At 39.2% G+C, this 72,089-nt stretch overlaps 1 protein-coding gene and 1 long non-coding RNA gene across 2 annotated transcripts; both read right to left on the reverse strand.

Annotated features, from left to right (window-relative positions):
• Positions 1-13,699: 13,699 nt before the first annotated feature.
• Positions 13,700-36,486, reverse strand: LOC116583601. Its single transcript, XR_004282802.1, has 3 exons — positions 36,477-36,486; positions 32,440-32,446; positions 13,700-13,765 (listed from the first exon to the last, which is right to left on the reverse strand). It is a non-coding gene; the product is annotated as an uncharacterized LOC116583601 (long non-coding RNA).
• Positions 36,487-36,565: 79 nt separating this feature from the next.
• LOC116583530 (histone H2B.v3-like) lies at positions 36,566-43,351 on the reverse strand. The gene is given in 2 exon segments (XM_032331600.1): positions 36,566-36,772; positions 43,082-43,351. Coding segments are annotated over 2 exon segments (402 nt in total). The 5' UTR covers positions 43,277-43,351.
• Between the last annotated feature and the right edge of the window lie 28,738 nt (positions 43,352-72,089).

Raw genomic sequence — 72,089 nt, forward strand, 5'->3', positions numbered from 1 at the left:
GAGTTTCCATACCTGATAGTTTAACCAAAAAAAGTTTTGAGGTTAATCTGTTTTTCAGACAACTCCATTGAAATCCTTGAATCTGTAAGCTGGAAGGGATTCAGAGGCCTTTGAATTTTATATCCTCCATTTCTCTTTAGCAATGGTTCTCAAACTTTTTGATTTTAGGAAAATTTTACACTATTAAGGGCCTCAATGTGATTTTTGTTTCTGTATTTTTGTATCTGTCAATATTTACTATATGAAAAATTCAAACTAAGAAAAATTAAACAGAAGGACATACAGCATACATACCATTGGGGTGCCTGGGTGGTTCAGTAGGTTAAGTGTCTGCCTTCAGCTCAGGTTATGATCCCAGGGTCCTGGGATAGAGCCCCGCATCAGGCTCTCTGCTCAGTGGAGAACCTGCTTCTCCCTCTCTCTCCACCTGCCACTCTGCCTACTTGTGAGTCTATCTCTCTGTCAAATAAATAAATAAAATCTTTTAAAAAAAGAATATATAGCATACATTTCATTATCTACCAGAGAGCAAAGACTCATCAATATCATTATACCCTCTGGAAAACGTCACTGTACATTCTTAAGAGAAAGAGAGTGAAAGCAGACAGTATCTTAGTATTAGATTAATGGTTTTGACCTCACTAAACACCTGAAAGAGTTTTGGGGAATCCCAGGGGTCTGTGGACCACATTTTGCAAATCGCTACTCTTATAGTCTCCCTGTCAAATAGGAGTTGCTCAGCTGAAGTAGCTGGAGACGGTATGGTATAGAAAACAGTCTCTATTTTGGACACAAGAAATTAATTTTCTAATCTATAAAATGGGGAGTGATAATAATTAAATATACCTTATATAGTTTTGAAGATTAAACAAAATGAGGTGATGTATCTAACCTATATTAGGGACCTTGTACAAAACCGGCATATGGGAGGCTCCCAATAAATAAATCTGAATAAATTCAGCCTTCCTATCACTGACATAAATACCTAACAGCTCACTGCCTCATGAGGTGGCTTACTTGGGCTTTGGTTTTTAGAAATTTCCTCCTCCTGCCTCTCTGTAATTTCTACCCTATAATTTTAGTGCTGTTCCTCTTTACAGAATAAGGCAAAGTCCTCTGAGTTTTAGATAAAAGCAGTTGTGTCACCTTTAGGTAGTAGTTTTTCTTATAAGCTGTGTTGTGATTTCTAGATTATCCTGATCATTTCCCCGCCCTATGGATGCAGTTTCTCACTCAACAAATATTTATTGAGCACCAGTAGTAAAAAAAAATTCTGCTCTGTTCTCTTGACACTTACATTTTAAGTGTAGGAGACAGATCTAAAGCAAGTAAGCAAATGAATAATAACAGATGCTAGGTCCTACAATGGAAAACAAAGCAAGGTAGGGAACTGAGAGTGACAGAAGGGTGCAATTTTAAATAGAGTGACCACATAAATGCCTTTCTGAGGAAGAGACATTTGGGTGGAAACCTGAATGAAGTAAGGGGGCAAGCCAGGCTGAGGGAAAAGTCACTGTAAAATTTCAATTTTATTCTTATTGTGGTTGGGATCCACTGGAAGATTTTAGGTAAGAAAATGGAGTTACTATGAATTATGTTTCAAAAAAATAATTCTTACTGCTTTGTAGAGAACAGACAAGGGGGCAAGGATAGAAGTAGAGGGAACAACTAAGCAGCTGTTGAAATAGTCCGGACAAGAGGTTATGATGCCTTGGAAGTGGTGAAAATTTAAACTGGGATAGAACACAGAACCAGTAGGGTTTGCTAATGGATTGATGTGTTATATGAGAAAGAAGTAGGAATGAGGGATGATATCCTAGGATTTTGGCAAGAACAACTAGATGGGAGGTGATGCATTGACTAAAAAGGGGAAGACTGGCTGAGGAACAGGGTGGAAAGACAGGATCAATAATTCCATTTGAGATCTAAGTTAAATTTGAGCTTCCTATTAGACATCCATATGGACCTGGATCTGAGGGGAGAGTCAGGTCTGGAGCTTGCTCTGACATTTGAAAGTGAGTGTTACTATGTAGTGAAGGGATAACATTCAAGAATTGAGCCCTGGAGCACCCCAGTGGTTAGAGATTGGGAAGATGGGGAAGAACCAGCAGAGGAGACTGAGAAAAAAGTGGCTAGACATAAAATAAGAGTCTGTGGTCACAAAAACCCAGATGTGTTCAAAAAGGAAGGAGTAATCAACCTAGCCAAATGTAGCTGAGAAGTTTAATAAGATGAGGAATAGGAGTTTGCTTTTGGATTTGGCAAGATGAAGGTAATTGGCAACCTTGATTTGAGTGCTGTCATAGCATGAGATAAAAGCCTGTTTGAGGGCACGTATTGCATGGAGCACTGGGTGTGGTACATAAACAATGAAACTTGGAACACTGGAAAAATAAAATAAAATAAAATAAAAAATTAAAAAAAATTTTCAATTTATTTATTTTCAGAAAAACAGTATTCATTATTTTTTCACCACACCCAGTGCTCCATGCAATCCGTGCCCTCTATAATATCCACCACCTGGTACCCCAAACTCCCACACCCCCACCACTTCAAACCCCTCAGATTGTTTTTCAGAGTCCATAGTCTCTCATGATTCACCTCCCCTTCCAATTTACCCCAACTCCCTTCTCCTCTCTAACACCCCTTGTCCTCCATGATATTTGTTATGCTCCACAAATAAGTGAAACCATATGATAATTGACTCTCTCTGCTTGACTTATTTCACTCAGCATAATCTCTTCTAGTCCCGTCCCTGTTGCTACAAAAGTTGGGTATTCATCCTTTCTGATGGAGGCATAATACTCCATAATGTATATGGACCACATCTTCCTTATCCATTCATCCGTTGAAGGGCATCTTGGTTCTTTCCACAGTTTGGTGACCGTGGCCATTGCTGCTATAAAGATTGCAGGACAGATGGCCCTTCTTTTCTCCATCTGAATCTTTGGGGTAAATACCCAGGAGTGCAATGGCAGGGTCCTAGGGAGTTCTATTTTTAATTTCTTGAGGAATCTCCACACTGTTCTCCAAAGAGGCTGCACCAACTTGCATTCCCACCAACAGTGGAAGAGGGTTCCCCTTTCTCCACATCCCCTCCAACACATGTTGTTTCCTGTTTTGTTAATTTTGGCCATTCTAACTGGTGTAAGGTGGTATCTCAATGTAGTTTTAATTTGAATCTCCCTGATGGCTAGTGATGATGAACATTTTTGATCAAAAACCTCCCAAAAAACAAGAGCCCAGCATCTGATGGATTCCCCGGGGAATTCTACCAAACTTTCAAAGAAGAAATAACACCTATTCTCCTGAAGCTGTTTCAAAAAATTGAAGCAGAGGAAAACTTCCTGACTCTTTCTATGAAGCCGGCATTACCCTGATTCCCAAATCAGGCAAAGACCCTACCAAAAAGGAGAAATTCAGACCAATATCACTGATGAATATGGATGCTAAGATTCTCAACAAGATCCTAGTAAACAGGATCCAACAGCACATTAAAAAGATTATCCACCATGACCAGGTGGGATTCATCCCTGGGCTACAAGGATGGTTCAACATTCGCAAATCAATCAGTGTGATAGAACAAATTAATAAGAGAAGAAAGAAGAACCACATGGTCCTCTCAATTGATGCAGAGAAAGCATTTGACAAAATCCAGCATCCGTTCCTGATTAAAACGCTTCAAAGTCTAGGGATAGAGGGAACATTCCTGAACTTCATCAAATCTATCTATGAAAGACCCACAGCAAATATCATCCTCAATGGGAAAAAGCTTGCGTTCTTCCCATTGAGATCAGGAACACGACAAGGATGCCCACTTTCACCACTCTTGTTCAACATAGTATTAGAAGTCCTAGCAACAGCAATCAGACAACAAAGGGAAATAAAAGGTATCCAAATTGGTAATGAAGAAGTCAAACTCTCTCTCTTTGCAGATGACATGATTCTCTATATGGAAAACCCAAAGACTCCACCCCCAAACTACTAGAACTCATACAGCAATTCAGCAATGTGGCAGGATACAAAGTCAATGTACAGAAATCAGTGGCTTTCTTATACACTAACAATGAAAATACAGAAAGGGAAATAAATTTTTTTTTTTTAAAAAAAGTTGCTTGGTGAAAAAAAAAAAAGCCTGTTTGAGTGAGTTGAGAAGAGAATGAGATTGAGGAAATGGAGCACTATCAGTAACTACTTTGAAGAGTTTCAGTATAAAGAGGAGAAAAGAAGTTGTGAGGTAGCTGGAGGTAGATATATGGTCAAGGAGTTTTTGCTTGTTTAAGAAAGGAGATTTTGTAGCATGTTTATATGCTGATGGGAATGATCTCTCAGCATATTGATGAAAAGAAAGATTGGTGTTGACTGCTAGAGCAAAATGTTAGAATGGCTTAGAGTGGAAGGGATCCTGTGCACAAGTAAGACTGGAAAGTAAGTGTGGAAAGTTCCTTCCTAGTAACAGGAAAGAAGACAGGAAGCGGGTGAGTTGTCAGTAGAGAACTATCTCATCTTCAAATATGTCTGATCGTTTCTATTTTCTCTATGAAAGGGAAATAATCAGCTGAGAATTATGAAGGGGAGTTGTTTGCAGTTTCATTGTGGAAGAGAGGTGTGAAATAGTTCTCTTGGAGAGGGCAGTGAACTGATTAGGAACATTTACGGTTGTCAGGCATTTCAGAAGGTCCACAGAGATTTCTGGTCAAATTTATTTTGTTAATTAATTTTTTAAAAAACTTTTTACTTATTTATTAGGGAGAGAAAGAGAGAGCACATGCAGGGAGAACTGACAGGCAGAAGGAGAAGCAGGCTCTCCATTGAGCAAGGAGCCTGATGTAGACTCAATCCCAGGACCATAGGATCATGACCTGAGCCAAAGGCAGATGCTTAACTGACTGAGACACCTAGGCATCCCTGGTCAAATTGAATTTAAAGTGGGATCATTCTGCTGCATAGATGGATTTAATCAGGGTTAAATTTAATAGAGTACAAGGATGCTGCCCCCACTTGCGGTCATGGGTATAATGATCAACCTGACCCACTTAAGGTCATGGGTATAATGATGGAACCTGAGATTTAGCTGGGTAGTGAGGAAGTGAATGCATTAAAGGACAGATGGACAGTGAGGGTAGTAGCATCCATGGATTGCGGGTGGAGGTTATGTTGAATAGAGGGGGCTTGAAGTTGAAATTACAGAGGTGGGATAATTACTGGTAATAACATCTAGAGTATGACTAATGAGTGTATGGCTGGGCTGGGATGATATCAAACAAACAGTTATGAGAAGTGACTTCAAGAGATGGTGGAACTAAAGGATTGTCTACATCTTCAAGTGGATATTGAAATCACAGAATTGGTGGGAGAAAAACACTGTGGCCAGGTGCTAACATTTCTGATGAATGAATGAAGAGAAGTGACTGACAAGTTGGTAGAGGGCAGCCATAAGGAGGGGTGGCCACTGTCGTAATCTGATGGTGTACATTTTAAGTGGGCTGGAAATTTTGAGGAAAGAGGAAGAAAAAATTGCCCTATAAGTGGCAAAGAGAAGGAAGAAGATACTTCTTTACCTCCAGATCCAGTGAGTGATATAAAGGATGTGGGAAAGAAAGTATCCACCATCTAAGAGGACTCTATGGAAGCAGAGACCTTAGGGAAGAGCCAAGGTTTTTTGTTTTTTTGTTTTTTTTTTTTTTTAGGACAACAAACTGAATGAAATGTTGAGGATATGGAAGAATGTTATGGTGATGGGGCTTTAAGTTCCAGAGAGCATGGCAAGAGGGCTTGGGAGTTCACTGATGAGCAGGATATGCAATCAGATTAGGGAATATATGAAATCTTAAGGGGTTAGAAATACAGGTAATGATGTATGCTGGAAGCTAGGACTTATGGAGGTGACTGGGATGAACAGGTATGTAGGACTTATCCAGATTAGTCCTGTTGGGCCATTAGGAAAAGGTAGAAGGCCAGTGCTAATTAGTGCTCTTAGAGGGCTGATCTCTTGGCCAGTTTGTGTTGGTGAAGCTGGAGGAGGAAGGCTACAGCAGAAGAACTTACTCTTACACTGTACACAAAGATAAACACACAATGGGTAAAAGACCTCAACGTGAGACAGGAATCCATCAGAATCCTATAGGAGAACATAAGCAGTAATCTCTTCGATATCAGCCACAGCAACTTCTTTCAAGATATGTCTCCAAAGGCAAAGGAAACAAAAGCGAAAATAAACTTTTGGGACTTCATCAAAATCAAAAGCTTCTGCACAGCAAAGGAAACAGTCAACAAAACAAAGAGGCAACCCACGGAATGGGAGAAGATATTTGCAAATGACAGTACAGACAAAAGGTTGATATCCAGGATCTATAATGAACTCCTCAAACTCAACACACACGAAATAGGCAAATATATCAAGAAATGGGAAGAAGATATGAACAGACACTTCTCCAGTCAAGACATACAAATGGCTATCAGACACATGAAAAAATGTTCATCATCACTAGCCCTCAGCGAGATTCAAATTAAAACCACATTGAGATACCACCTTACACCAGTTAGAATGGCCAAAATTAACAAAACAGGAAACAACATGTGTTGGAGGGGATGTGGAGAAAGGGGAACCCTCTTCCACTGTTGGTGGGAATGCAAGTTGGTGCAGCCTCTTTGGAGAACAGTGTGGAGATTCCTCAAGAAATTAAAAATAGAACTCCCTAGGACCCTGCCATTGCACTCCTGGGTATTTACCCCAAAGATTCAGATGGAGAAAAGAAGGGCCATCTGTCCTGCAATCTTTATAGCAGCAATGGCCACGATCACCAAACTGTGGAAAGAACCAAGATGCCCTTCAACAGATGAATGGATAAGGAAGATGTGGTCCATATACATTATGGAGTATTATGCCTCCATCAGAAAGGACGAATACCCAACTTTTGTAGCAACATGGACGGGACTAGAAGAGATTATGCTGAGTGAAATAAGTCAAGCAGAGAGAGTCAATTATCATATGGTTTCACTTATTTGTGGAGCATAACAAATATCATGGAGGACAAGGGGTGTTAGAGAGGAGAAGGGAGTTGGGGTAAATTGGAAGGGGAGGTGAATCATGAGAGACTATGGACTCTGAAAAACAATCTGAGGGGTTTGAAGTGGCGGGGGTGTGGGAGGTTGGGGTACCAGGTGGTGGATATTATAGAGGGCACGGATTGCATGGAGCACTGGGTGTGGTGAAAAAATAATGAATACTGTTTTTCTGAAAATAAATAAATTGAAAAAATTAAAAAAATACATCTTTAAAAAAAAAGGAAGAACTTACACCATAGCAGTTAATACTCTCTTGCTTTCCCCCAAATTTTCTGTGGTCCTTTCCAACCCTGGGGTAAGGGGCTTATTAGGACTTTTCAACAATGATACTACCTTGGGGGAAATTAACTTATGTCTTACAAATCTCTCTTAAATCCTACCAAAGCTACTACAAATAAATACATATAGTTCTTATGTAACATATAACATTTAGTTCTTATGTAAATGGAAAATGCTGGTTTAAGACAAATACCCTGCAAATTTCAATCATTAGAAAAATAGATGTACATCGTTGGCTCCCATATATCCCATCACCTAGATTTAATAGTTGTCAACGTTTTGCTCCACTAATTTTTTTTTACTGAAATGTCTTCAAGTAAATTAGAGACATTGACTTCTCATTCTTAAATACTTCAGTATCATAAACCCATTATATGTAGGAATTTTGAAGCTGTCACTGCCTTTCAAGATGTGGTGTCAAGAACTGCACAAGAGTGTTCCAGATGTGGACTGGTCAGTCAAGCAAACAGAAAGGATAACTAGACTCAGCTTTTGTTAATATAGATTACAATCTCTGAAATTAATCATTTTAGAGGCCGTAGCACACTATTGATTCAGGTGCATTTGTGGTCAGTTCAAGTCCCCAAGTTCTTTGCACATGTATTGCTGCTGTCAAGTCAGGCTTCCCCTATCTTGTATTTATGTAATTGAATTTGTGTTGGTTTTAGCCTGAAAATATTTTGAATTGGAATTGTGCCCTCCAGTGAGTTAGTTAATCCTTTTGTACTTTGATTCATCAGCAAAGTTGGTAAGTAAATCTTTTATATATTCATGTAAATATATAGTAGCTGCTTTCTAAAATTGATGCTTTCACTATCTTAGAATTGTGGAGACTGCAATAAGATCATCTCAGGCATCAAGAATGGACATTTTGTAGGATAAATGATTTAAGTATGCCTGATTAATGATTGAAATCTATCATTTTTGACTATGGAGACCATCTGGCTTAACAGACTGATGATATCTGAATGCAATTTTCTAAGAAATTCTAAATCATTCCACAATAACTATTTAATATAAGCAAATAACTAAGGAGTTTCTTAGTAGAGTCTTGGAAACATCCACATTATTCAAGACTGCTAAATCCAAGGCTGGATTGGTTTTCTGAGGACTCCATGCATTTGCTTGGGTGGCTTCTCAGATTTACACAGAGATCATTTTTTTTAAAGTCACTTCATAATATTTTATTTAACAGATGTGACCTTTTAAGACATAAGAATTTTGCTTACATTGTGTAGATGAAGAAACAAAACTAATTGGAAAAAAACTTGACAATATATATGACATGAGGCTGCTTTATATAAAAGCCAGATGTATTTGTTAATATTGCTTAAAAGGTTTTTCTTTAGATCCTTAGTAGCTTTAAAGAGTGTTATGGTTGAAAATATTTTTTATTAACATATAATGTTTATTTGTTTCAGGGGTACAGGTCTGTGAATCATCAGTCTTACACAACTCACAGCACTCACCATAGCACATACCCTCCCCAGTGTCTATAACCCAGCCACCTTATCCATCCCTGTCCCCAGCAACACTTAGTTTGTTTCCTGAAATCAAAAGTATCCTATGGGCTGGTCCCGTCTTGTTTCATTTTCCCCTCAGGGATCATTTTTTCAACTTAGGCATGAGAATGAGCTGGATGGACATTTCCTGGCTCTGCTTCCTGCTTAGAAAACAAGACTTCACTGGGAGCATGTCTTCAACTGCTAGATAAGTGGTATTTTTGTAGATTTTCAAATTGAACATATAATATGCCCAAGCAGAAGGCATAGTCTTAGTAGTACTCTGACGTGAAATAGCAGATCAGTATTGTAGAACTCCACATTCCTCAGTATGGTCTTCAGTTCTTGAGTATTTCAGAATGAGAGCTCTGTGACACTAGCTTTCATGAAGAGGCATGATACCATAGTAATTAAGACCATAGGTACTGGACTTTGACTGTCTAGGTCTAAAGCCTGTCTCTATCATTTATTGACTGTGGAACTGGGGTACTTTATTTAATCTCAGTGGAGAATAATTTCCTTATCTGTTAATGATGAAGATCATATAAGCACCTATCTCATACTGCTGTTGTGAGGATTAACAGTGTTCATTCAAGCAATGTGCCAAGCATTTAATAAATATTAGCTACTGTTATTTGTTGTGGATCTCATAGTTCTTATTGGGGCCCAAAGCATTAGATAATATTTGGTCTCATATTCATGAAGTTCTTCGTCTAAACTTAAATACATCTAATCTGGGAGTGGTCTAGGTTGCCATGTCATCTCCCATATTTACCTTTCATTTTATTTTCCACTTCCATGTCTCCAAAGGCCCAGTTAAAACTGTTTAAAGATGCATGAAGAATGCTCATATACCTTCTACTTTGAACAAGTCAGGTAATTATGGTCTCTTGGTTGCTTGTCCTTAGTCTTTAGATTATAGCTCCTGTGGTGGCTGACAACCACACCAACTTTACAGGGGGAAGAAATATAGGAAACCTATTTTTCTTCATACATGAGTCTATAGATATACTGCTTTCAGCATTCCCAATATTCACCTTTTTCTAGTGTTTTCTCATGATTAGATTGAAGTTACACATTATTGGAAAGGCTAACAGTGGTATGCCCTTCTTGTGCGGTCTCTCAGGGGGTACATGATGTTACTATATATTACAAGTAATGATAATCTGGATCACTTGGTTAAGGTGGTGTCTGTCAGGAGTCTCAACTATAAATTTACCATTTTTCTTTTTGAAATTACTAAATATTTTTGGGAAGATACTTGGGCGTATGTAAATATCCTATTTCTGCCTAAGATTTGCCCCACTTGTACTAGCATCCACCAGGTGCTTTTGCTTGCAGCAGTTATTCCTGTGATGTTCTAATGGTGATCTTCTATTTCCCTCATTCTTTGTACATTTATTAACTGGAAATTGGAAATTGCTGTCTCTATACTCCCTACTTATATTCACTTATTTTGATACCAGCAAAAATTAATAGGCATTTATTTTATTCTTTGAGTTATAATTCCATATTATGCTTAGTTTGTTTTTCAAATTATTCCAAATTTGGCCATTGAGATCTCTTTCAGGTTGCCATCTGTGTTTGACATGCCCTTTACATTTTTGTTTTTGTTTGTTTTTAAGCACTTCCTTATTTTCATCACTACAAGATGCATTGGGTTTATCTTTGTTTCCCCTATTCTGCCCTGGAATCAGCCAATCTTTTGTCTAATGGAGAGTGATATTTTAAAACCATGATTTGTGCCTTAAGTATGCTTGTTGGTTGAAATATCACTGTTTCTAGGCCCTCTCAGTGGATACAGCTAGGAAATAAATAAATAAGTAAGTAAAAATATAAACTTATATATGCACACATCTATATTTCTGTATCTGTCTGGATTACATTAAGAAAAAAACCATGAGTTCATATTGATACTATGGCTCCAACCTTGTGTACAGGGTTCATTTTAGTCTCCTTTTCCTTATTTGTATCTTTTTTCCCTGACACTGAGAAACCTGGTTCTGATTATCTACAATATACTTAATTTTTAAACTACTATATTAAAGTAGTTTCAGAATCTCTGAGTCATACCTCTATGAGAAACAAATTTGTGAACTAGAGTGCCGTATTTGTGTATTTTTTTTTTTTTTTTTTTGGTCTTTAGCCTTATAATAGCCAGTCAACACTCTGTTTTTCAAAGTTATTTAGGTCAACTATTTTCTCTCCTTCCCCATCATCATGTAACTTGATTGTAACTAGATTTATTTGTCACAGTCTTCAGTTCATCACAATTTCCCCCAACACTTGGGTTGAATTTTCTAAAATTTACGTATATCTATAATGTGGGGTTTTGACAAATGCTTATAGTAGGATATCCAGCATACCATATGGGAGAGTTCCATCACTCTGAAAAGTTCCTCATGCTGCTCCATCAAGATCAGATCTTCCCTTCACCCCTAACGTTTGGCAACCACTTATCTTTTTTCATCCATATGGTTTTCTCTTTTATGGAGTGTCATATACATGGAATCGTATGATGTGTTTGATTTTGATTTTGAATTTAGCTCTTTAACTTAGCAAAATGCATTTAAGATTCATCCAAGTTGTATATATTGATTGTTCTTTTCATTTGTTTTTTATTTTTTAATGAATATGGTAACTTTTATTTGTTTAATGATGTGCATACTTAATTCTAAATCATTTCAATGTTAAAAGACCCTTATTCATTCAAGGAAGACAATTCCTGTCAGTTCCTTTCATTTTGACCTGAGTAGTGGTCCATGGTAGGGATACACCATAGTTTGCTTAATCACTAACCCATTGAAAGGCATTTAGATTATTTCTACTTTTTGACTATTTTGAACAAGGTATAATAGCTTTAAGCATTTATGTATAGGTTTTTGTGTGAGCATACATTTTCATTGTTCTTGGGTAGGTACCTAGCAGTGGGATCAGTAATTCTAAATAAAAATATTTATTCAAATATCCAGAAAAGAAAAAGGAAAACATAAGTATTCAGTACCATATTTTGGTAACTACAACATTAATCCTATATCATTTGAGTATAGTTTTGTAACTCTCAACTTCACATCTCCATGACCATTTACCCTCAGAATCTTCTGATTTTGGTCAAACTGGGTGCATTTGCATTCTCCCATAATTCCTGTTTTGTAATCCCCATAGTGATCCCACATGTTATATTCTGGTTTATCATTACATAGACTAAGGTAGACCCTTGATGACACCTTCCCTGAAACAAACATACTTCAATACAAAATGGGAAGTTTTGAAACCAGGTCCTGACATTTTTTATTAGTCCCTGAAAAACATTGACTTTGTAATGACCATTTCTTAAGGAGATTCCCTTTGTTTAGTTAGAATGAGCAATGACTTACCTGATGTTAATTGACAGTCTTCTTAAAGAACCCCTGTCCTACTCTACTAAACCTATCAGCTTGCTACAGAACCTGGAATTGCTGTCATTAGCATCACTCTTATGGGCCAAGGTTCAGGCATTTTCTCTAGAAGGTTTCTGTTAAAAATGCTCATTTTTAATCTGTGAGGACAGGTGTTTAACACATTAGCTAGTTGTCACCTCAGAGAGATCACTACTCTGATCCCTGAGGTTGTTCTCTACTGACACCTTTTTGTTAGTCAGCAAACACTCAGTTTTGTCTCACACTAAACTGTGAGCTCTTAGACTGAGGGTAAAGTTCATTTCTGTATTCCCAGTGCCTGACATGTAGTAGGTGGTCCATATATGACACTCCAGAAAAGAGAAAATGAGTAAATGCATGATGAGTACATGATGCTTGAGGATATAGGGTAAGGAATTTATAGGGAAAGGTTCTTCATATATTGCATAGTCAGGAAAAGGCAAACCTAGATGGGAGACCATAGTAGGGGTTTGGAGTACCAGAGAGCAGCAGGGTGGTATAGGTCTGTTGTGGGAACAGTGGACTATAAAGATGGGAACTAATTGAAGGCCAGCTTCAGAGTTAAAGCTTTTGGGAAGCTGCGGCTAAGGGAGTGGGTTCTGGGCACAGAATGGGCTAAAATGTCAGCCTTGCTACTTAGAAGATTTTGGCTCTTACTTCAAGTAAGCTAGGTATCAATCTGGGATGTGGTGTTTGATTAAAAGAATAGCGTGATCTGACTTTTATTTTAACGGGATCACTCTGGTTACATTCTTAGGAATAGAATGAGGTGGGAGGGCAAGGACATCCTTAGAGGCATCAGTAAAGAGGCTATAACATTAATGTAAGCTAGAGATGAGAATTTCTTGGGTCAGTATGGATGCAGAGGAGGTTGTGAAAAGTAGTCAGATTCAGCATATATGTGGAAGGTAGAGTTGTCAGCATTTTATGATGGGTGATGCTAGATCTCTTTCCTCTGTGTCTAACAAAACAGGGCAAAGAAAAACTAAACACTTTATAATGTCTACTGACTATAAAATGGAAATTGTTATTAATGGTTAAAGCAGAGCTAATTTCCCAGTAAAGCAAAACTTCCCTGATGTGAAGTTACCTTGGAGTCAGTGTGTTTCTACCAGCTGATATAAGGCCTTCAAGTCCATGTTTTCCAGGTGGCTTCTATAAGGAGCTTTAGCAGAGCAGTATTTACATTACTTCTATTCCGGCTGATTGAATCTGTAGCAAACAGAACAGTGTATAATTTTATCTCCCTTGAAAGCACTTCTGACTGGATTCTGTCACTCTTCATATGGGGAATAGAATTCTTTCAGGATGTACTGCTTGCAGGGAAAGTTTTTACCCAATGAGGTAAATGTCCTATGAAAACAATTTGATCAGATAAAGGTTCATGAACCCCACCCTATTCACCCATGTACACACACTCAGCTTCATGTATTTTAGCAACAATCACGCCTCGGATAAACCTTATTGGCTACAATACTGCCACTGCGCAAAGCTCAGCTTCATGTATTTTAAGTGGAAGTCTCTTTGGTCCTGTTATGAGAAGACAGAATCTTGGTTAGAATAACAATTGATATTCTAATCCCTGGATAAATTTTTCATTGTTGAACTTCTGCTGATTACCCAGATGATTTTATAGGATTGTGTAGCACCTGCTCTGAAAGCTTATTAATGAGCAGCCTCTGATTTGTATATTGATTTCTGTCCCTTGGATTAGAATTAGACTCCTTAATTCATTCGCACCTCTCAGAGTAGTGGCCCTTTTCCTGTTTACTCTGACATAAGTAGGCATACAAGCAGCAAGGGAAAAGTTATTAAGGGGATCTGAATTCCTCAGAAGACTTGTCGTTTCATGATTGAGCCTAACTGTGATTGAAAAATGTAATAATCCACCTGCACTCCAGGGTTTGCTGCAGGAGCTGGGAGCGATCTCTAGGAGTCCTGTGTGTCTGGGGAGGTCACCAGGGACAGCTAGCAGATACAAATGGCTTTGGGCAGTTTGGTTGAAATCCCTCCTTTGCAAGGATGACATTTGGCCTTTCTTTGAGGTGAGAACTAGAGAAGTCCTTGTGATTTCTGTCAGTGTGCCTATCCACAGGGTAGTAGCTAGAGACCAAAGCTTGCATGCAAGAGAGTGCCTATAACTTAAACAGTTATATCCCAGTTTGTCTGAAAACTCAAGGGAAATTCCATTTCGATGGACCCCTCTTTGGATAGAAGTAAAATTTTCAAAACCTAAGGGTTGAAGACTTAAGTGATAATTCTGGATCTTTGTCTTTTATTGTGCTTCAGTATACTTTGAAAGGCATGAGAAAGTAAGAAAATTTTCTCTTCTATCATTATTTAAATAGATTCGAGTTCTCAGAATGTTCATAGGCACATTACTAATTCCTGGAAAATCTATTTTTACAGAGTGCGTTTTATGTCTGTCCATTCTGTAAAAATAGAATTTTACTGGGTGAGTGTATATATATTCAGAGCCAGTTTATGAACCTCATAAGAGAACCAGTCTCACAGTTTTGTAATCTCATGACATATACAAAGAGAACAGCGCAGCACAATCCAGAAGCAGGCCGTGAGAAACGAAAAGGTCTCAATAATAAAAATACTTTCATTTATTCAAATTTTAACAAATATTTACTGAGCAATTATTAGATGCTAAGAACTGTTGTAGGATATATAAATACAAATGTGAGCAAGATAGATAAAATCCCAGCCCTCTTATGTTCTAGTATGTGTGCTGAGGGGGATGTGAAAAAGGGCAATAAATAGTAAATAAAGCAACAAACAAGGTGATTTTCATAAAGAGACTAGTGCTATAAGGAAAATGGAGTTTTGGGATGCCTGTGTGGCTCAGTTGGTTAAGCGGCTGCCTTTGACTCAGGTCATGATCCCAGTGTCCTGGGATCAAGTCCCACATGGGGCTCTAGAAGCTGGGAGCCTGCTTCTCCCTCTGCCTCTGCATGCCATTCTGCCTGCCTGTGCTCTCTCTCTCTCTCTCTTTGACAAATAAATAAATAAAATCTTAAAAAAAAGAAAATGGAGTTCTGGGATGGAGTGCCTCATGAACCTATATGACGAAGCTCAGCCAGTAATAAAAAGTAATCAAGGAAGGTCTTTCTAAGAATGGGATGTTTGAGAGTTGAGGTCTAAACAATGAGTGGACCATGTGTAGATCAGGGTAAAGTAACTTCCAGAAGGATTAACCAGGACAAAGGCCCTAAAGGGGTTTTCACCTTGGCTTGTTTGGCAAGAATGGAGGAAAAGAAGACAGATGTTCTTGCAGTGGTATAGGACTGAAATGATGGTCTCCTTGACTAGCAAGAAAACAACAGAAATGGAGAGAAATGAATGGATTCAGGGTGTATTTTTGTTGTGGAATTGAGAAGACTAGCAGATGTGTTGCATATGGAGGGTAAGGGAAAGAAAGCCATATAGAGTAACTCCTAGGTTTTTGGATTGAGCAGTTGGGTGGGTGGTGATATGCCATTAACTGAGGTGGAAAAGACCAGAAGGGAAATATATTGCAGTGTGAGTGGAAATCAAGAGTCCTGTTTTGTACATGTTAAGTTTGAGGCACTGATTAGATACACAAAAGCAGCTGCCAAAAAAAATCATCACTATAAAGCTCATGTTCATACAGAAGTTCCTTACATCCTCTGTCAGAGATATTTTTCTTATTTTAATGTACATATTAAATGAATTTAGTTCTTCAATTTTTTAATGCACAACAGAGTAAAAATTGAGCTCTCTATCTCTCTTTTGCAATAGATCCCATATATCAAATTTTCTACTAAAACTGTCTACCTGACCTAACATGTTCAAAGCTAACTCTCTGATCTTCCTCTTCATGCTTGTTCTTTCTGTATTTTTTATCTTTATCAGTGATTCATTCCACAACTCACGCTTATTCCTAGACTTTGCCCCTTCCTCACCACAGCATTCAGTGAATTACTCAGTTGTGTCTCAGTGTCTCTGATATCTCTCTTGCTCTCCATCTAAGCCACACTACTATCCAAGATCACATTACTTCTTGCCTGGGTTAGCATGTAAGCATATACTGCTATAACATCTTTTCTCAAATTATTCTTTAGTAGTTATCTTCTGCATTTTGGATAACTCCTGCTTATCCTTCTGAGGTTCGCTCAGAGATAACTTTTTCCAGGAAGACTTCACAGACATCTCCAGCTTGTCTCCCACCCCATTTAGATTAATTAACCCCTATTATATGACCCTATAGTGCCACATAATTGTTATTATAGCATAATCTCATGGTGTTATAATTGCCTCTTTTATTTGTCTCTTGAGTTGCTTGTAGATGTCAGGAACTGTATCTCTCATCATCACATCTGCATTGCCCAACACAGTTTCTGACCTGTGATTGGCATTCAATAAATATTTTTAAACAAATGAATACTTGAGGCAAATTAGAAGGAAAGCCAGCTTATAGGGAAACGGACAGCAGTAAGTAATGATAGCTTATACTTGTGTAAATGAGGAAGGAAATAATGAAATAAGCCATAAAAATCTCAAAAAGTACCACAGTCTAGGGATATTTTAGCATTGGGACTATCAGTATTACACTGCATTATGATTTTGTATTATAGATTATGTAACATAATCATTCCCATTAGTTTTAAAGATATTGGAGCATCTAGAAAAGACTTTATTTAGTTGTCTCCATTGAAGAAAATGTGGGACTCCATACTACCTAATATGACTTATGACTGATGAACATCAAACCAGGTTGGGGCAAAAATGAATATAGACCAATAATTTTAACAAATCGGTTTTGGAATTTATGTGTTTCCCTCCAAATTGATTGGTAGGTTTAGATACAAAGAATATCAGAACCAAAGCTCAAGTCACCCCCTCCTTTTTTTTTTCACGAAGGTGCTATTGAGTTCACTTTCTGAGAGCATCCTAAAAATATCATCTACTGGACAGTTAAAGAAACATTTCTCTAAATACAGATGTCTTCAAAATGCTCATGTGTAAATAAAGTTGAGGTAAAGTAAGATGGAATTGACTTGTGCCTAGACCCTCTGCTTAATTGCTCCATACTGCTATATACTATACTCTTTGGCCTCATTTTTCTGTCTCTGATGTATTCCCTAAAACTCTTCTCTCCAAATGACTAGCCCAGTAAATTGCTAGAGTATATAGAATATAGATAACAAAGATCTTAGCAACTATGAATCTATATTAGTTGGCAACCTTATAAATATTTATTAAGGAGTGGTTAATGCCCATCACTGGGAGGCAGCCAAGCCAGAATAAATTGGTATAATCCACTTATTGCTTACATCTTCATAAGATGATCTTTTGCAGGGGTGGGTGTTTGGAGTTGGGGTGGATAAACAGAGTAGACTGGAGGAAGAGGGAATATTGAAAACCAATAAAAAAGTAAGAACAAAGCCCATTCAGAAGTCTTTTCTGTACATGCAATACTAATCAAACTCTTAAAAATATAGATTAATTTTCCTTTCTGAGAATATAAAGCTTTCATTAGGGTAAGATAGATTTGTATGATTTCAGGATGGATAACTGATAGGAGATTTCTATTGTCCAGTTTCAAGTTGGCCTGGAAGAGTGACACGCTGTGTAGGAGTGGATAGGGACTGAGAGAAAAACTTCTTCCAAGAGGAGACCAAGATTCATCCCCATCTTTTTAAGGTCAAGACTTTGTTAAAAAACAAAAATAAAAACACAAAAATACTTCATACAAAACAAAAACATTATCCTACACTCTATAGTGCCTAGTACTAGAGGGGCTACACTTAGGGAGTTGCCAGATAAGAGTTGTTGTTTGACATGAAATCTACAAGTCATGAAGAGAAACTAATATTTATTTAGTGTCTACTATGTGCTATGCTTTTCAGATTTATTTTTCTCTTAATTTAATCATCACAATAATCCTATGAGTTAGGTACTATTATCCCATTTTCCAGATGAGAAAATTAAGGGCTTCATGAGGTGATATTAATTGCACAGGATAACGTAACAAGTGATGGAATTGTCATTCAAACATGTATTTCTGGGACTCCAAAAACTACACAGTTTTCACTAAAATATGTTGTTCTGTTCCCTGGAAAGCAACAAATTCCTTTCTTTTCTCTACCTCTTCACCCATGTTTCTGGGTAGGGAAATAAATATGGCATGTTGGCTTTGCAAAATCCAAAGTGCGAATATGAGAACATCTGGTCATAATTCTGTAACCCCAGAAATACGTGGAGTGTTTGCACAAGTGATTTATAGCAGAACTGGTTTTAATGTGATTTGAGGACTGCATAACCTGAGTAGCTCAGAGATCTCTCTCATCAGTATGTCATGTTGGCCAAGGAAAGCCATGTTAAAGGGTACTAGGTAGGAGTGAGAGAATAATCCTGCTGAGTCCTCAGTATTGTTCAGATACCTGTAAGATGCTCTACTGGAATGGACTTTGAGAATAGAGTCATATTATGTAGTTTATACATTCATTTGTTTCAGCCAAGAATGGCATCCCTGATGAGTACTAATGGATATGCTAATTATAATCAAATGGGATTTTTTAAAGGAAGAGAAATTCAAAGTGCATTTAATGTTTTACTTTGGAAAAATGACAATATTTCTTTCAACTGAGATAGAAACCAAAATATTTCAGTTGCTCTTGTGACACTAATGAATCACAGACATGGTGAGCTTGCCAAAGACACAGAAACAAAGTATATTCTTTCTTGTGCCTGAAGGATGTCAGGGTAGAAGTATATTTTTATTAGACTTCAACTTTGAATAAATGAATGAGTGAGAGTTTCTTTTGTATTCCTCAGCTCCTCCTTGAATTCTGAAAATATTTTCTCAAAGACACAATGTTAGAATTGGTGTTATTTCTGTCAGTATGAAAAATCCACTAAGATCTATCTGTACACAAATTGTAATAACTGTTTATTGAGAACTTACTATGTTCAAAGCATTTTCTAATGTAATACCCACAAGAATCAGGTAATACCGGGTACTATTATTGATATTACTTTACAAATGAGAAAATAGACTTCAGAGAGCTTATATTTGTTGATCTAGGTCACAGAGCTAGAGCCTGATGATTTTAAATGAGTCCACAAATTACTCCTTTAACTATGACACTGCACTGTTTTTAAGGATTATGTGCATAGAGTATCCTTAAGTAACTAGTTCAAGATAAAGAACATGGGTGATAGTAGAGATAATGATTTAAATTCAATCTTACTTGGGGAACTAAACATTTAACCCCAACTTTAAAATGCCTCATAAGTACATAACTAAAAGTAGTAAGTAACTGGCCCAGGGTTTGTTTGTATAGATAGACATAAGTATGTAATTTACCTACTGTCATTGATTGTTACAGTGTGGAGGTGAAAAGGAAAGGCAGTCATCTTTCTATATAATTTCTACACTAAAAGTACATAATTCTGTTAAAAAACCTTTAGTGCTTCTGTAATGCCTAGAGAATCAAGTTCTGATTCCTTATCTTGATGTTTAGGGTCTGCCACATGATGACCAAAATAGAACTTGGCAGTTTGATCTTAGACTATTCACCTGTGTTCCAGACTGACTGTATTACTTGCTCTTGGAATATGCTGTGTACTTACTTGTGGTCTCTGCTTTTGCTTAAATTGTCTGTCCTTCCTTCCTTCCTCTTTCTTTCTTTCTTTCTTTCTTTCTTTCTTTCTTTCTTTCTTTCTTTCTTTCTTTCTTTCTTTCTTTCTTTCTTCTTTCTTTCAACATATTCTATATTACTTGCTTCAGGGGTACAGGTCTGTGAATCATCAGGCTTACACAATTCACAGCACTCACCATAGCACATACCCTCCCCAAAGTCTATCACCCAGCCACCCTATCCCTCCCTCCCCACTGCAGCAATCCTCAGTTTGTTTCCTATGATTAAGAGTCTCTTATGGTTTGTCTCCCTCTCTGGTCCCATCTTGTTTCATTTTTTCCCTCTCTACCCACCATGACCACACACCCTGTCTCTCAAATCAGAGAGATCATAGGATAATTTTCTTTTCTCTGATTGACTTATTTTGCTTAGCATAATACCCTCTAGTTCCATCTACATCATTACAAATGACAAGATTTAATTTTTTTGATGGCTGCATGGTATTCCATTGTAGATATATACACCACATCTTCTTTATCCATTTATCTGTTGATGGACATCTAGGTTCTTTTATAATTTTGCTGTTATGGACATAGCTACTATAAACATTTGGGTGCATGTACCCCTTTGGATCACTACGTTTGTATCTTTAGGGTCAATACCCAGTAGTGCGATTGGTGGATCATAGGGAAGCTCTATTTTCAACTTTTTGAGGAACTCCATGCTGTTTTCCAGAATGGCGGCACCAGCTTGCATTCATACCAACAGTGTATGATGTTTATCCTTTCCCCACATCTCACCAACATCTGTCATTTCCTGAGTTGTTAATTTTAGCCATTCTAACTGGTGTGAGGTGGTATCTCACTGTGGTTTTGATTCATATTTCCCTGATGCCCAGTGATGTTGAGCACTTTTTCATTTGTCTGTTGGCCATTTGGATGTCTTTTTTTGCAGAAATGTCAATTCATATCTTCTGCCCATTTCTTGGTTGGATTATTTGTTCTTTGGGTGTTGAGTTTGAGAAGTTCTTTATAGATTTTGGATACTAGCCCTTTATCTAATATGTTGTTTGCAAATATCTTCTCCCATTCTTTCAATTGTCTTTTGGTTTTGTTGACTGTTTTCTTTGCTGTGAAAAAGCTTTTGATCTTGATGAAGTCCCAATGGCTCATTTTTGCCCTTGCTTCCCTTGCCTTTGGCGATGTTTCTAGGAAGAAGTTGCTGCGGCTGAGGTCAAAGACCTTGCTTCTTGTGTTCTACTCAAAGATTTTGATGGATTCCTGTCTCACATTGAGGTCTTTCACCCATTTTGAGTCTATTTTCATGTGTGGTATGAGGAAATGGTCCAGTTTAATTTTTCTGCATGTGGCTGTCCAATTTTCCCAACACCATTTATTGAAGAGACTGTCTTTTTTTCCATTGGGCATTCTTTCCTGCTTTGTCAAAGATGAGTTGACATAGAATTGAGGGTCCATTTCTAGGCTCTCTATTCTGTTCCATTGATCTATGTGTCTGTTTTTGTGCCAGTACCATACTGTCTAATGATGACAGCTTTGTAATAGAGCTTGAAGTCTGGAGTTGTGATACCACCAACTTTGGCTTTCTTTTTCAATATTCCTCTGGCTATTCGAGGTCTTTTCTGGCTCCATATAAATTTAAGGATTATTTGTTCCATTTCTTTGAAAAAAATGGATGGGATTTTGATAGGGACTGAATTAAATGTGTAGATTGCTTTAGGTAGCATAGACATTTTCACAGTATTTGTTTTTCCAATCCATGAGCATGGAACATTTTTTCATTTCTTTGTGTCTTCCACAATTTCTTTTCTTTCTTTTTTTAATTTTTAAAAATTTTAAAAAGATTTTATTTATTTATTTGAAACACAGAGATCACAGGTAGGCAGAGAGGCAGGCAGAGAGAGAGGAAGGGAAGCAGACTCTCCACTGAACAGAGAGCCCGATGCGGGGCTCCATCCCAGGACCCCGGGACCATGACCTGAGCCAAAGGCAGAGGCTTTAACCCACTTAGCCACCCAGCCACTGCTTCCTCAATTTCTTTCATGAGTACTTTATAGTTTTCTGAGTACAAATTTTTTGCCTCTTTGGTTTATTCCTAGGTATCTTATGGTTTTGGGTGCAATTGTAAATGGGATCGACTCCTTAATTTCTTTTTCCTCTGCCTTGCTGTAGGTGCTTAGAAATGCAAGTGATTTTTGTGTATTGATTTTATATCCTGACAGTTTACTGAATACTTGTGTGAGTTCTAGAAGTTTTGGAGTGGAGTCTTTTGGGTTTTCTACATACAGTATCATATCATCTGCAAAGAGTGAGAGTTTGACTTCTTTGCCAGTTTGGATGTCTTTTATTACTTTTTGTTGTCTGATTGCTGAGGTTAGGACTTCTAGTATCACACTGAATAGCAGTGATGATAGTGGACAGCCCTGTCATGTTCCTGACCTTAGGGGAACCATTGAGAATGATACTCGCTGTGGGTTTTTCATAGAAGACTTTGATGATATTGAGGTATGTACCCTCTATCCCTACACTGTGAAGAGTTTTGATCAATAAAGGGTGCTGTACTTTGTCAAATGCTTTTTCAGCATCTATTAAGAGTATCATATGGTTATTGTTCTTTCTTTTATTGATGTATTGTGTCACATTGATTGATTTGCGGGTGTTGAACCAATCTTGCAGCCCTGGAATAAATCCCACTCGGTCATGGTCAATAATCCTTTTAATGTACTGTTGGAACCTATTGGCTAATATTTTGGTGAGAATTTTTGCATACATGTTCATCGAGGATATTGGTGTGTAATTCTTCTTTTTTATGGGATCTTTGTCTGGTTTGGGGATCAAAATCCTGGCTTCATAAAATGAGTTTCGAAGTTTTCCTTCCATTTCTATTTTTTGGAACAGTTTCAGGAGAACATGTTTTAATTCTTCTTTAAAATGTTTGGTAGAATTCCCCTGGGAAGCTCTGGCCCTGGGCTCTTGTTTTTGGGGAGATTTTTGATGACCACTTCAATCTCCTTACCAGTTATGAGTCTGGTCAGGTTTTATATTTCTTCCTGGTTCAGTTTTGGTAGTTTATATGTCTCTAGGAATGCATCCAGTTCTTACAGATTGTCAAATTTGTTGGTGTATAGTTGCTCCTAATATGTTCTGATAATTGTTTGTATTTCTTTGTTGTTGGTTGTGAACTATCCTCTTTTGTTCATGATTTTATTAATTTGGGTCCTTTCTCTTTTCTTTTTGATAAGTCTGGGCAGAGGCTTATCAGTCTTACTAATTCTTTCAAGAACCAACTTCTACTTCTGTTAATTTGTTCTACTATTCTTTTGGTTTCTATTTCATTGATTTCTGCTCTGATCTTTATTATTTGTCTTCTGCTGGGTTTAGGTTTTCTTTGCCGTTCTTTCTCCAGCTCCTTTAGATGTAGGGTTAGGTTGTGTACCTAAGACCTTTCTTGTTTCTTGAGAAAAGCTTGTATTGCTATATACTTGCCTCTCAAGACTGCCATTGCTGTGTCCCAAAGATTTTGAACAGTTGTGTTTTCATTTTCATTTGTTTCCATGAATTTTTTTAAATTCCTCTTTAATTCCCTGGTTGACCCATTCATTCTAGTAGGATGCTCTTAGTCTCCATGTATTTGAGTTCTTTCCAACTTTCCTCTTGTGATTGAGTTCTAGCTTCAGAGCATTGTGGTCTGAAAATATGCAGGGAATGATCTCAATCTTTTGGTACTGGTTGAGACCTGATTTATTACCCAGGATGTGATCTATTCTGGAGAATGTTCCATGTGCACTAGAAAAGAATGTGTATTCTGTTGCTTTGGGAGGGAATGTTCTGAATATATCTGTGATGTCCATCTGGTCCAGTGTGTCATTTAAAGCCTTTATTTCCTTGTTTATCTTTTGCTTAGATGATCTGGCCATTTCATTGAAAGGAGTGTTATAGTCCCCTACTATTATTGCATTATTGTCAATTTTTTTATTTTGTTATTAATTGGTTTATATAATTGGTTGCTACCACGTTAGGAGCATAGATATTTAAAATTATTAGATCTTCTTATTGGACAGACCCTTTAAGTATGATATAGTGTCCTTCCTCATCTCTTATTATAGTCCTTGGATTAAAATCTAATTTGTCTGATATAAGTATTGCCACCCCACTTTTTTTGATGTCCATTAGCATGTTAAATGGTTTTCCACCCCCTCACTTTAAATCCGGAGTTGTCTTTGGGTCTAAAATGAGTCTCTTACAGACAGCATATCGATAGTTTTTTTTTTTTAAATCCAGTCTGATACTGTGTGTCTTTTGATTGGGGTATTTAGCCAATTTACATTCAGGGTAACTATTGAAAGATATGAATTTATTGCTATTGTATTGTCTGTAAGGTGACTGTTACTGTATATTGTCTCTGTTCCTTTCTGGTCTGTTACTTTTATGCTCTCTCTTTGCTTGGAGGACCCCTTTCAATATTTCCTACAGGGATGGTTTGGTGTTTGTAAATTCTGTTAGTTTTTGTTTGTCCTGGAAGCTTTTTATCTCTCCTTCTACTTTCAGTGACAACCTAGCTGGATATAGTATTCTTGGCTGCATATTTTTCTCATTGAGTGCTCTGAATATATCATGCCAGTCCTATCTGACCTGCCAGGTCTCTGTGGATAGGTCTGCTGCCAATCTAATATTTCTACCATTGAATGAAACAGACCTCTTGTTCCAAGCTGCTTTCAGGATTTTCTCTTTGTCACTAGGACTTGTAAGTTTTACTATTAGATGACAGAGTGTTGACCTATTTTTATTGATTTTGAGGGGTTTCTCTGTGCCTCCTGGATTTTGATGTTTGTTCCCTTTGCCATATTAGGGAAATTCTCTGCTATAATTTGCTCCAATATACCTTCTGCCCCCCTCTCTCTTTCTTCTTTTGGGATCCCAATTATTCTAATATTGTTCATCTTATGGTGTCACTTATCTCTCAAATTCTCCCTGTATGAACCAGTAATTATTTGTTTCTCTCTTGGTCAGCTTCTTTATTCTCCATCATTTGGTCTTCTGTATCACTAATTCTATCTTCTGCCTCATTTATCCTAGGAGTAAGAGTCTCCATTTGTTATTATTAGTAACTTTTTTGATTTATTTTTTGATTTATTATTAATAGCTTTTTTGATTTCAACTTGGTTAGATTTTAGTTCCTTTATTTCTCCAGAAAGGGATTCTCTAGTATCTTTCATGCTTTTTTTTGAGCCCAGCTAGCACCTTGATAATTGTAATTCTGAACTCTAGTTCTGACACATTACTAATGTCTGTATTGATTAGGTCCCTAGCTGTTGGTACTGCCTCTTGTTCTTTTTTTTTTTGTGGTGAGGGTTTTTTTTTTGCCTTGTCTTTTTATCCAGATAAGAATAGATGAATGAGAGAACAAAATACTAAAAGAGTGGCAAAGACCCAAGAAAAATATATGCTAACCAAATGAGAAGAGACCCACAACTTGGGAGAGAAGAAAGGAGGAAAAATAAAAATTTAAATATAAATATTTACATAAAAAATAAATAAATATATTGGACTGGTGAATAGAACAGAGCCACACACTTGGTTTTGGCTGTATTCTAGTCTCTTAGAAAAAACTACCTCCCAAAATTTTAAAGAAAGAAAAACTTATATATATACAAAAATAATGGTAAATACAATGAAGGTATGGAATATGAATGTAAAGATGAAAATTTAAAAAGATTCTAAAAAAGGAATTGAGAAGATAAGGAGTTGGCTGAAAAAAGAAGAAAAGAGGAAAGAATGTTCAGGCTGGAGACCAGAACAAAGCCATGAGCTATATTTAGGATATATTTTGATCTATTGAAATAAATTCTGTCCCCAAATTTTAAAGATTAAAAAAACTATATGTATACAAAAAATAAGGTGCAATTAAATGAAGGGATAAAATATGACTATAACAATGAAAAATTGAAAAGGTTTTTAAAAAAGGTATTGATAAGATAAAATAGTTAAACGTTAAAATAGGAAATGAAATTTTTAGAAAAACAGAATAAGAAAAAAATAAAATTAAAAAATTTAACTTTGAATGACTAAAAGGTCATGGGAAAAAAGCCATGAATTCTGTGTTGCATTCCCCTAGTTCTGGAGTTCTGAAGTTCTCATTGATTGGTGAACATGGCCTTGACTGGATGGTCTTCCTGATCTTCTTTGGGAGGGTCCTCTTATGATTCTCAAATGTCTTTGCCTGTGGAGGAATTGCATCACCCTTGCCAGGAGACAGGCTGAGTAATCTGCTTGGGTTCACTCTTGGTTGCTTTTGTTCCCTGAACACTTTCCCTACAGCTTTGGATGACAGGATAGCTTTGCAGGACAATGAAAATGGTGGGCTCCCAATCTCTGGCCCCGTGGGAGCGAAGAGCTCAGGGCCCCACTCCTCAATGCACCCTCAGAGAAAAGCAGTCAATCCCTCTTCTATTCCTGGTTTCTGGCCACAGTCTGAGCTCACACAGCCTGTGACCTAGAATTTATATCTCTGGTGCACAGCCCCATTTGGAATCTCCAAATTCAGCAGATTCCTGCAGCATGCTCCCATGCCACTCCTCTCTGAGGAGGAAGGAGGGGTCTCTCCATATCTGCCACTTGTGGGGTCCCTGCTCAAAGAGAAGTGACCCAGCTGTGACTTGGATCATCATTTAAGGTAATCTCAAGTAGAGAGCCCACTCCTTGGCTCCATCTCTGTAGCCAGCTTCCCTGCTCTGATACCTGAGAGCTCTGCCACACTCAAAATCCCATGGTCTTTTTGTGACCTGCGGGTCCTGAGACCACACTGTCCCCGTGAGGGCTCCACCCCTGCTTAGCCTCTGGAGCAATGTCCCTCAGTGGAGCAGACTTCTAAAAGTTCCAATTTTATGCTCTGCTGCTCTCTCACTTGCTGGGAGCAGGCCCCATCCTCCCATGGTCTATCTTCCCATTGCTTTGGATTCACTTCTCCGCAGGCCCTACCTTCCAAAAAGTGGTTGATTTTCTGTTCCTAGAATTGCTGCTCTTCTCTTCTAACTTCTGTTAAGTTTGTAGGTGTTCAGAATGGTTTGATAACTGTCTAGCTGAAGTCCTAGGACCTGAAGATATTTCAGTTTTTTACTCCTCTGGCAACTTGTTTCCTCCTGCCCTTTCTTCTGATGAGGTCAAGAAAAGGTTGGATTGCTGTAGTTTACCTAGCTTTTGCCTTACTGTTTGGCACAGAGTGACACCTTTCACAGGTTTCTACATTCAAATCAAAGGTTATTTAGAATTTATTTTAAAAGTTCACATGGAACACATAGCAAACATGACAAAATAGTGGGTTTTAGAGCAACTCGTAACAAATTTCAAAGGATTGAATCCCCCCAACACCTGCCCCACCCTGCCAGTGTGTTCTCTCTTCACAGATATATAGGAAGCTAGAAATCAATTGAATGAAAAGTACTTGGATAATCACCAACTACTTTGAAACTCAGCATGTACCTATAGGAAAAGGAGAGAAAAGAAAAGAAAAAAAAGAAAGAAAAGAAAGAAGGAAAGAAAGAAAGAGAGAGAAATAAAGAGCCCATGTGCCAAGAAGAAAACACAACGAGTATTAAAGTGGGGTTACCATTATCCCAAGTCCCCCTACCCATCAAATCACTTGAGGTAGAGGAAGGAGTCCTCTTACTTCTCTTAATTGCCAAACAGCCTCCTCTTATTTTGATCCAAAATGATAGGAACTGTCCCACAGTGACGATGGCATGCTCACACTTCAACTACCCTGGTTCAAAGCAAGAGCTTCAACAGAAACTCACAGACAGACAGACAATCTCACCAATTCCTCCCTCAATCTCCAGGTTGTGCCACGTGTCACAGGAAGGCTTTATTTCTTCAGCCCTGGTCACCCCACCACCCTTTGGGCCAATGGCCATGGATCCTGTGTTGCCAGTTGCTTATTGGCTGCTGCTGGGGGAGGCTGGGGAGCATAGTCACTCTCATTGGAGGACCCCATCATCCATGAATAATTGCATTTCAAGAAGAATTTTGTGTGAAAAGGGAAAGATGATAGGCTACTGAAGCACAGAATCAGATAAATTTGAATGAAGTAGAGTGGGCCTATCAGAAAGTCAGGAGCTTGAGTAGGGCATGAGTCTAGATAGTTTGAGTTTTCTACACAGTGTGTGGGTCCTCTTTTATGTATTTATTTGAATTCAGATGATGGGATATGTTGAAAAAGTGTGAATGGGGTAAGTGTGACTGCTATAGCTGTTATTGCAATTTAATTGTTGCTAAACCACATGCTTTGAAAAAATCTCCGGATGATACTACTGTACACAGGTGGGAGAATGAGAATACGTGAGGTAAATAAAACTATTATGGAAGTAGTTCTGACCACAAAGATCCCTGAAGAGACTGACCTAGGCGAATACCTAATAGAAATGACCACTTAGGAAAGGGATAAATTGCAGGATGGTTAAGAAAAATCATAACAAACTGCACTAAAGACATATATGAAGTTGAGCTTATAATGTGTTTTTTAACATTTCTTTCACACTAGGAATTTTTAAAAATTGGCTGAATGGCACAGATCCAAACACCAGAGTGGATTGCAGTTTGGAGAGCTACAGGTCTTTTACTGCCAAGTGAGGTGGCTTGGAAAAGAGCACTTGGCTTGCAGTGTGGTCAGGCACTCCCTGGGGCAGCTTATTGGCATCTGGTGTACCTGGTAACAGTATCGGTGCCTCAGACATGAAAGGCTTGCCAACCTCCCTGCGTGGTAGCAGCAGGTGCTTGGCTATCTGGATCTCTCTGGAGGTGATGGTGGAATGCTTCCTGTAATGGGATCAGGTGTTCCTCTTGGACACAACGCTTGTCCAAGAGATTCATGATCCTGTCTTTAGTTCTATCTTGTTAACTTTTTTCTTCCAGTTACCATAATCACTATAATTATATTATGCCATCAATGTATCATTTACCCCTATTTGCCAATTCATTCTATTATCATTCCTTCTTACATCCCACATCATTTTCTATCTTCCTAAATTACATTTGTTATTACATATCCTTTCATATGGTGTTAGTTGGTATAAATACTCTGAGTTGTCATTTTTATTAAATGTCTTTCCTTTTGAGTTAAAGTCTTAAGGTGATGGGAATTGAGATGGGAATAAGGTATGGAGGACATTAGACAGGTATTTAATCTTCTGAAATCCTGAAAGCTGTCAATTAGGTACTACTTCTTCTTGCATGAAATTCCTACAGAGGCAACGGTGAACAACATTCACTCACAGGAGATATAGCTAGACAGGGTCCATATCACTTTGGGTGGCTTTGATGCTTACTGGCATATATTGTCACACACACCTGGGAGTTTTGGTTAAGGAAAAATCATGTGTATAGTTACTGTGCTGATTAAAATAATTGGATGGGCATAGTGAATATTCTTTCCCTTTTAGGAACTCAGTGTTCTTTCCCACGTGAGGTAATCTCAGACTCTGGAGAAAAATGGGGCTGACATTCCTTGACAATATCACTGATTATTTGGTGGTTCATGAACAAAACCAGTCTGGGGGACCTCTCCATTCCACTATGGGGGCTCTAGACATAGTGTCAAGCAAACAAACAAGGAGAGCATAATTGAAAAGGCAACCTACCGAGCGGGAGAAAATATTAGCAAATCATGTATCTGATAAAAGGTCACAATCCAAAATATATAATGAATTGCAAAAACTCAGAAGCGGGAAAAAAGAGAAATCAAACTTGATTAAAAACTGGGCTAAAGATCTGAATAGACATTTTTCGACAGACGACCTACAGATGCCCAACAGTTACATGGAAAGGTCTTCTGTATCACTAAGCAGGGAAAGACAAATCACTACCACTAGGAGGGTGGCACCTGGGTGGCTCAGTGGGTTAAGCCTCTGGGTTCGGCTCAGGTCATGATCTCAGGGTCCTGGGACTGAACCCCGCATCAGGCTCTCTGCTCAGCAGGGAGCCTGCTTCCCCCTCTCTCTCTGCCTGCCTCTCTGCCTACTTGTGATCTCTCTCTCTGTCAAATAGAGAAATACAATCTTTAAAAAAAATGCACAAGGAGGTAAGATTTTATACCTGGCTATAATGAGTAGCTACAATCAAAAAGACAAGGAAAAATAAATGCTTGTGAGGATGGAGAGAAAAAGAAAGTCTCATGCACTGTTGCTAATGTAACGTATGGAACATAAATTGGTACAACCACTTTGGAAAACATCAGGGAGGTTCCTCAAAAATTCTTCATTCTGTTGGCAGGGTATAGACTGGTTTTACATGCATTGAAGCCAGACCGACCTGGGTGCAAATCCCGGCTCTATTATTTACTAGTTGCGTGCCATCAGGGAAGTTCCCTGAGCTTGTGTTTCCTCATCTGTAAAAAGGGAATGATAGCAGTACCCACCTCATAGGGTTGTTGTGAGCATTAAATGAGATGATGGAAGTAAAATGCTTAGCACAAGAGACATAATGAGCACTTAGTAAATTTGGGGCTGCATCATTTCTTCCCACATGGCCCAGAATGTCAGTCCATTCGCCCAGCCCTGGTCTTCCTCTCCACAGTCTGCTTAATTTTCTTCAAGCACGTACCTGTGAAGTGGTTATAACAAAGTCTCTATTGACTGCTAAGCACCCTCACACACTCCTTTCTTCAGTGAGGTTTTAGCCTTGGCAGAAAAGCTGTACGTGGCTTGCTTTTACACTCCTCGCCACGCATGTTTTACTGACAACTGTGCTGGGTTGAGATCTCTGACATGTCTTTCAAGCACCATCCAAGGCTATCCTGCCAACTCCGGCAGGCCCATAAGCAGTTGCAACCTCACGTTCTTCAGCACATGTTTTAGTGGAGAGCCCACACTACTACTCTTCTCATTTCTAAGGCAGCAGTGTGTTGCAGCAAAACTAAAACATTCTGAAAGAGTTAATCAGTGTTTTCGTCAGCTCTGCTGTGTACGACGGATTCCCTGGCACTGCCCCTCCACCTCCACCCACCATACCTCAATGGAAAGCAAGTACTCTTGTGACCACTGGGTTGTGAGCAGTCCGGGAACTCCACTCAATATGCGTCTCTCTGAGTCCAGGAAGGAAACCAATATCACCTGTGGTTTTGTAGGAAAAAGGGTTTGAACAGAACTTTGGAGGTGAAGGGTGGGCTGTGGGTTAAAAGTGTTATATAATGTAATACCTCCCCAATTGTACCTCTGCCGGCACACGAGCTGGTTTTAAGTGGTACACATTTTTTTTTTTTTTTACAGTTACACCATTTAGTTAGTGTGAATTTAAAATATACAAATACCATGTCACTTGTGATGTTGCAGATTCATGGCTTAGGAAAATGTTTTTTAAAATCTTGAAAATAAGTTCCTTAAAACAGATATATGCAATAAACAATTGTGTAGGTGATATGCACATATAGCAAAAAAGCATGGAACTGTTAGAGGAAGGACTTTACAAGCCATCAAAGTCGGTATAAGTTTAAGAGTCAGACAAACCTCATTCAAACCTGATCTACCACTTACTCTCTGTGCGACCTTAGGAAAGAAACCTAATCCCTCTGAGCCTCGGGGAAATGGAAGAGAATACCAGTACCAGCTTCACCAGATTGTTGTCAAGCTTAAGCGAGGAGCTTTACAGTGTAGTGGTGTGAGGGCCCAAACCCTAGAGCCAGGTGGTCTAGTTTCCAGTCCTAGCTCTACTGCTTACTAGCTCATTGACATTGAGCAACTTACTTCACCTTTCTGTGCCTTAGTCTTCCCATCTGGAACATGGGACTGTTAGGAGGGTTAAATGAGTTACTACATTTGAAGTGCTTAGAAATAGTTCTAGTATATACTTAGCATTATGTGCTTCTTAGACTAAAAATACATGTATATAAAGCTCCTGACACCTGACACCCAGTAAGTCCTCGTGAAATGTTACCCATCAGTGGTGCTTTGTATTCCCAATGCCTGGAACAAACAACTCTACAGTCAGAGTTTGATTAAGAAGCAGCATTGAATTGCCCAGGACCCATGGAGAATTGAGAGCTGAGCACCTCTCTGCTGTGAAAATAAAAAAACACAGAACCCATGGAAGCTGGGCCTTCTTGAAGGACTGCCAGGCGTGGGGTTGGAGAGAGGGGTCATGCTAGCTTCCTTTATCCTGTTAAAATAGGTGTGGGTCAGTGCAATTAAGAGAAAAGGACATTAAGTTTCAGAGAAATTAAGCAAGCAGCCTGATGCCACGCAGCCTATAAAGGACAGAGCTCAGTAGAATGTTTTCTTGATGGAGAACTTACATCCTAAGTGGAGGAACAGAGAATTGGTCCATTGGGGTGATGAAGGGGTATGTTATGGAAATTCTTACGATAGAGGTATGGTGATGATGATAGTACTATAACAGCCATACCATTAACTGAGATTCAGCCACTATTACTAAGTACCTCTAGACATTATCATATCTCTCCCAGTCCTAAAAACAAAACACACACACACACACACACACACACACATACACACATACACACACACACACACACAACTACTGTGATCCATAACACTCTCTTCCTACTCACAGACCAGTATCCCCTTTCCTTGAAAGAGTACCCTATTTCTATCTCCATTTCTCATCTACCACTCACTCTACCCACCGCAGTCTGGCTTTTCTTTCCCAACCCATCACTGCCTCTTCTGGGACTCTAGAACCTCTGCTCTCATCCATCTTCACATATTTATTCAGCAAATACTGAGTCCCTACCGGTGCCATACATGGTTCTCACTCCTGATATACGACAGCAAATGAGACAAGGTCTCTCTTCTCAGGAAGTTCCCATTCCTGGCGTGATTCAAAGATAATAAGTAAGGAAAAAAGGGAACAGGTTGTAAACAATATAATTCCATGGAGAATGAAATAAGTAAATATAATATGTATGTATATTACATTAATATGTAGATAACGATTATAATTTTTCTATTATAATAATATGTTTATTATAGATGTATATTTATTCATATATATACTTATATACATGATGAGGGAGAGAGCAATATTTTAGACTAGGTGGTTAGGAACACCTCAATGCAAAAGTAACAAGCAAGGGAAAATAAAACCCCAAAATGACTGTATTAACCAGTTCTAATAAGAATTGAGCATGAAGGGCCACATGGGTGGCTCAGTGGGTTAAAGCCTCTGCCTTTGGCTCAGGTCATGATCCCAGGGTCCTGGGATGGAGCCCCACATCGGGCTCTCTGCTCCGCAGAAAGCCTGCTTCTGCCCCCGTTCCCCGGCCTGCCTCTCTGCCTACTTGTGTTCTCTGTCTGTCAAATAAATAAATAAATAAATAAATAAATCTTTAAAAAAAAAAAAAGAATTGAACATGAAGATTGGCTAAACAGTTTGTAAAGTAATTTTTGTGTGAATTTTAAAACATGACAAGAATGTAACATGCGAAAAAAATCCAAAAGCAAACAACTTTTGATATCAAGTGGAGCCTAATTCCAATACAGGACATTTGGGCATAAATGAAAATTCTAGAGCATGCATGTAATGAGAGGGAGAAGGGAAGGAACATCCTTGTAGGCTGACCTTGATTTAACATCAGTGGACTGCCAATAAAAAGGGGTACTTCAGTTGAGCATACTCTTATTCATAAACTCGAGGGATTTTGGAAAAGCAAAAATTGGATCTGCTGACTGAGTGCTCTCCAATGCACTTTAGTCCATGATGGAGAATATCACTAACAGCGGGGCACATGATGGTCATACCCTCAGAATAGATACTGTTATCAGGGTGAACCTATTTGAGCACCTTCTAAAGGTAGGTAGAGCAGAAAGCTCCAGGCAGCACACACATTGACATTTTTAATCTTAGTCAGGGCATCTTGGAGCCCTTCTTGTGAGAAGATGCAAAATCACTCAATCAGGGACCGTGACAACAACTCCTTTTTACGAGAGAGGAATGAGTTGGAGAATGAAGTAGGGTGATTAGCGCAAGGCTTGCATTTCCACGAGGTTAAGAAATAGATGTGAATGCTGATGAAACTGGGAGTCATGAAAGAGCTCAGATGAACTTGCAGCTTTCAGATCACTTCTGATTGGGGAAGGTAGGCCTAAATGACATCAGCAAATAAACCACACGATATGTATCTCCAGGCTACAGACTTTTTTGAAGTGCCTCCAGTGAAGGGGGTCCCTTCCACAAATTTAAGGGAATTTTAATATTGAAAAACAAATCTATAATTTACTTAAATAAACCAAGAGAAAATAGTGTTCTCACTGGCTGCTGAAGCTACTTGGAAAGGGCATCTTTGTTTTTTTGTTTTTTTTTATTAATTTTTTATTTTTTATAAACATATGTTTTTATCCCCACGGTACAGGTCTGTGAATCACCAGGTTTACACACTTCACAGCACTCACCAAAGCACATACCCTCCCCAGTGTCCATAATCCCACCCCCTTCTCCCAAACCCCCTCCCCCCAGCAAACCTCAGTTTGTTTTGTGAGATTAAGAGTCACTTATGGTTTCTCTCCCTCCCAATCCCATCTTGTTTCATTTATTCTTCTCCTACCCACTTAAGCCCCCATGTTGCATCACCACTTCCTCATATCAGGGAGATCATATGATAGTTGTCTTTCTCTGCTTGACTTATTTTGCTAAGCATGATACGCTCTAGTTCCATCCATGTTGTCGCAAATGGCAAATTTCATTTCTTTTGATGGCTGCATAGTATTCCATTGTGTATATATACCACATCTTCTTGATCCATTCATCTGTTGATGGACACCTAGGTTCTTTCCATAGTTTGGCTATTGTGGACATTGCTGCTATAAACATTCAGGTGCACGTGCCCCTTTGGATCACTACATTTGTATCTTTAGGATAAATACCCAATAGTGCAATTGCTGGGTCATAGGGCAGTTCTATTTTCAACATTTTGAGGAACCTCCATGCTGTTTTCCAGAGTGGCTGCACCAGCTTGCATTCCCACCAACAGTGTAGGAGAGTTCCCGGAAAGGGCATCTTTGATATCTAATAAGTTACCTGAAATGGCTTAGAAAACCAAAACTGTTATTCTGAGCACATGGATCTCAAACAAAATCTTAATACCATCTTTGCTGATGAAATGCTACTATCATTCTTATTAGAGCCAGAAAGTGACCAGAAAGCTTCTTATCAACATTACAGTCGAAAAGTATTTGTGAATATTTGGAAATTAAATTTTAAAAAGATTTAAACACTACAAAAAGAGCCTATATAGGTTTAGTTGATCTGATTGCACTGCAAAAGAGTAAATATCTAGAACAGCTTTGTCTTGGAAAACATTACACACTTAAAAATAAACAGGAAACCCCCCCAAAAAATGAATAAATAAAATAAACAGGAACCTTCGCAGACTCTAAGCAAATGCAAACTGAAGTCAAGCATGGCCTTTTTTTTTTTTTTTCTTAAACTCACAGACACATTTGTAGTGTCTATTCCAGACATACAGTTGATACCAAGACTTTGACTGAGTGAATGAATGAGCCATATTTTCAATCTCTAAGTAGTAAGAATGGTGGGGGTGGGGGGGACGAGACTAAGAAGATGAGTAATTTAAATGAGAGGTGGTAAGAAGTAACCTAATACAGTTTCCTTAAGCACCAGGAAAATTATTTCAATTGTATGGCTTTTCTCCCCATTTTCTTACGGGCCTTGGTGGAGAGTGCGGATCTCCTGCTTTCAAGCACTGATCTTGCACTTACAAGGTTTGTGACTCCGTGCCCTCTGGACCTGAGTTTCTTCTGTGATAAACTAGGTATAATAGCATTGTTGTAAACGCCGGATAAAATAGTACCTGTAAAAGTCCTCTGTAAACGAAAAACTAGTGTATAGGGCTAGGGTGATAGTATCACAGATATGACAGTATACTGCTTTCTCTGCAATTGAAATAAAAGACCTGATAAACAAAACAAAACAAAACAAAAGAAAACAAACAAAAAATAAACAAAGGGGAACTGCCAAAGCTCTATGTCAGTAATATCTGGCAATATTCACTGCACAAAACATTGAGACAGAAGTTTTCATAAATTTATTGCAGAATGCATTTAAAAACTGGAATAACAACCCATAATATCATGTTAACAGCATAAATTTCAAATGCACATGAAAAATATTTTTCTCTATAAAGGCATCGAGGAGATTGACCTTGCCTCAGATATTTCAAAATCTCTTTAATAACCCACCTAAGAGAGGTCAGATGGATTCTTATATCAGCTTCTGCACTTTATCTGTTGCCATATCACCCATAAGGAACCTCTGGAAAATTCCCCACATGCTCATGAGAGAATGAGAAAGAAAAGGGTAACATCACTATAACAAAAATAACACCGCCCCCCCCCCCCCACACTGAGGCAGCCCTGCAGAAATAACTAACAGAAATGAGTGTTTGGGAAACCCAAGAAATGCCGCATGGTTAAGGAGAGCCCACAGCTGTCTAAGGAATAAAGTGCACTCCAATACAGATTAAAGTAGTGCTGATCCTGTTTTGGTCAAAGTAAAAATGCTGTAAATATCCACAGAATGCCGCATCAAGAACAAAAACTATAGAGTTTGTCCCACTTTTTAAAGCTACAGGTCTGTCCCGCCAAGTAAGGTGGCTCTGAAAAGAGCCTTTGATTTGCGAGGTGGTCAGGCGGTCCGGAGGCAGCTCACTGGCAGAAGGTGTACCTGAGGATGGCTTTGGTGGCCTCGGACGCGGCGTGCTTGCCAATCTCCCCGGGCAGCAGCAGGCGCACGGCTGTCTGGATCTCCCTGGAGGTGATGGTGGAGCGCTGGGTGGAGCGGGCCAGGCGAGAGGCCTCGTCGGCGATGCGCTCGAAGATGTCCTTGACGAACGAATCCAAGACGCTCACGGCCTGCTGCGAGAGGCTCAGGCCCTTGTGAACCTGCTTCAGAACCCTGGGGAAGTAGGTGGCGAAACTGTTGTGGGAGCAGCAGTGGTGGTGGTGGCGGCGGCGGCGGCGGCGGCGGCGGCGGCATTGGCCCCTTGGCGAATTCTGCTTCGGGCCCTTCGGGTCAGCTTCTGTGGGCCCCTCCCCTGTGCCCAGGCTTTCCTCCCGAGAGGTCTCACAGCCAGGCTCCGCCATGTGGGGCTCGCCTTTCCCACGCTCCAGAAGGAAGGACAATGGTGGCTGTGGGGGAAGAAGCGGGGGTGCGCTGGCCCGTTTATAGTCGCTGCGCTTCCTGACGTCACGGGCAACCTCCATACCTGATTGGACCAAATGCAAGGCAGGAAAGCGGGGCTCTATGCCAGGCCGTGTCACCTGTGATTGCATACCCTTGAACGTGACATCACATCGGACAGTCAGAGAGGGAAATCCAGTGCCCTCTAAACTCCTTGGGACCTCGGTCAGAAAATCTTTCAAACATTCCACTTCGTTGTGCATTTTGTCTGCTGGTTTTCAACCTCAAGACAGTAACAGATCTTAGAAGACTCATGTTTTTATTGGAATACTTTATATTCCACGTCATTACCTTATTTCCGATAAGCAGTAAGTGGCATTGGATCAGGATGTGCTAGAAACCAGGATGCTCTGGAGACCCAGAGTCAACGTGTCCACCTGTACTCTGGACAACGTTCCCTGGGTACTTGAAAACAATGTGTATTCTGCTGCTTTCGGATGGAATATTCTGAACATATCTGCTAAACCCATCTGGTCCAGTGGGTCATTCAAAGCCATTGGCTCCTTGTTGATTTTCTGTTTAGACCACCTGTCCATTGATGTAACTCAGGCCTTAAGGTCCCCTACTACTATTGTGCTATTATCGATTAGTTCCTTTGTGCTTGTTATTCACTGTTTTTATGTATTTGGTTGCTCCCACGTTGGGTGCATAAATATTTATAATTCTTATAGCTTCTTCTTGGAGTATCCTCTTTATTACTATATAGTGTCCTTCTTCGTCTCTTGTTAGAGTCCTTTTTTTTTTTAAATTGTGTCATGTTAGTCACCATACAGCACACCATTGGATTTTGATGTAGCATTCCTGATTCATTATTGCAATGTAACACCCAGTGCTCGTCACAACACGTGGCCTCCTTAATACCCATCACTGGGTACCCCCATCCCCATACCCTCCTCCCCTCCAAAACCCTCAGACTGTTTCCCGGAGTCCACAGTCTCTCATGGTTCGTGGCCCCCTCTGAATCCCCCCACCTTCAGTTTTCCCTTCCTTCCTCTAATGTCCTCCGTGCTATTCCTTATGTTCCACATATGACTGAAACAGTTAAGGTCCAGTTTGTCCGATACAACTATCGCTACTCTGGCTTTAGTTTGACATCCACGCGCATGATAGGTGTTGCTCCATCCTCTCACTTTCTTTCCAACCGTTGGTGTCTTTAGGCCTAAAACGAGTCTCTTGTAGGCAGCATATAGATGGGTCTTTTTTTTTTTTTTTTTGATCCATTCTGTCACCCTATGTCTTTTGATTGGAGCATTCAGTCCATTCACATTCAAAGTAATTATTGATAGATAATGTATTTATCACCATTTTATTAACTGTTCCGTGGTTGCTTCTGAAGATTTTCTCCGATCTTTTCTTGTCTTTCTCTCTTTCATGTTTTGCTGATTTTCTTTAATGACATATTTGGGTCCCGTTCTCTTTATTCTTTGCCTATTTATTAGTGGTTTTTGATTTGTGGGTGCCATTAAGTCTGTGTATAACCTCTTCTGCACAAAGCAGTCTATATTAAGTTGATGGTCACTTAAGATTGAACCCATTCTTGGCTCCTCTTCTCCTCATGTTTTTGGTACATGTTGTTACATTTTAGTGTTTATTTATTTTTATTTTCATTTTTCGTAGTGAGGGAGAGAGTGGGGAGGGGACGAGGGAGGAGGAGCGAGAGAGTCTGAAGTGGGTTCCACACTGGCCGTGGAGCCCAATGTGGGGCTGCATCCCACAAGGCCAAATCATGACCTGAGCCGAAATCAAGAGTCAGACACTCAACCGACTGAGCCAACCAGGCGCCCCCATGTTGTTACATTTTAAGTCCGTGTATTTTGTGAATTCCTTGACTGGCTTTTTACCAGAATAGTCAATTTTTAGTGCTTTTGTGGTTTTTTTTTCCCTACCTTGATACTGTCACTTTGGGTCTCTCGACTTTTTACACACAGTCCCCTTTACTACTTCCTGCAGGGCCGGTTTAGTGGTCACAAACTCCTTTAGTTTTCGTTGGTCTGGAAACTCTCTATCTCTCCTTCAATTCTGAATGGCAGCCTTGCTGGAGAGAGTCTTCCTGGCAGCAGATTCTTGCCTTTCAGCTCTCTGCATGTATCATGCCACTGCCCTCCGGCTTGCAAAGTTTCTCTTGGAAAGTCTCCTGCTAGCCTTACGGGCTTTGGCATTCCCTTGTAAATTACTGTGTTCTTTTGTCTTTCTGCTTTTCAAATTTTCCTTTTCGTCCTATTTCGCTGATTTAATTCGAGTATTGTGGTCTGTTGATTTTTGTGGCAGTTCTCTGTGCCACCTGGATCTGGATGTTTGTTTCCGTCCCCAGTTTAGGGAAGTTTTCAGCTATTATTTCTCCAAATAAGCTTTCTGCCTCCTTTTCTCTCTTCTTCTTCTTCTTCTGGGACTCCTAAAATGTGAATGTTATTACATCTGATGGACTCACTGGGTTCCCTAAGTCTATTCTCGTTTTGGGTAATTCTTTTTTTTTTTATCTCTATTGTTTGGCTTGATTCCTTTCCATTACTCTGTCTTCTAGGTCACCAATTCATTCCTCTGCTTCTTCCATCCTGCTGTTCATTCCGTGAAACGTGTTTCTCATTTTGTTTACGGAGTCCTTTATCTCCGTTATGTTACCCCTTATCTCTGTGTTAAGGGTCTCACTCGTGTCTTCCACTCTTTTCTTAAGTTCAGTGAGTATCGTCACCGATCATTGCTTTAAATTCCCTCGCAGAGATGTTACTTGCATCTCTTTTGCTTAGATCTCTGGCCGTGGCCTGGTCCCATTCTTTTGTGTGGGATAAAGTTCTCTGTCTCCTCATTTTGTCTGCTTCTCTGTGTCTGTTCCTGCATGTTACGGAAGCCAGCTACGTCTTCTGCTCTTGAAAGTCGTGACTTTGTGAAGAGGTAGTCCCAGAGTGCCCTGCAGTGCTGTGTCCCCTGTTGATCAGGACTTGTCACTTCAGGAGAGTATCCTATGTGTGTCGCTTGTGCCCTGCTCTTGTGTCTGAGTCGGTTTCCTTTCAAGGCAGTCATCTGCACTGATTCTCTGCCTGTTGTGGGCTGTGCTTGTTCTCTGTGGTGTTACCGGGACCCAGGGAGGCCAGCTCTGGGGACGGGGTGGGAGGGGCGTGCCCACCAGGGAACTTGGGAGCAAAATTTGCGTGGGGTCACTGGTCCTCTGCCGGATTCCCCCAAGTGCTGTGGTGGCTGGGCCTGTGTGTGGGGTTGGCCAGGGGCATGAAGCTGGATGTGGCTAGAGGCATTGGCTGGGTACAGCTGGGCCCCACCCACAACAGTGGCTGTGGGTGCACGGCTGGGAGAGGCACCGCTGCTGGGCACAGTTCAGTGGCTGGGCAGGGAGGCAGCTGCACACCCGGTGGCTGGGTGGGGCATGCACAGCTATAACAAATTCTGCCTTGAAACCCCTGCCCCCAGGGCTGAGGCCAACAGGCTTGGAGTGGACAAGTCCTCAGGAGAACTGGGGGGCATGGCACACTGCTAGCGGGTTAGGTAGCAAGTGTCTGTGCAGTGCACAGACGGCCTTATGTTTATGCTGCGGGGCATGGGAGGAAAATGGCACCTGCAGCTCCTTCCTGCTCAGAGAAGTCCCCCACCACGCTCCAAAATCAGTATGAACAGTTCTGTTTCCCGTTTGCCCCGGGCATCGTGTAAACTGCCATTTTTATGTTGCTTCTCCACACGGGCTGCTCTCTCTTTAAGGGTGGCGACCCAGCTGTCACTCTCCCTCCTGGCTTGCTCAGCTTGCTGAGACAACTGACTTTCAGAGCTCCAGGCTCCGACTCCCACTGGTTATACAAACTCATGGTATTCAGACCCTCTAGTTCCCACAGCCGAACGGTATGGGTATTAGTCTCCTCCGTGTGAGTTCCCTGGTGCGAGCGCCCATTTCTCTGCCCTCCCCACATGTTCCTGCAGGCAGCCTCTCTCCACATTTCTGACCTTCCGAAGCTTTCAGATGCAGCTTCCTCCCTATATTTAGCTGTGGGGTTCGTTCTTCCAGTCGTTGGGCTGCTCTCTGGTTTATTGACTTGTTGTGGGTGATAACTAATTGTAAACGTGGGACAGGGTGAGCTCAGTCTCCTCCTACTCTGCCATCTTCCCAAGCTCCTCTGGATTCCCATTCTTAAAACGACTTTTTAAGTAAAACGATATGTATGAGACCAATGTGCATGAATAACTTTGAAAAACCTCTGTAAGTCATGTGGACAGAAAGGGCATTTTGAACCGGCAGCAATTAGCATGACGGAAAATAAGAGACTTAGTGAAACAGAATGTAATTTTTCTAAATGGTCCACAGGCCTTTCTCTGAAAAAGCATATGGCTCTGAAAAGAGCCTGTGGCTTCAAAAATTTAGTTCCCCATGTAAATGGCAATTTCTAGGGACCACCCACAGGGATTTACTGGCCCTTCATTTTACGGTAGCTTTCCTTGAGTATTTATGCAGCAGGCCCTCCATCCCTTTTCATATCCCTTTGGATTTATCTCTCTTCTGATGGACTCAAGAAAAGGTTGGAGTGCTGTCCATTAGCTAGCGTTTGTCTCACCCTTTGGCTCAGAGTGACACCTTTCACAGGCTTCTACATTCAAGTCACAGGTTATTTCGAATTTATTTTAAACGTCCACATGGGATACATAGCAAACATGATGAAATAGTGGGTTTTAGTGCAACTCATAACAAATTTCAAAGCACCGAACCCCCCCCAACACCCCCACCCCGCCAGTGTGTTCTCTCTTCACAGATGTATAGGAAGCTAGAACTCAGTTAAATGCAAAGCACTCGGATAGTCACCAACTACCTTGAAATTCAGCATGTACCTATAGGAAAAGGAAACAAGAAAGGAAGGAAGAAAGAAGAAGGCAGGCAGGAAGGAAGGAAGAAAAGGAAAGGAAAAAGAAAAAAGCAAACCCAAGCCTAGCCCACGTACCAAGAAGAAAAAACACAATGGGTATTAAAGGGCATTACCATTATCTTAAGTCCCCCACCCATCCAATCACCTGACGTAGAGGAAGGAGTCCTCTTAGTGCTCTTAGTCGCCAAACAGCCTCCTCTTATTTTAATGCAAAGCAATAGGGACATGTCCCACTGTGACATGGGCATGTTTGCCCTTCAACCACCCCAGTTCAAAGCAAGAGCTTCAGCAGAAGTCCACAGGCAGACAGACACCACCACCACCTTCCCCCTCAATCTCTAGGCGGTGCCCCGTGTCACAGGAAGGCTGTTATTGGTTCAGCTATGGTCATCCCACCACCCTTTGGGCCAATGGTCGTGGATCCTGTGCCACCAGATGCTTCTTGGCTGCTTCTAGCGGAGGCTGGTAGCACAGCGGCTCTCATTGGAGAACCCCGTCATCCATGCTTAATTGCAGTTCAGGAAGACTTTTGTGTCAAAAGGGAAAGATGACAGAAACAGGTTAAATTCAAAAGAAGTAAAGTAGGCCTATCAGAAGGTCGGGAGCTTGAGTAGGGCATGAGTCTGGATTCAGTTTTCTGCACAGTGTTTGGGTCCTCTTTTATGTAATTAACTGAATTAGGTTGAGGGGCTATGTTGAGCGAGTGTGAATGGGGTAAGTGTGAGTTCTGTATCTGCTACAGCCCTTCACTTGTTGCTATATCAAAAAATCTAGAGAGGACACTACTCTAGGCAAGGAGAAGGAGAAGACAAAAGGCAAGTAAAATTACTGTGGACCCAGCTGTGACGGTAAAGAGTCCTGAAGGGGCTGACCTGAAGGAACGGGCCGTTCAGGAAAGTGAAGAAATGTGATAGGGTCAAGGAAAATCATAACAGACCGCACCACACACACATATTAAAGTGGACTTGCTCATGGTGAAAAGGGCTTTAAGAATGGGCAGAATGGCCCAGGCCGAAACACCAGAGTAGGTGGCACTCTGCAGAGTTACAGGTCTTTCTGGGCCAAGTGAGGTGGCTCTGAAAAGAGCCTTTGGTTTGCGAGGTGGTCAGGCGGTCCAGGGGCAGCTCATTCGCGTCTGTTGAACCTGATGACAGCTTTGGTGGCCTCGGACGCGGCGTGCTTGCCAATCTCCCCGGGCAGCAGCCGGCGCACGGCTGTCTGGATCTCCCTGGAGGTGATGGTGGAGCGCTGGGTGGAGCGGGCCAGGCGAGACGCCTCGTCGACGATGCGCTCGAACATGTCCTTGACGAACGAATCCATGACGCTCACGGCCTGCTGCGAGAGGCTCAGGCCCTCGTGAACTTGCTTCAGAACCCTGGGGAAGTAGGTGGCAAAGCTGTCGGGGCAGCAGCCCCCGCGGCGGCCGCTGCGGTGCCCGCAGCACCTTGGCTGGTCCTGTTTTGGACTCTTTGGGTCCACTGCCATGGGCTCCTGGGTGCCCAGGTTCTCCTCAGAAGAGGTCTCACAGCCAGGTCCAGCCATGTGTGGCTTGCTTTCCCGACAGCTCAGAAGGAAGGGCACTGGCAGCGGTTTGCGGGGCGCTGGCTCACTTATAGTCACCGCGTTTCCTGATATCACCTGCAAGTCCTATCTGATTGGACAAAATGAAATCCCAGGAAGCTGGTCACTGAGCCAGGTCTCATATTTGATCGCAGGCCCTCGAGCTTGACATCTCCTCCGTCTGTGTGGGAATCAGACAGTCCATGTGATGATGTAGTTTACCTCCAGAAGTGGGGTCACAATCTCAGGGTTATGAAATCCAGCACTATTTTCAGCTCTGCACTAAATAAACTGTACCTTTACTTGGAATATTTGAACTTTTTTTCTGGTGGCCATCACGAGAAATTTAGAGGCTGCCTGATTACCACATGGGCTGAGGCAATGTCAATACATCAAGCATCAAAAGTAAAGGTGTAGTTTACCTCAGATTTCCAATATGAAACTTTTTTTTTTTAAATAAAGAGGGTGAGATAAAGTAGGAAAGAAAGGGGAGTGGCAAAGAGGAGGGAGAGATTCCCAAGCAGGCTCCAATCTCAGCACAGAGCCCAATATTGAGGGGATGTCAAGCTCAAGTTTCTGGAGACATAGCTGACATATGAAGACATAGCTTACTTCAGTTACATGCAGGAACAGATACAGAGAAGAATAAAAAATGAAGAGAGAGAGAACTTTATCCCATATGAAAGAATCGGAGCAGGCCATGGCCAGAAATCTAAGCAAAAGAGATGTAAGTATCATCTCTGATAGAGAATTTAAAGCAATGATTGTTGAGGATACTCACTGAGCTTAAGAAAAGAGTGGAAGACATTAGTGAGACCCTTAACACAGAGATAAGGAATAACACAGCAGAGATAAAAGCCTGTGTAAACGAGATGAGAAACACGTTTGATTGAATGAACAGCAGGATGGATGAAGCAGAAGAATGAATTGTTTTCAGAGTGCTGTGGTCTGAAAATATGCAGGGCATGATCGCAATCTTTTGGTACTTATTGAGAACTGATTTGTGACCCAGGATGTGATATATTCTGGAGAATGTTCCATGTGCACTAGAGAAGAATGTGTTTTCTATTATTTTGGAATGTAATGTTCTGAATATATCTGTGATGTCCATCTGGTCCAGTGTGTCACTTAAAACCTTTATTTCCTTGTTAATCTTTTGCTTGGGTGATCTGTCCTTTTTAGTGAGGGGGGTTGTTAAAATCTCCTACTATTTTTGTATTATTGTCAATGGGTTTCTTTGATTTTGATATTAATTGGTTTATATAATTGGCTACTCCCATGTTACGAGCATAGGTATTTAAAATTGTTAGACCTTCTTGTTGGACAGACCCTTTAAGTATGATATAGTGTCATTCCTCATCTCTTATTATAGCTTTTGGTTTAAAATCTAATTTGTCTGGTATAAGTATAGCCACCCCACCTTTTTTGATGTCCATTAGCATGGTAAATGGTTTTCCACCCCCTCACTTTAAATCTGGAAGTGTCTTTGGGTCTAAAATGAGTCTCTTACAGACAGCATATCAATAGTTTTTTTTTTAAATCCAGTCTGATACTCTATGTCTTTTGATTGGGGTGTTTAGCCAATTTACATTCAGGGTAACTATCGAAAGATATGAATTTATTGCCATTGTATTGTCTGTAAGGTGACTGTTACTGTATATTGTCTCTGTTCCTTTCTGGTCTGTTACTTTTATGCTCTCTCTTTGCTTGGAGGACCCCTTTCAAAATTTCCTACAGGGTTGCTTTGGTGTTTGTAAATTCTGTTAGTTTTTGTGTGTCCTGGAAGCTTTTTATCTCTCTTTCTACTTTCAGTGACAGCCTAGCTGGATATAGTATTCTTGGCTGCATATTTTTTTCGTTGAGTGCTCTGAATATATCAGGCCAGTCCTATCTGGCCTACTAGGTCTCTGTGGATAGGTCTGCTCCCAATCTAATATTTCTATTATTGTATGTTACAGACCTCTTGTCCTGAACTGCTTTCAGGATTTTCTCTTTGTCATTACGACTTGTAAGTTTTACTATTAGATGACAGGGTGTTGACCTATTTTTATTGCTTTTGAGTGCAGTTCTCTGTGCCTTTTGGATTTTGATGCTCATTCCCTTCACCAAACTAGGGAAATTTTCTAATTTGCTCCAATATACCTTCTGTTCCCCCCCCCTTTCTTCTTCTTCTGGGATCCCAATTATTCTAATATTGTTTTGCCTTTTGGTAACACTTATCTCTCCAATTCACCCCTTGTGGTCTTGTAGTTGTTTATCTCTCATTTTCTCAGCTTCTTTATTCTCCATCTTTTGGTCTTCTATATCACTAATTCTCTCTTCTGCCTCTTTTATCCTATCAGTAATAGCCTCCATATTTGATTGCACCTCATTAATAGCTTTTTAAAAATTGCAACTTGGTTAGGTTTTAGTTCCTTTATTTCTCCAGAAAGGGACTTTACTTCTCCTTATCTTTCATGCTTTTTTTGAGCCCAGATAGCACCTTGATAATCATCATTCTGAACTCTAGATCTGACATCTTAGTAATTTCCATATTGATTAGGTCCCTAGCCATCGGTAATGCCTCTTGTTATTTATTTTTTTTTTTGAGGTGAGATTTTCCATCTTGTCATTTTATCCAGCTTAGAATAGATGAATGAGAGAACAAAATCCTAAAAGGGTCAAAATGACCCCAGAAAAATATACATTAACCAAATTGGAAGAGACCTGAAGCTGCAATAGGGGGAAGAAATGAAGAAAAAAATGTATACGTATTAGCCTGGTGAATAGAACAGAGCCACACACTTGATTTTCGTGTATTTTGGTCTGTTAGAAGAAACTGCTCCCAAAATTTTAAAGAAAGAAAAACATATATATACAAAAATAAGGGTAAACATGATGTGGTGGAGTATGACTGTAAAGATGAACATTAAAAAAGATTCTAGGGGCGCCTGGGTGGCTCAGTGGGTTAAGCCACTGCCTTCGGCTCAGGTCATGATCTCAGGGTCCTGGGATCGAGCCCCGTATCAGGCTCTCTGCTCAGCAGGGAGCCTGCTTCCTCCCCCCCCTCTCTCTCTGCCTGCCTCTCTGCCTACTTGTGATCTCTCTCTGTCAAATAAATAAATAAAATCTTAAAAAAAAGATTCTAAAAAAGAACTTGGTAAGATAAGAAATTGGTTGAAAGAAAGAAAAAAAATTGGAAAGAACGTGATCAGGCTGGAGACTAGAACACAGCTATATTTAAGGTACATTTTGATCTCTTAGAAGACACTCTATCTCAAAATTTAAAGAAAGAAAAACCTATATGTATGCAAAAAGTAAGGCAAAATACAAAGAAGGGATAGAATATCTATAACAGTCAAAATTAAAAAAGATTTTTAAGAAGGTCTTGATAAGATAAAATAGTTAAATTTTGGAAAGAGGAAAAAATAAAAAAGTAGACTAAGAAAAAAATAAAATTAAAAAAATTTAACATTGAGAGACTAAAGAATCATGGGGAAAATAAACCATGAATTCTATGTGCTGTATTCCTATAGCTCTGAAGTTTTACATTTCTCATTGATTGGTGGACTTGGTCTTGGCTGAATGTTCTTGTTGCTCCTCTTGGGGAGGGGCTTGTTGCACTGATTCTCAAATGTCTTTGCCTGAGGCGGCATTGTGCTGCCCTTGCCAGGGGCCAGGCTAAGCAATCTGCTCAGGTTTGCTCTTGGGAGCTTTTGTTCCCGGAAGACTTCATTCCCTGAAGGAGGGGAATGAAGATGGCAGCCTCCCAATCTCTGGCCCATAGGAGCTGAGAGGTCCAAGCCCCACTCCTCAATATGACCTCAGAGAAAAGCAGTCAAATCCTCCTGTCTCCCTGGTCTGTGGCCACACTCTGAGCTCACCCAACCTATTACTGAGTGTTTCAGTCTCTGGTGCATGGTCCTGTTTGAACTCTCCAAACCCAGCTGATTCCTGCCACACATTCCTATGTGGGTTCGAGCAGTGGCCTGTGCCTTATATCATGATTTAAGGTAACCCTGACCTGAGTGCCCACTCCTCAGCTCTGTCTCTGTAGCCAGTTTCACCACTCCAATACCTGGGAGCTCTGCCACACTCAGACACCCCTGATCTTTTTGTGTACCCACGGGTCCTGAGGCCACACGTCCCCACGAGGGCTCCACCCCCCACTTAGCCTCTGGAGCGATGTCCCTCAGTGGAACAGACTTCTAAAAGTTCCAATTTTGTGCTCCACTGCTCTACTGCTTGGTGGGAGCCCCCCCCCCCCCCAACGCAGTCTATCTTCCCATATATCACCTCAGATTCACTTCTCTTCATGTCCTACCTTCCAGAAAGTGGTCGCTTTTCTGTTCCTAGAATTGCTGCTCTTCTTCTCTTTGATCTCCTATTGAGTTTGTAGGTGTTCAGAATGGTTTGATAACTAGCTGAACTCCTGGGACCTCAGTCTCCTACTCCTCTCCCATCATGCTCCTCCTCCAAATTGTCTCCTTTTTCTGTTGACCTCTAGGGATGATTTGTCTTCTGCTACTTCTATGCCTTGCTCCCCCAACAAATTTTACCTACCAAAATTATATTCATCCTTTTTTAAAAGATTTTATTTATTCATTTGACAGAGATCAGAAGTAGGCAGAGAGGCAGGCAGAGAGAGAGGAAGGGAAGCAGGCTCCCCACTGAGCAGAGAGACCCTGAGATCATGGCCTGAGCTGAAGGCAGAGGCTTTAACCCACTGAGCCACCCAGGTGCCCCAATTATATTCATCCTTTAATTCTCTTCTTGAATATCACTTTTTAAAAATAAATGTTTATTTTTATTTTATTAAGGTATTTAACTTTATTGACATTCAACATTATCTTAGTTTTAGTCATATAGATGTACTGATTTGAAATTTGTACATGGTATGAAATAATACTCACAATAAGTCTAGTTAACCTCTCTCACCATACCTAGTTAGAGAACTTGTTTTCTTGTGATGAGAAACTTTTAAGATTTATTCTCTTAACAACTTTCAAATATACAATACAGTATTATTAACTATAGTCACCATGCTGTACATGACATTCCCAAGGACTTTATTTTTTACAGTAGTTTTAGATTTACAACAAAATTGAGGGGAAGATACAGAGATTTCTCATTTACCTCTGTTCCCCACACATGCACAGGTTCCTGATTACCAACATTACTCATGAAAATGGTATATATATATATATATATATTTTTTTTTTTTTTTTTGCAAAGGATGAACCTACATTGACAAATCATAATCACCCAAAGTCCATAGTTTCCTTAGGGTTCACTCTTGGTATTGTATACACTGTGTGTTTAAAAATGTATAATGGCATATATCCATTATTATAATATCATATAGAGTGTTTTCACTGCCCTAAAATCTTCCCTAACCCCGTCTACCACTGATCTTTTTATTGTCTCCATAATTTTGCCTTTCCCAGAATGTAGTGTAGTTGGAATCATGTAGTATGTAGCATTTTCAGGTGGGCTTCTTTTACTTAGTAATATGTATTTAAGATTTCATCCATGTCTTTTCATGGGTTGATAACTCATTTATGTTTAGTGCTAAATAATATTCCAATGTCTAGATATTCCACAGTTTATTTATCCATTCACCTACTGAAGGACATCTGGGTTGTTTTCAAGTTCTGTTAAGTATGAATAAAACTGCTATAAACATCCACATGAAGGTTTTTATGTAAACATTACATTTTCAACTCCTTTAGGTAAATGTCAAGGAATGCTACTGCTGGACCATATGAGTATATTTAGTTTTATAAGAAACCACCAACTGTCTTCCAAAGTAGCTGAACCATTTTACATTCCCAATAACAATGAATTTGAGTTTCTTTTATTCTACACCTTTGTCAGCATTTAGTGTTGTCAGTGTTCCAGATTTCGGCCCTTCTAATAGGTGTGTAGTGATATCTCATTGATATTTTTAAAGATATTTTTATTTATTTGTCAGACAGAAAGAGAGAGAGAGTGCACAAGCAGGGGGAGCGGCAGGCAAAGGGAGAAACAGACTTCCCACTGACCAAGCAGCCCATTGCGGACTCCATCCCAGGACCCTGATATCATGACCCAAGCTGAAGGCAGATGCTTAACTGACTGAACTACCCAGGCATTCCATGATATCTCAGTGTTGTCTTAATTTACATTCCCTGATTGGAGCATCTTTTCATATGCTTATTTGTCATCATCCTATCTTCTTTATGAGGTGACTTTTAATGTCTTTTTTAATTAAAAATTTTTAAAAAATTTAAATTGGGTCATTTCTTTTTTTTATTGCTATCTGAAAAGCCATCACCATACCCAAGGCCATCTATGTTTTCTTCTATATTATCTTCTACGAATTTTATAGTTCTGTGATCTATTTAGATGTTTAAATTTCATTTACCTGATTTATTTATTTTTCTAGACTTGCAGTGATGAAAGTTTTTGTTTTTGTTGTTTTTGTTTTGTTTTTTGCAAATTGTCCCCTGAGTCCAGAAGATATCTCTCTTTGATAGTTTAGTGAAAACATGGATTGTATTTTGCCATGTGATAAAGGCTGCCAGGGTCCTTGTGGTTGGCCGCTTTAGGAAGTGGTCTTTTATCCCTTCTCCTTTATTCTGCCAGACAAGAGCTTAAGTACAGAGGAAGGAGTAATTTGGAAACCCATTTACTGATTGTAGTATACACCAATCCAGAGCATTTCTTCCCAGGTATTGGTGGGAGATCATCACGGGGGAAGAGGCAGAACAGGATGGCAAAGGGTTTTTGCAGCATATTACTTCCTTAAACTTCTTTTTTTGTGTGTGAGCTATAATTGACCTATAACATTGTGTGTATGATTTGTTGATTTGGTGCATTTGTATATTGCAATATGATTACCACCATAGTGTTAGCTAGCACCTCTATCATATCACATAATTATAATTATTTTTTATGGTGAAAACATTATTCAGCCTGTAGAAAAAAAGAAATCCTGCCATTTGTGACAATATAGATGGACCTTGAGATGAGGTGAGTCAGAAAAAGATAAAGACAAATACTGTATGATATAATTTATACATGGAATATAAAAAAAGGTGAATTGTAAAACCAGCATAGAATGATGGTTGCCAGGGACTGGGGTGGGGGTGGAGGATTTGGGAAGAGGTTGTTTAAGGGTACAAACTTGCAACTAGTAGTTAAATTCTGGAGATCTAATATATAATATATTGATGATAGTCAGAAATACTTCATTACAAACTTCAAACTAAGAAATTAGATCTATGCCATTTGGAGTTAATTTTTGTGAGGGGTATTCAAGTATCACTTCTTCATATAACCTTTTCAGAGTACCTCCTTTCATGAAATGGGTAGGACTTCATCCTCCTTAGAACATACTGAACACTTGTTTTTTTCCTTCTGTTATGGTTGGGGTGACCAAGTAATTTATTTTTCAAACTGGGATGCTTTTCAGAGTGAAAGAGTATGCTACTTGATCAGTTGGTTGAATATTTGCCTTTGACTTCATCATGATCCCAGAGTCCCAGGATTGAGCCCCACATTGGGCTCCCTGCTCAGCAAAGAGTCTGCTTCTCCCTCTACCCCTCACCCCATTCATGCTCTCTCTTTCTCTATCAAATAAATAAAACCTTAAAAAATTACATTGGGGGCACCTGGCTGGCTCAGTGGGTTGAAGCCTCTGCCTTTGGCTCAAGTCATGATCCCAGGGTACTGGGATTGAGCCCCACACAGGGCTCTCTGCTCAGCAGGGAGCCTGCTTCCCCCCCACCACCCTGCCTGCCTCTCTCCCTCTCTGTCTGTCAAATAAATAAATACAATCTTTAAAAAAATACATCAAGACAGCAGATATTAATGATAGTATATATTATCTTACCCATATTCTAGTCATTTCTGGACTTAACCCAAGGATTTTGTGAACTTCAAAGGATTTTCTTACTCCTTAGCATCATCTTATTTTCTGAAGCTCCCAGCATGACATTTTTTGAATGTATGTAGAAGCCCTCTTATCTGCAGTGATTCTGTCTGCTTAGTTAATTGAAAAAGATAAAGCAAAATATTAAGTGTTCATGATACCTACTTATCTTACACATTATATTTTTCCCAGAACATGTATTTATTTGCTCACTTACCTTTTGATCTAGGATCTATCAAGTCCTTTTCTTTGAGGGTAAGTTTATTGACTAGTGCTCCACAAACTCTTTTTTGCAGAAACGGCCTTTATAAGGCATTAACTCTGATTTTCAGGACAATTTCTTTCATGTAGAGTGATATCATAAAGATACTTGCCAAGTAATAAGTAATAACTTTTTCCTTAAGTTTTTTCCAATTTGAAAAAACATATCGTAACATAAAATTTACCATCTTAACCATTTTAAGTGTATAGTTCAGTGTTATTAAATTCATTCTTAATATTGTGCAACCATCATCAGCATTCATCTCTGTAACTCTTTTCATCTTGCAAAATGAAATATCATACTCATTAAACAATAACTGTATATACTGCCTTCTCCACATCCTCTGACAACCACAATTTTATTTTTTGACTATTATTTTGACTATAGTAAGTACCTTGTATAAGTGAAATCATACAATATTTGTCTTGTGACAGTCTTATTTCACTTAGCATAATATCCTCAAGGTTCATGTATGTTGTAACATGTGTCAGAATTTCTTTCCTTTTTAAGGCTCAATAATAGTCCATTGCATGTATAGACCACATTTTGCTTATTCATTCACCCACTATTGGACACATGGGTTGTTTCCACATTTTAACTATTGTAAATCATGCTGCTGCTATGAACATGGGTGTGTAAATATCTCTTTGAGACTTTGCTTTCAATTCTTTTGAATATATATCCCAAAGTGAAATTGCTAGATCATATTATAATTCTATTTATAATTTTTGAGCCATACTGTTTTCTACAACAGCTGTTTTTACATTTACATTGACAATACATAAGGGTTCTAATTTCTTACATCCACTCCAGCACTTGTTATTTATTTAGTTTTTGATAGTAGTCTTCCTAATGGATATGAAGTGGTAACTCATTATAGTTTTGATTTTCATTTCTTTGATGATTAATGACATTGAACATTTAAATCTGTTCTTTGGAAAAACATGTATTGAAGCCCTTTGCTCATTTTGGAACTAATTGTTTGGGTTTTTTGTTGTTGAGTTTTAAGAGCTCTCTATATATTGTGAATATAGCCCCTTATCAAATATATGACTTGTACTTACTTTCTCTCATTCTATGGATTATTGCTTTTTTTACTCTGTTGATATTGTCTTTTGATGCACAAAATTAAAAAAATTTCATGAAGTCCTATTTGTCTTTAGCCAATCTTTCCACATCTTTGAATGTAATTTTGCAGAGAAACAAATCTCTTTCACACTTCATTTATTTGCATAACATTTTGTTAAACTACACAAATAAATTGCAAGTAGAAACAAGTTTTGTGAGGCAGAAACAAGTTTTGTAAACAAACCCAGTTGACTCTTGGTAAGCCTAGAGCATGATGAGGGGGAGCAGAAGCATATGAAGAAACCAGAGATTAGCCTACTAAAAACAATGGCTCAGTGAACCTCAGACATCAGTTACTATGTTTTACAGAGAGCATGGAGAAATTTTGTTAATCTGGTGTGTTCAGGGGAGTTTTAATTGAGAACATTTATTATATAAGGTTCTGGTAAATATTTGTTGGGTTTAATTTAACTGAAATTAATGGAATCCTTAAGAAGCTTTTCTACCCTATATTTTTATTGGCGGTTTACCCACTGTGTCTGTGAAAGGAGAAATGCACATAGGATGACCCCCTTTTTAAAAAATTTATTTATTTATTTTCAGCATAACAGTATTCATTATTTTTTCACGACACACAGTGCTCCATGCAATCCGTGCCCTCTACAATACCCACCACCTGGTACCCCAACCTCCCACACCCCCGCCACTTCAAACCCCTCAGATTGTTTTTCAGAGTCCATAGTCTCTCATGATTCACCTCTCCTTCCAATTTACCCCAACTCCCTTCTCCTCTCTAACTCCCCATGTCCCCCATGCTTTTTGTTATGCTCCACAAATAGTGAAGCCATATGATAATTGACTCTCTCTGCTTGACTTATTTCACTCAGCAAAATCTCTTCCAGTCCCATCCATGTTGCTACAAAAGTTGGGTATTCATCCTTTCTGATGGAGGCATAATACCCCATAGTGGATATGGACCACATCTTCCTTATCCATTCATCCGTTGAAGGGCACCTTGGTTCTTTCCACAGTTTGGCGACCATGGCCATTGCTGCTATAAACATTGGGGTACAGATGGCCCTTCTTTTCACGAAATCTGTATCCTTGAGGTAAATACCCAGGAGTGCAATTGCAGGGTCATAGGGAAGTTCTATTTTTAATTTCTTGAGGAATCTCCACACTGTTCTCCAAAGAGGCTGCACCAACTTGCATTCCCACCAACAGTGAAAGAGGGTTCCCCTTTCTCCACATCCCCTCCAACACATGTTGTTTCCTGTCTTGTTAATTTTGGCCATTCTAACCGCTGTAAGGTGGTATCTCAATGTGGTTTTAATTTGAATCTCCCTGAGGGCTAGTGATGATGAACATTTTTTCATGTGTCTGATAGCCATTTGTATGTCTTCATTGGAGAAGTCTCTGTTCATATCTTCTGCCCATTTTTTGATATGATTGTCTGTTTTGTGTCTGTTGAGTTTGAGGAGTTCATTATAGATCCTGGATATCAACCTTTTGTCTGTACTGTCATTGGCAAATATCTTCTCCCATTCTGTGGGTTGCCTCTTTGGTTTTTTTGACTGTTTCCTTTGCTGTGCAGAAGCTTTTGATTTTGATGAACTTCCACTGGCCACACTAATCCAAAAGAAAAGAGAGAAAGCCCAAATTCATAAAATTATGAATGAAAAGTGAGAGATCACAACTAACACCAAGGAGGTAGGAACAATCATCAGAAGTTATTATCAACAGTTATATGTCAATAAGCTTAGCAACCTTGATGTAATGGATGCATTCCTGGAAAACTATGAACTACCAAAATTGAACCAGGAAGAAATCGACAACCTGAATAGACCGATATCTAGTAACGAGATTGAAGCAGTGATCAAAAACCTCCCAAAGAACAAGAGCCCAGGACCTGACAGATTCCCTGGGAAATTCTACCAAACTTTCAAAGAAGAAATAACACCTATTCTCCTGAAGCTGTTTCAAAAAATTGAAGCAGAAGGAAAACTTCCAGACTCTTTCTATGAAGCCAGCATTACCCTGATCCCCAAACCAGGCAAAGATCCTACCAAAAAGGAGAAATTCAGACCAATATCACTGATGAATATGGATGCTAAGATTCTTAACAAGATCCTAGCCAATAGGATCCAACAGCACATTAAAAAGATTATCTACCATGACCAGGTGGGATTTATCCGTGGGCTACAAGGATGGTTCAACATTCGCAAATCAATCAATGTGATACAACAAATTAATATGAGAAGAGAGAAGAACCACATGGTCCTCTCAATTGATGCAGAGAAAGCATTTGACAAAATCCAGCATCCGTTCCTGATTAAAATACTTCAAAGTATAGGGATAGAGCGAGCATTCCTGAACTTCATCAAATCTATCTATGAAAGACCCACAGCAAATATCATCCTCAATGGGAAAAACCTTGCATCCTTCCTGTTGAGATCAGGAAAACGACAAGGATGCCCACTTTCACCACTCTTGTTCAACATAGTATTAGAAGTCCTAGCAACAGCAATCAGACAACAAAGAGAAATAAAAGGTATCCAAATTGTCAATGAAGAAGTCAAACTCTCTCTCTTCGCAGATGACATGATTCTTTATATGGAAAACCCAAAAGACTCCACCTCCAAACTACTAGAACTCATACAGCAATTCAGCAACGTGGCAGGATACAAAGTCAATGTGCGGAAATCAGTGGTTTTCTTATACACTAACAATGAAAATACAGAAAGGGAAATTAGAGAATCAATTCCATTTACTATAGCACCAAGAACCATAAGATACCTGGGAATAAACCTAACCAAAGAGGTAAAGGAACTGTACTGAGGAGCTATAGAACACCCATGAAAGAAATTGAAGAAGACACAAAAAGATGGAAGACCATTCTATGCTCTTGGATCAGAAGAATAAACATTGTTAAAATGTCTATACTGCCTAGAGCAATCTATACTTTTAATGCCATTCCGATCAAAATTCCACGGTGTTCTTCAAAGAGCTGGAGCAAATAATTCAAAAATTTGTATGGAGTCAGAAGAGACCCCGAATCGCTAAGGAAATGTTGAAAAACAAAAATAAAACTGGGGGCATCACGTTACCTGATTTCAAGCTTTATTACAAAGCTGTGATCACCAAGACAGCATGGTACTGGCATAAAAACAGACACATAGACCAGTGGAACAGAGTAGAGAGCCCAGATATGGACCCTCAACTCTATGGTCAATTAATCTTCGACAAAACAGGTAAAAATATACAGTGGAAAAAAGACAGTCTCTTCAATAAATGGTGCTGGGAAAACTGGACAGCTATATGTAGAAGAATGAAACTTGACCATTCTCTTACACCATACACAAGGATGACCCCTTTTATTAAAATTAAAATTTCAACCCTTGTTCCTCTTGGCGTAGCTTATCCTTCCTCAGCACTTATTTTTTTCTCCATAGTACTTTCCACCCTCTGATGTACTAAATATATTATTTATTTAGTCGTCTATTTTCTGTCATCTTATGCTAGAATCAAAGGTCAATAAATACAAGAATTTTGGGCTCATCTATTCAGTGATGTGTTCCTAAAGCCTAGAAAATGAGACATAGTAGGTGCTCAATAAATTTTCACTGAATGAATAAATGCATGATAGAATGGTTTTATAGAATGTTAAAGCTGCAAGGAGCATTTGACATAATCTAGTTCAATCTTGTTATTTTATATAGACATAACATAGAATTCTAGTATGAGACACATAGGTAGATCTGGGTTCAAGTTAATCACTTGCTATGTGGTTTTGGCAAATTACTTACCTTTCTGTCCCTCCATTTACTCATATTTAAAATGGGGATAATAACAGAAACCCATCTTATAGGGCAAATTGTGAGGATTCAATGACATGATGCATGCAAAACACTTAGTATAGTGTTTTGTGTCTAACACATGGTTAATTTTGTCTCAGTCAAGGTTTAGCAATTAAGATCACATCAAGGATTGATAATAGAAGGAATATGATGCAGGGAATTGGTAATAAAGGGAATGGATGAGCTGAAAAGCCAAACAGGGCATGGTAAGGTAATCCATTGACTAATAGTAACAGCAAGCTAGGACTTATAGGGATAAATAGGAGGAGGTAGTATTACCAGAGCCAAGAGGCTTAATCATCTGAGTCTCTCTGTCAGGAATTGAATCTATAGGGAAGATTTAGCTGCTATAGGAGATGCCATCCCAGAAGAGGTGTGGAGAGAAATACGTTGGTTTCTCTCTTCTTAGTATGAAAGAGCCTCCCTCCAGTATCTCCCATTGGCTGAACATAGCTGGAAACCAGCTCATGTGGGAACCTGGAAAAGGCAACCTTCAGAAGTCACCCCCTTCCTGCCCTGGAAGGATACAGAGTAGAACCTGGAAAGGATGAAGAATGGTATGCTGTTTAATCAAGAAGAACTATTATTGCTATTATTGGCCTCACTAACACAATGCAGAGCTAACCGGCTAGAGGCAGTCTGTTACATAAGGGAAAATGTGCTAAATGATGAATCAGAGCCTGATTCTGTCATGTTCAACACCATTTACATTAGTCATGATGTGATTGACTCACAAGGGATTGGCTGGGTGTTTTAACTCTTTGAGGTCCAACAATACTTTGTTTCTGAGTTGGAACATCATGTGTTAGCAATGTGCATAAGTTTTTTCCTACCCCTAAACTTAGGCCACTTCCTAGTATCACAGCTAAATGTTACTTACAGTTCCATAATTTCCAACCAAAATTAATGTAAACTGAAATGTTTAATTTTTTGATGCTTAGTTTAAACAGCCCAATTGTGGACTAAATTTAAATTAAAAACTCAGCATGAATCGGATGGTTTATGTCTCTATGTGATGGCTTTTATATTAAATGGTTTACATGAATGCTGTTGTTTATCTTGGAAACAGGTTGTCATGCATATTAATGAGACCCAGGTGTTAACTTCATGCTGTTTTCTTTCCAACGAAGAAAATCTTTACATTAAGTTAAAGTGTTTTTATAAGTATTTGTTGTAATAATTATAAGACAATGTTTTATGCATCACAATGTTTACCAGGTTTATTTCCTAATTTCAGCCCACTTCATAATTCCTCTCTTCCCACTGCCCTTGTGCTTTTGTATCTAAGGGCTTCCAGTCAAATATGGAAATAGGCTGAAGGTCCTGAGGAGATCAAGAAAGACAAACCTTCCTCCATCAGTTCTTCAAATGGCAAGACTTCATGTTCATCTGTGTTCTGTCCAAGGTCATCTTATACTTGTCCCTTGTGGTTTTCTCCTTCCCTATAAGGAAGGGAGATTGTCCAAAGTGATTGCAGGCTATAAGACCCCATATCTTTTATAATTTTCCAATATTGCCTTGGAATACTTTTTTTGTACTCCATTGATCATTTCTGTGACTTCTCTGTAGCCCTCCACCTTTTCTTAAAGTGCAAAAACCTGGGCTGATTGGATTTCTCTAAGAGGAACTGACCAGTGTTAAACATAGCAGGACAATAGCTTTGTGTATCTTGCTCATCTTAGAGAAAGTTCTCAGAGCAGTAATAATCTACCTGATTTTCTGAGATTGCTATTATGTGCTTGTATTCAAAGAAACCACCCTCTGAATACATGGTGGGCATACACTCTACTCAGTTTCACAAAAAGTTTTTGAGCACCTACTGTAAGCTGGGCATTATGCTATGTTCTGGGAATATAGGCGTATGTAAGACATCATCTTTTTTTTTCATCTAAATATATTTTTAATTTTTTATTTTTTATAAACATATAATATATTTTTATCCCCAGGGGTACAGGTCTGTGAATCGCCAGGTTTACACACTTCACAGCACTCACCATAGCACATACCCTCCTCAATGTCCATAACCCCACCCCCCTTCTCCCAACCCCCCTCCCCCCAGCAACCCTCAGTTTGTTTTGTGAGATTAAGAGTCACTTATGTTTTGTCTCCCTCCCAATCCCATCTTGTTTCATTTATTCTTCTCCTACCCCCTTAACCCCCCATGTTGCATCTCCACTTCCTCATATCAGGGAGATCATATGATAGTTGTGCAAGACATCATCTTAGCTCTTGGAGAATGTGTAGTCTTACAGGGAAGACATGTACATAGAGTTTTTAAACGCATAGTTTTGTTATTGAGGTATACACTGGGTAGTTCTAAATCTCATTACAGACGTCAAACCAGCCTTGGGCAGGGATCCTAGAGGATGCGATACCTGGAGTTAAATCTTGAAGGCAAAGTAGGAATTATTAGGCAGAAGAGGTGAAGAAACAGCGCTCCTGGAAGAAAGAACAATGTGAACAAAGGTAAGGAGGTGTGAAGAAATGGTCTATTCAGCAGTACAGTATTAACTTTGGATTTATGAGTGAAGTGCAATTTGATTGAGAAAGTGATGGGGCTAGGTTGCGAAAGGCCTGCTGGTCATGCTATGGAGTATGGCCCTTCACCTTGAATTTATTCTTGGGACAGGGATGAGATGGATGGCATGAGGAGGGATGGAAGGGTTTAAGAAAGAGTACATGTTTTCCTTGAGGTTAGAAAGGAAGAGATGGTATGAATAACACCTTATCTTGAAATGACATTTTTTCTTTAGATTTTTCCAAAGCTGACATATACACCCTGAGGCTTCTGTCTGTTTGTATGGGCATGTGAAGAATTTTTTTTAATCAAGAAAATTAAAAAAAAAAAAAGTAAGCCAAAGGACTCAATTTTTAAAGTAACATTTGTTGTGTTTTTTTTTTTTTTCCTGATTCACAGTAACACATGTTCATTTTCAAAATGTGGAAAGTACAGAAAAGTTCAAAGGAGAAAATTCAAATTACCAACAATCTTCATATTCAAAGAACGCATTTTTATTATTTTGGAGACTTTCTTTTCAATCTTTTCTACACACACACACACACACACACACACACACACACTTACTCACACATACATATACATACATTTACACCCAAAGTTGGGGTCATATGAAATACATTGTTTTATAACCTACTTTTTTCCACTTAGCCTTATATAGTAACTAGTTATAGAAGGCACATGCATGCATTCAAGGAGGGGTGCAGAAGGAGAAAGAGAGAGGAGAATCCCAAGCAGGCTCTATGCCCAATTTGTAGCCCACTGCACGGCTCCATTTCAGCCCTGTGGTTATGACCTGAGCTGAAGTCAAGAGTTAGATGCTTAATGGACTGAGCCACCCAGGCACCCTAACATATTAAGGATTCTTTTACAAAAACTTTGGTAGTTGCATAGTATTTCATTAATCTTATGTGCATATCACTTATTCCTCATTTTTTGTTAGACATTAATTTTTTCACAATTATACATAATGCTGTGATAATCATGCCCGTACATAAATATTTTTGTACCTTACTGATTATTTTCTTCCTTGGTGAATTCTTAGAGGTAGTATTTCTAGAAAAACGGGAGTGAAAGTTTTTTGGAACTTTAATAGGTTTGCTAAATTGTCTTCTAGAAATGTGACTCCATTGTTACTCCCACTTACTACAAATGTTTGAAAAAATGCTTCCCGTTTCTCCATATTTTTGTAAATATTGTAGGTGTAACTGGTATCTCATTTGTTGTAATCTATTTGAACAAGTGAATTTTACCAAGTTTTCTTATATATGTATGTCATTCTTATCTTTTTTATGAATTTCTTGTATATATTCCTTCTGTATTTTTATTGGCATGCTATTTATTCATAATTGAATTCTAAAAGTGTTTATATGATAATTTTACTATATATCTGTCTCTCATGTTACATTTTCCCCAGTCATTAAAAAATTTTTTATTCGTGGCATTTTCCTACACATTTTGATGTAGTCAAATATATAATATTTCATTATGGTTTCTTTTTTATTCTTAGAATAAAGAATTTCCCTATTTTATGTCCAAATAGTCACCCATCATTTTTTTCATTTTATTAAAAAATATTTAAGTTTCTACTCTGTATGGAATTTAGTTGATATATATTGTGAGAAAGGAGGTTGAATGTTTCTTTTCCAAATAGTGTGCTGGTTAGTCCAGTATTATTTATTGAATAACTGATCTATTCCTCTCTCATACTAAAATGACATATATGTTGTATATAGAATACTCATTTAAATTCCTATCTCTTTCTGGACTTGTTATTCTTTTGCTCTGATCTGTCTGTTCTGGTACTAGTGCCTTTGCAATTATTATAGTTTCTTTTTAAATATTTTATTTATTTATTTGAGAGAGAGAGAGAGAGAGTGAGCAGGGGGTAGGAGCACAGGGAGAGGGACAAGCAGACTCCACACTGAGCATGGAGCCTTATACAGGGCTCGATCCCAGGACCCTGAAATCATTTACCTGAACCAAAATCAAGAGTCAGGTGCTTTTTTTCCCATATGACCTTTAGATGTATTTTGTTCATTTTCCAAGGAAAATCCAATTGTGATTTTGACTGGAATTATGGCACATTTATAGATTAAAGAGAGAAGAATTGATATCTTTATGTATTTGGGCTTACCATCCAGGAACATCATGTGGCTCTCCATTATTTGAATTTTTAAAAAAATGTATGTTCTCAGAACTCAATTTTGAAAATGCCATGTAGACTAAGATAGACAGCTTGCATTTAGAACCTGCATCCTCATGTTGAGGATTGGTGGCTCATTACCTGACCCGATGGGGCAGCTTGCAAACACAAGGAAAGAAATAGCATGAGAAAATTGGTAAGGCCCTTTCAACATTTAGCCCCACTATTCTTCAGATGTTCACAGTTGCACATATCCTCCTAGGTCACTTTGGGTTTGTTATCCTGACAAAGGCACTGTGCTTGAATTTTATTACTGTTATGGAAGAACTAGAGTCTCCCTTGTGAATAGCAATATGTCAACACATTACTAATTAGAAGAGACTTTACAGCTAAAAAGACCCAAGGGAGGGCTGGATTTCAAGCAGAGACCTAATTTTAAAGCATGAAAGGTAGCCAGAAAATTCTTAAGTGATAAGATTTTTTTAACTTGGTTGTTAGAGTCCCAGACACACCCACTCAGTGCCACAAACACACACACACACACACACCCCATGCACAATTTGCTGTTTGAGTTGTTGAAGTAGGAACCTTTTCATTGTTTAGAAGAAAAAATATAACTTGTGTTAGTGTATCACTTCATCTCGTTTGAAAATAGGAGACATTTATAAAAGTATCTTTATTCACTTAGGGAAATATGAAGGTTGTTGGCTTGATAGTTTTGGACATAAGTTGAAAGTGAGAAAACCCAAATTCTGAAGTAAATAGGCAGCAGTATTGGAGGTAGTATTAATGGTTATTTCAAATAATAGAATTCCATTCCCATATTGATTTGGATATGTTTTGGGAGACATAATTAAGGTCATTACAGGACTCTAATCAAGCCTCATCAGGCTTTTACTATATGATTTGTGAGGTAGAGTTTATAATAGGTTTCCATTCTATACAATTAAGAATCAGGATTCTTGTTTGATCACTGTAATACCAGTGTATAGGTGTTAATAGGAATAGGTCTGGTTAAGAGGGAACAGAGAGATAGGACTTCTGGAATGGCGGAGTAAGGACTTCCATAAATCTGGATGAACCTCGAAAACATTAAGCCAAGTGAAAGAAACCACTCATAAAAGATCACATATGTATGATTCCATTTGAACAACATATCCAGGATATGAAAACCTATGGAGACAGAAAATAGATTAGTAGTTACCTCAGATTTGTTCTAATAATTACATGGTTGCCTAGGTTTAGGGCAGAGCATGGAGGAGAATTGGGTGTGATTGCCTACATGTAGTGTTTCATTTTTGAGGTGATGAAAGTTTTCTAAACTTAGATTGTGGTTCTATAACTTGTATATATGGTAAAAACTACTGAATTGTACATGTTGGGTGAATTTTATGGCATGTGAATTAAATGTCAATAAAGCTTTCTTTTTTTATTTTTTTTATTATTTTTTTTCTTTTCTTTTCTTTTTTTTAATTAATTTTTTATTTTTTATAAACATATATTTTTTATCCCCAGGGGTACAGGTCTGTGAATCACCAGGTTTACACACTTCACAGCACTCACCAAAGCACATACCCTCCCAATAAAGCTTTCTTTAAAAGAGGGTGCAAAGGGGTGCCTGGGTGGCTCAGTGGGTTAGGCCGCTGCCTTCGGCTCAGGTCATGATCTCAGGGTCCTGGGATCGAGCCCCGCATCAGGCTGTCTGCTCAGCGGGGAGCCTGCTTCCTCCTCTCTCTCTTTGACTGCCTCTCTGCCTGCTTGTGATCTCTCTCTGTCAAATAAATAAATAAAATCTAAAAAAAAAGAGGGTGCAAAATAAAAATTTAGCAGAGCAGGAGTGATTGAGCTGATACCACCTATTTTGGGCAAGTATCTAACTATTCTGGACCTTATTTTCTTCATCTGTGAAAATAAGCAATAATTTCAACATCAGAGAGTTGTTTTGGTAATTAAGTGAGGTAATTTTAAAGCATTTAACTTAGTAATTGACACATAGTAGTTTTATAGGCCATTAAGAAGGAGGTCAAATTCCAGGTGACCCATTGCTAAGGTGGAGAAAAAGTAGTTACAGTAGATTTAAGTGGGCAGTCAGGATCAAGAGTCCAGGAAGTCAGAGTCAGCAGAAATGACATATATGCAGGGTTGGTGTCTACCAATCCCTGGAGTAAGTGTCCTTTGCTTTATTCTGTTTTTATACTGCTTATGGGTTGGATAACCCAGAGAGGACTATCAAATAGTGATTTCAATTAGATGGAGATCAGGGTCTACAGGTTAATTTGCCCTTATGTGACAATTGAGGCAAAGATACTAGGGTTATCTTACACACAATGTCCTGTTTTTTTCTAGTTAATTTTCCCATCAGATGCAGTATCTGTCATATATCTTCCCTATCCATTGTCATCAAATTAATAAGCTCTGCATTTTCATACAATGGAGGGAAAATTATGATTTCTTGGCTGAGAGTTGGTTTGAGAACTTGTTTTCCCATGTATGCTGGTGGGGAAATCAATCCTTATCTATTAGTCATCTCTTTGCCTCTCCCAGAAATGGAATGTATTAGGCTCTCTTGCCCATTCTTGGAACCATTTGAACTACCTACTTGCTTTCTAATCATAGCTCCTTGCTTGGTCAGCTTCTGCTAGATGGTCTGGGGGAATTAGAGCACTGCTGAATGTTTGTCTTTGAGAACTTGTCTGAAGCCAACATAGCTCTTTCTCTTTTGCCAATTAACTTAATGAGGTTTTTTTTTTTTTTTTTTTTTTTTTTTAGGATGGCTCCACTGAGGTTTGGTAAAAATGAGAAGGAATATCAAAACCAAATAAACGTAAGTCTTGGAAGAAAAAGCATAACTGGTGGATTGAGTGTTAACATCAGAGACAAGTAGCTCAGAACCTTGGCCATGAAAGATCATAATACAGCTAGTGGGGAAATGGGAGGCTGGTGGAGTCCTGGAGCTTTGCAACTGGAGGCAAGAAGCCTGTTAGACAAGTTTTGTAAATCACTTTTACTTCACTCATGGTGATGCTTATAGGAAGCTCCTCCTATAGGCCACAAAAGTTACACTAGGTGAAATCTATACTGCTGTTCTTCATCTTTGTTGGGATAAAATGAGTCAGGATTTTTTGTATTCTTTAGGAGAAGTTACAGACATGTTAACTATTTTCACAGGATTGCTAAAATCTGTCAGTCTTCTTGACTGATTAGTAAGTACTATTCCTGAGATATAGTGTGACAGTTTTCCATTTTATATGGCAGATTAGATGATGAAATATTGGTTGCCTCAAATGTCCTGGAGGCATTCCTCCAGTGAACTGCGTTGAAGCAGGAAGTTCTTCAGAGTTCTGTGAAGGGAAATCAATCCTTGGGAAGATCAGGGAGGTGCTCTGCATGTTATTAAAACAAATTTGATTAAGACATAGCAATAGGGAGACGAGAAAGACATTCTGGAAGCTGGTGTCAAATAGCCTACAGATTGAGTTTGTTCTCAATGGAAGAAGATGAGTATGACACTTTTAAATGCTGATGGGAATATTTCAAATGTGGTGACACACTTTGGTAATGGACTCTTTTAAAGAGCTGAATGCCTTGGTAGAGGTGAATACGCATTCTCCTCTCACTTCAGGGAGACTAGGTGGCTAAATGGAAGAAAAAAACAATGCAACAACCCCTTAGTCCCTGACATAGTTTCTCTGGTTACTTCTATTGCCACTAGGTCTTAAGAATTCAGTGATTTATTCATAACACTTGTTGAGTGTTGAATGGGTCATTAGTCTCCTTTATTAAGGTTTTTAGAGAAATGGGATATCTCAGCAGAAAAAGTTGCAGTTGAATACCTTGTATATAGTAGATGATGGTTTTGGTGTCTCAGAGGGAGAAAACGAAATAACAAAACTCTCTTGGCCCTTACACAACCCTATGAAGTATCCTTATTAATTCCATTATACAGATGATGAATCCATAGTTTGGATTGTGGAGCCTACATCTTTTTTTTTCTTTCTTCTTTATTTGAGAGAGAGAGAGAGAAAGAGAGAGAGCGAGCATGGGGTGAGTGGCAGAGTGAGAAGTGGACTCCCTGCTGAGCAGGGAGCCTGAGGCAGGGCTCTATCCAGGGACACTGGGATCATGACCTGAGTTGAAGGTCGACGCTTAACTGACTGAGCCACCCAGGCGCCCCTGTGGAGACTACATCTTTAATCATAAAACTGTATTGCTTCATTTTTTTTTCTTTTAAATTTCTTTTCAGTGTTCCAGAATTTATTGTTTATGCACCACACCCAGTGCTCCATGCAAAGTATTGCTTCTTTGTATGGGAAAGTGACTTTACTCAAAGCAAATAGGGCTTACTGAACACTTTGCTTAGATGAAATACGGTGTGCTTATATAAAGTTAGGGAAGGACTCATCTTTAGTTACTCATATTAACAAGGTGGGTTTTCTGAGTTGCATTTTCTGGTTAACTGAGAATGTTTATGGATATTCATTCCACTTCTCGTTCACATGGTGGTGGTTGTAAGATTACTAACAACAAATGAAGGCAAGACTTGATGCATAAGCAGTTTTCAAGCCTCACATTTGTTATTGTTGGATTAGCTAAAACAAGTCAAGTGGCTGAGCCCAGACTCAAAGGATGGAGAAAAAAGTCTACCTTTTGGTGGTAGGAGTGGCTGCATACAGGGATTTATGGACAAATTAGGAACCATTGTTAAAACAATCTACCACACCTCCCACTGCATCTCTCACTTGGTTTTAAAGCTTGTTATTTAGCCATATAAGATTGCTTTTTCTTCTCTGAAATGTCTTGCTGGTTCTTGTTTCTGTGCCTTTGCTTGTACTGTTCTCTATACTTGAAATATACTCCACTACCCATTGTTCTCTCACCCTATCACCATTTGGTTGGTTAATATCTATTTATTCCTTAAAGGTCGCCTCCTGCTTCCTCAGTCTCCCCTGTACTCTGTGCAGACTTACATCATCACACTCTATTATATTCATCTGTTTGAATACATATTTGATACCTATTCATCTCCTCTTACCAGGCTTTAATCCCCCTTGAGGGCAAGTACTGGATTTTATTTTGTGTACCTTGAACTTGGCAGTGTACTTGCTATATAACAGGAGCTTAATATATATATTTCTAATAATACAACAAATAAAGTGCTTCCCAATATTTTGATAGCTGTGGTGCTGCCTGATTTTCTGACCCTGCAAACTGAAATTTTTTGCTGAAGTTGTAACCAGTTGTTTGATTTCTTCAAGGTTCTATAAGACTTTCAAAACTTAGGGTTGATTTTCTATTGAGACTTTGCAAGGCCATTTTGAGAGATGGGGAGAGATACTGTGGGATGTTATCAAAACTACAATTGGGAAGCACTTGCTTAGGTGGGTACTAGCCAAAGCTATTGCCCTTACTTGCTGAGAAGAATGGTTCATTTCTCATATTTGATGTGAAAATACAAAGACTTATAGACACAAAGTGCTAAGCTGAGTAGCAGAGTGGACAGTAAGGGTGTTGCCTAGCAATTGAACATGTGTATCATATACAATATTTGTGTTTATGGATGAGAGGTCAGAGAGATAGCTAATATGCTGAAGAAATATGGTGACAGCCATTTGTACCCATAGATAAGAAAATTAAATGTTGCTCATGATGTACAAGAGGTACTGAGAATGATTGAAAGTCTGTGAACTTGTATGTTTTCATGTCTGTCAGCAGATATTTTTCTCCTTCTTTCAAAGCACCAGCCTTTTCATAGTCTTTATTCCTCATCCCCTTTCAAAAAACAAACAAAAAAATCAACCCAGCATTTGATAGCCTTTGCTGAGAAAGAAGTGAACACATTTCAACAAATCAGATACCCACTTAGCTTAGCCTGGCAGAGGCTCCCACATAGAAAGCTGCCGTAATGGACCCACTGAGCTTTGGCTGCCCAGGAATTTCAAAGGCTTTAATGATCCCAGCTCATTGTTTTCCACCAATGCCTTTATCTTCAACAAAAGAAGCAGTGGCCCCAGTGAGGCTTTCTTTACTTCTGCAAGCTTTATCATCTTTTGTCTCTGCTCAGTCTTTACCTCCTCTAAAAAGCATTCATGCCATCTAGCTCACCTTCTGGTTGGATGGAGGCACTGCCTTATTCTCCAATGATAGAGGCCTATTCAAGGGAGATATTTCAGGCCTTTGAAAAGACCTGGATATTGGGAGAAACGTGGAGCTTGGGGAGAAAGATATAAAACCAAATACTATATGTTCTTTTCCAGCATATGACCTTCAATATTCACAAAAATTCTTGTCAGTTTAAAATTTCTAAAGCCTCAGATTCTAAAGAAGCTCTTGTGGGGCTTTGTTTTTAAGGATTTGAGAACTGGATTTTGGTGGGTCACATGACCCCCTATTGGATCTCTCATTTACAACTTGAATTTTTGCAAAGTGCAAGGCCTTTGCAAAGCCATAAATACTCGGAACTTGGTTTCATCTTTCTTAGCCCTTGTCTTCTAGTCAGCTTTACAAGGTAACTGCCACCAGACCACAACCTACCATTGCCTGTAAGATTTTGAAAGTGCCTTTTAAAATCTTGTGAGCAGGGGCTTCCCCACCCACATGAAACCATTAACAGAACTCAAAATAGTTTATCAGCACAAGCTTGGGAGTTGAATAGGATGCTGAAGAGCAAGACAGGGTGGTAGAGTGATGTAGGTAATTGACTTCCTCTAAAAGGCTGATGGGTGAAGGGAATTAGGAAAAGACTGGATTTGAAAGGCATGCATAAGTTCCTGAGGGAAAGGGATAATTTTTATAAGGATCCTCCAAAACAGTTATCAGTTTCCAAAGTATTCTAGAGTTTTATTTTACATACACAAGCAAATATGAATATAGGGTTATCCCCATCTTTTTTTTTTTAAAGATTATTTATTTATTTATTTGACAGAGAGAGATCACAGTAGGAGAGAGGAAGGGAAGAGATCACAGAGAGAGAGGAAGGGAAGCAGGTCCCCTGCTGAGCAGAGAGCCCGATGTGGGACTCGATCCCAGGACCCTGAGATCATGACCTGAGCCGAAGGCAGCGGCTTAAACCACTGAGCCACCCAGGCGCCCTATCCCCATCTTTTTTAAAAAATTGTTTATTTATTTGGCAGAAAGAGAGATCACAAGTAGGGAGAGAGGCAAGCAGAGAGAGGGGGACGAAGCAGGATCTCTGCTGAGCAGAGACCTCGATGTGGGGCTTGATCCAAGACCCAGAGGTCATGACCTGAGCCAAAGGCTGAGACTTAGCCCACTAAGCCGCCAGGTTCCCCATCCCCATTTTTTTTTTTTAACATAGATAGTAGTATAGAACATACATTATTCTGCTTCACTTAAGATATCTTGGATATATTTTGATGGCAGTTTAGGGAGGACTTCATCATTCCTTTTTATAGATGTGCAGTAGTCTAACTAATAAGCATGTCCTATTTTCTCAACTCAATCCCTATTGATAGAATTGCATTTTTGTGATATACTTGAGAACGCCTTTCTGCCTAGTCTTACCATATTGTGAATTATCAGATTTTTATTTTTGCCAGTCTAGTAAATAAAAAGGAATATTTAAGTTTTATTTTGTAATTCTTTTATTATTAGTAAGTTTGCACATTTCCCCATATGTTTTAAGAGCTGTTTGAATTTCCTTTTCAGGGTACTGTTGCATTCTTTGACCAGTTTTTGTTGTTGTTGGGTTGTTGGCCTTTTGACATAATGTACTAATCTTTGGAATTTGAGTCTATTAAGAAGCCTTCCTCTGATATACAAAATGAGATGCAGAACCCCATTACATTCAGTGTAAAATACTAAGCATCACACTGTCAGGAGTAAAGCTGGGTTGATATGAGAAGAGCATGGGAGGAGGTTGTTCCCAAGTACATAATCAGCTAAAGGGGTGCCTTTTTTTTACACACTTCACAGCACTCACCATAGCACATACCCTCCCCAATGTCCTTAACCCCACCACCCTCTCCCTCCCCGCCTCCCCCCAGCAACCCTCAGTTTGTTTTGTGAGATTAAGAGTCTCTTATGGTTTGTCTCTAAAGGGGTGCCTTTTAAACAACTGTTGAAAAGGTTTTATTGCTGATATGACGAAAATGCATCAGAGGAAGCAGTGTGAAAAATAAGACACATAGAGATAGCAGCCAAGGATAGCATGTCTCCATTCTCCCCACCAGCTAATAGCCCAGGCCAACTTGGCTTAACTGGCTTAGTCTCTGCCCCCTGTTGGAAACGGGCTATTACCTCTCTTCACTAACCATTGATGACTAGTTCTGTGTGGTTGGGTTTCTGTGAGTAGCTTTAGCTTCAGTTTAATATAGACAGAACTCACTCTATGAACATTTAAGTTTCTTTATATTTTTTAATTTTAATAATCTATTTAACTCAATATATCTAAAATATTATCACTTTAACATGTAATCAATATAAAAATAACAATATAGTTTATATTATTGTTTTCCATATTAGGTTTTAAAAATCCAGGGCTGCCTGAATGGCTCATTAGTTAAGCAGCTGCCTTCCGCTCAGGTCATGATCCCAGCGTCCTGGGACTGAGCCCCATGTCCATATGAGGTTCCCTACTCAGTGGGGAGTTGGCTTTGCCCTCTCCCTCTGCCCCGTCCCTCCTCCTGCTTATAGGTGCATGTTCTTTTTTCTTTCTTAAATAAAAAAATGAAAAAACCCAATATGCATTTTATGCTTATAGCATATTTCAATTTAGATTAGCTGCATTTCAAGGGCTCAATGGCCACCTGACCTGGCAGCTGCCATATTAGACAAAACAGTTATAGGCAATGGAGAGCTATTGAAGTCTTTTTAAAAAATTAACTGTACTTTTTAAACAGTTTAATTTGAAGTAATATTAGTTTTACAGAGAGTTCTCATATGCCCTTTATCCAGTTTACCCTAATATTGATTTTTTAATTTTCTGTATTGTACAACCTTTTGTCCCTTTCTCTACCTTTTTGAGAGATTTCTTCCACTTTAAAATCTTCTCATGTATATTTTATTTCATATGTTTAATTTCTAAGAGCTTTGTCTTGTTCTCTGGTTATTTCTACTTATGGTACACTGTTCTTGATTCATGGGTATTCTATCCTTGATCTCTCTGTGGTTATTAATCAGTTTTTACTACTTCCAGCATTGTTTATATTGCTTATTTTTTAAACCCTTTTTTTGTTAGTGCCTTTCCTAAAACGTTTGGTGATTCCTGGTTGTTCTCATGTTTAATGTAAAGCATTAGTAAATACAAAAGCACATGAATGGACAACCATCTGTGGGTGGGACTTGACAACAAGTAAAAATCACACTGGATAATTATGTGAAGACACAACTTTTTAGGGGCGCCTGGGTGGCTCAGTGGGTTAAGCCTCTGCCTTTGGCTCAGGTCATGATCCCAGGGTCCTGGGATGGAGCCCCGCATCGGGCTCTCTGCTCAGCGGGGAGCCTGCTTCACCCTCTCTCTCTGCCTGCCTCTCCGCCTACTTGTGATCTCTCTATCTGTCAAATAAATAAATAAATAAAATCTTTTTTAAAAAAGACACATCTTTTTAATTAGGAGTCCCATATTAATATCTATAGATCTTTTCTCATGGGCTGCTCAGCATCTCTGCAGAAGTGTTCTTCAGTTTTTTGCCTGGGCAGTATAATCATGTTTGCTAGTATTGTGAGAGATACATGAGGGAAGAGAACTGAGGGTTTCACTATTCATCATGTGGACATTTATTTAATGTTTTTTATTTCAGTAAGATCTTTCCTGCTCATCTTCAGCTGTTCCTGGGATCCCCAAGTCCAGATCTTTTCTGGTTTAACCTTATTGGAAATTGATCTGTGTGGAGTAGGAAGTAGTTGTCTATCATCTGCCCACTTCTGTATTCCTTCCTTCAGGGATATCTTGTATCTCTAATTTTTGAGCCTTTCCTGGATTTTTGAGACCAAGATAGGCTTGCTACTTGATGACTACTATTATTATAGGCTTATATTTCAAGTTTATCTCACTTGCTAAGTCAGCTACTACTTAGCCTTCAGCTTTCCATTTTTCTAAGTTGTTTAATTGTCTGCTATTTTCTCCCCTCCCAATCTCTTTGCACATATGGGTTTATGTGTTTTTATTCTTTTATTGTCATTTTAGTGAGGATTCAGGAGAAAGTGGAGATAAACAGTGTTCAGTAATCAATACTTAGCCCGAGGTCTGAGCATTTGATTTTAAGAATTATTCTAGTATAAAAATGGTTCCATCAGCCTGGTGTACTTTCTAAGTGCCAGAGGCTCAAGAATGTCTCCTGTATGAGTTTTGGCATGTTTTGCTGCCCTGGCTGCTTAAAATTGCAAAGCTGTTCTGGACAACAGTAATCTAACTTCCTCAAAGTGAATAACTGAATAATTTTACTTTCATGTAAGCCTATGATTTTTCTCTAAAGGTACAAAAGGACAGAGCTATAGCATGCAAGAGGTAGTAGAGCACTAATCTTATAGATCATTGACCACAGAGTTTCCCAAGTTGTGATCTATGAGGTATTTATTCGTCAAAGTTCTCTGAGAGAAAAGATTTCTGTGGTCAAATAAATTAGGGAACTGTCTATAGCAGAGCCCCCCTTTGAGACTTCACAGAATGTATGCCTTTAGTCTCAGAGAAGTCTGTAGAAACTTCCATTTCCAGCATGCGACTGACTTTGCTGAGTTGGCACAAAAGGAGTGATTTTACAGAGGCCAAAAAATAGTTGGAAACAGGAGAAACTTGAGAAGTAAGCTAGCCTTCAAACTAACTTTTTTCCCTCAGGGCTTTTCTTGAATTCTTGAGACCTTGAGCTTCTCC

This window comes from Mustela erminea, chromosome X (genome assembly GCF_009829155.1).
Source record: "Mustela erminea isolate mMusErm1 chromosome X, mMusErm1.Pri, whole genome shotgun sequence".
NCBI lineage: Eukaryota > Metazoa > Chordata > Mammalia > Carnivora > Mustelidae > Mustela > Mustela erminea.